Genomic DNA, 72089 nt, shown 5'->3' on the forward strand with positions numbered 1-72089 from the left:
CTTTGGATGGCCATTCATTTCATATGGCTTGGAAAGTGTATTTATTGCTTACATATTTGAAATAATGTATTTATTTTGTAAATGAGTTAGTTTGAGCTTGGCTCAGTAGGTTTAGACTTTAGAATCCAAGTATTATTATATTTAATTTTAAAATATATTTTCTTTCTTAATGAGCCAACTCGAGCTTGACTCAGCTCGTGACAATAGTAAGATGAGATTGAACACCCTCTGTTTGCTTCATTCAGCTCATTTACCAGCCCTAGCTCCGGGCTACCCTAAGAGGGCTGATCATAAAGGACAAGTTACACTAACAACCAACTACCATTAAGCTATGTAATACTTCACAAATGATCGAATGTCTTTTATTTTGTTTTAAAGAGAACAACGAGTCAACTAGCTTTTTTTGGCTGATCACAAACGTTGGTTACATTTTCTAACGTCACTCCCAAATAGGGGTGGGCAACTGGCCGGGCAGCCCGATGGGCCGGGTTTAGACCAAGGTTTTAGGTTCGGACCCGTTAAGTACCGGGCCAAAGCCCGGCCTGTTATATATGTGGGCCGGGCCTGGGCCGGCCTGTGGGCTACCCGGATGGCTTGATGTGCCTGAGTTATTTATTAAATTTTAACTATTGCATAGTAACTTGGTAACTATTATTATTTTTATGAAGATTAGAAAGATAATTAATTGGGTGCATGGAAAGTTGCAAACTTGTTAATTATTACTATTTACAAATAGATTTGGGGCTGGACCCGACCTGCTTTACATTGGCCCTTTGGACCAATGAGTTGGGTCATGGGCTGCTCTTCAAACCTGGGCTCGTTAAGAACCGGGCCAAAACCCAGCCCATTAGTAAACATGATGGGTCATCTCCCGGCCAGGCTACACTTAAAGCCCGACGGACCGAGGTCTAAATGAGTCTGGGCCAGCTCAATGCCCACCCCTACTCCCAAATAGTCATAACTCTTGGAGGTGATTAGAACACTAGAAGTTTTTGGCGACTTAGCTTTCAACCACACTTGAAAATTTGAAGACTCTCGAGTCATTTAACAGAAACAAACTATTAGCAGTGTATGGTCTAAGCAAATACTTTTTTTCACAAACCAACGGGGGACTCCACTTGTCTGGTAGGAGCAGCTAGTGCACGTCACCTTGTATTGGGACGTTGCAAGTTCGAATTCCCATGGTATCATTGTATAACTGGTAGGTGTGTGTGTTATAAAAGTTTTAAAATATAAAATCTTGGTGATTTTGTTTACTACCAAAAAGTGCTTTGAAAAAGTTTAGTCCCATATCTAAGAGAGAAAAGTTTTTCAAATGGTTTAAATAGAGAGTTTGTTATCTATTCTTTACTTTGGTAAGCCTTGAGTCTTTAGGTGGATTCCGTTCACACGCACGCACGCGTGTGTGCACAAGGGTGCTTGAGGGGTGCAATGTGGCGTTTTGATGGCGCACTTTGCACGCTCGCAACGATGCGAGGTGCAAATGTCTGTTTTGTCTTTTTGATTTTGAGATATTTGGTCATTTGAAAGGTTTAATAGCATTTATATTAAATTTATGGTGCTTTGTGGCTGTTGGACGGTTTTGAAGGCCCTTGATTGACAGTCAAAGGTGGGTGACCGTTCAAGGACCTTTTCATCCTATTTTCAAACCGTCAGGATTATGGCCATTAATCTCATTTATCTCAAAACGTTTTAGGCCTTTCTAACAAGTCTATAAATCTCTTCTTTTTCCGTCTTTTGGATTATTAGAATTTCTGACTCTCCAGTTTTCTCCTTTCTTTCTTCCCGGTTTGGCTTGCAGAGTTCATGTGCGGAAGAGGTCATCTGTTCTTGCGAAATAGTGACTCTTATGAGGTTCAAGCCTAGTTGTATCCTGGGAACTCAGTCGTAACAAAACCCTTTTCGCATCTTCGGAATTCCTGGAGTGGGGCGATTGAAGTTCTAAAGATAGTGATCTTAAGAACGTGCCTCTAGGCTTGAGATATCTTTTCTTAAATCCTTTTTATCACAAGGTTGGAATAACAATTTTAGAACTTCAATATGGCCTCTGGTTCAACATCCAATTCCATCAATCTGCTTATCCGTGACCTTGAAAAACTAGATCGATTTGATGGGTCAAACTTCAGGCGGTTGCAATCAAATGTCTTTTTCTTGTTGTCCGAGTTGCATATCAACTATGTCATCAAAAAGGCCTATCCCACTGTCGCTGGTGGAGAAGTTGAGACAAAAGAACAGAAGAAAGAGCGAGAGAAGTGGCATACTGATAACTACCGATACAAAGGGCATATCCTGAACACTTTAGCTGATTCTCTCTTTGACTTATATTCTCCATTGGAGTCGGCTAGAGAGTTGTGGAATGCTCTCGAGATCAAGTACAATGCAGAAGGTGCTGGTAACAAAAGTTTTATCGTAGATCAGTATGTTAATTTTTCTATTATTGATGATAAACCTATACTTGCTCAAATTCATGAGATGCAAATTTTGACCTATAAGGTCAAAGGAGAAGGTATATATCTTGATGATGACTTCCAAGTTGCTGTCATCATTAGGAAACTATCAGTTTCCTAGAAAGAATATAGGAATCACCTAAAACATAAAAATGAGAAAATCATTTTAGATGATCTTCTTAAGGACATCCGAATTGAGGAAGAGACATGTCTTCGTGACAAAAAGAATTCGAGTCCTAAAGAGGGTTATCCTAAAGTGAATTTTGTTAGTAACAAGGGTGGCAAAATTATGAAAACCCAAAAAATCAAAAAGAATTTCATGAAAGGGAAAAAGTCAACTGATAAAAAGAAAATTAGTTGCTATGTTTGTGGCAAGTTTGGCCATTTTGCTAGAGAATGCAGAGAAAGGAAGAGGACTGGTCCTAAGCCAAGTGAGTCAGAGGAGAGGCTTGTTACTGTAATCTCTGAAACCTTCATGGTGGTTGAAAATAAGGATTGATACCTGGATACTGGAAGCACTGTTCATGTGGCTAACGACAGAAACTTGTTCAAGTCGTATGAAGTAGTGGAGGAGGGATGCAATCTCTTTATGGAAAACTCTTCCTCAACTAAAGTGCTGGGAAAATGGAGTGTGGAAATTAAGTTCACCTCCGGGAAAGTCCTAACACTTGAGAATGTCCACTATGCTCCAGAAGTTCGAAAAAATTTCATCTCTGCAGATCTACTGTCACGAAATGGTTTTAAGATTGTTATTGAGTCTGAGATTATAACTGTGACCAAAGGAAAAATCTTTGTAGGAAAAGGGTTTTCCACTGGTGGTATGTTCAAGATGAGCATAAATGAAGCTACTACTTCTATTTATATGGTTGACTCCTATTTTCTTTGGCATTCACGATTAGGACATATAAATTCTTGTTGCATTCATAATATGAATAACTTTGGTCTTCTTCCTTGTCATGTTAGAATATAACATAATCATAAGTGTGAGACATGCATTCAAACAAAGCTAACTAGACTCCCGTTTCCTAGTGTAGAAAAGAATTATAAATTGTTTGAATTAGTGCATTCTGACGTGTGTACGATGGATAATGTTTTGATTCGTGGCAACAATATGTACTTTATTACTTTTATAGATGACTACTCGAAACTCTGTTATGTTTATTTGATGAAACATAAATCTGAAGCATTTTTCAAATTTCTTCTTTATCTAGCTGAAGTACAAAATAGGTTTAAAACAAAGATTATACATTTAAGAACAGATAGAGGAGGTGAATACTTAGGTGGAGAATTTGATAAATTCTGTAGAGATAATGGTATTATCCATCAAACATTAGCACCTAGAACTCCTGAACAAAATGGAGTAGTAGAAAGAAAAAATAGAACACTTATAGAAATGATGAATGCTATGCTTCTTAATACAGGTTTGCATTCCAACTTATGGGGTGTGGCTATACTTTCTGATTGTTATATTCTTAACCGTGTTCCTTATTCCAAATCTAAAAAATCACCTTATGAATTGTGTTTTGGTAAGAAACCTAATCTTAGTTATTTTTGTATTTGGGGTTATTTAGCATATGTTAAAATTCTAGAAAATAAAATAAATAAGGTTGGACCAAAAACATTTAGCTGTGCATTTGTTGGGTATGTTGAACATAGTACAACATATAGATTTCTAGACATTGTTAATGATATTATTGTTGAATCTAGAGATGCATTTTTCATAGAACACAAAAATGCATTTGATTCTCTTCTTGATGGCAGTCGTATTACAGTAGATGAACATCCTGTGAATGACATGATTGAATATTCTAATGACTGTGCTGATAAACCAGAAACTGAAGTTAGACACAGTAAACGCATTAGAAAACCAACTAATTTTGGTTCTGATTTTTATACATTTCTAATTGAGAATGATCTTGTGTCTTTTCAAGAGGCGATGTCTTCTCAAGATGTTGTCTTTTAGAGAGAAGCTATTAATGATGAAATAAAATCAATTATGTCTAATAATGTTTGGAAATTAGTGGATTTACCTGTTGGTTGCAAAACTATTGGCTGCAAATAGATTTTCAAAAAGAAATTAAAAGTTGATGGTATAATCGATAAATTTAAAACTTGTTTGGTTGCAAAAGGTTTTAAACAAAAAGAATGTATTGATTATTTTGATACTTTTGCCCCTGTAACCAGAATATCTACTATTAAAATTCTGATTGCCATGTCTGCCATATATAAGCTTCAAATCCATCAAATGGACGTGAAAACAACCTTTTTGAATAGAGAACTAGATGAAGAGATATATATATGGAGCAACCTGAAGGTTTTGTAGTGCTAGGGCAAGAGCGCAAAGTTTGCAAACTTGAGAAATCCTTATACGGATTAAAGCAAGTCTATAAGCAATGGCATAAAAAATTTGATAGTTCTCTGGTACATAATGGTTTTAAAATTCATGATGCTGACAAATGTGTCTACAGTAAAGTAGATTGTAACTCAATTATCATTATTTGTTTATATGTTGATGATATGCTTATTTTGGGTTCCAATAGTGAATGCGTAAATCAAACAAAAATATTTTTATCTTCAGTGTTTTGTATGAAAGATTTGGGTGTGGCAGATGTTATTTTAGGAATCAAAATTATAAGAGATAATAATGACATTGCATTATGTCAATCACATTATATTGAGAAAATTCTTACAAAGTATAGATATATTAATAGTTCACCAGCATGCATGCCATATGATCCAAATATGAAATTGACTCCTAATGTTGGTGCAAGTGTTTAACAATTAAAATATGTCAGTGTTGTAGATAGTCTTATGTATGCAATGAACTGCACAAGGCCTGATATTGCCTATGCAATGAGTAAAGTGTGTAGATATACTAATAATCTTGGGCATCAATATTGGAATGCAGTGAACATGATTCTTAGATATCTTAAGCATACTTTAGACTACAGAATCCACTATACCGAGTTTCCTACTATTATTAAAGGGTATAATGATGCAAGTTGGAATACCGATTTTGAAGATTCCAAGTTTATGAGTGGTTGGGTTTTTACCCTTGGTGGAGGAGCAGTTGCATGGGAGTCTAAGAAATAGACCTGTATAACTCATTCTACAATGAAATCTGAGTTTATTGCTTTAGCATCTGTGTGTAGAGAAGCTGAATGGCTTAAGAATATGTTAGTGGATATTCCATTAGGTGAGAAGCGCATACCTGTTATTTCAATGTTTTGTGATAGCCAATCAGCTATATGTAAAGCAAGTAATATGAAATACAATGGGAAGTCTAGACATATTAGTCTAAGACACAATTTTATAAGACAAATGATTGATGACAATATTATATCATTGAAATATGTGAAGTCATGTCAAAATTTGGCAGACCCATTTACGAAAGACCTTTCGAGAGATGTCATCAGTAAAACATCGAAGGGAATGAGAATTAAGCCAATTAAGTCATCACCTAAGGATACCCAACCTAGAGCGCTGGAGATCTCACATGCCTAGGTTCAATGAGAAACGAATTGGTGAATGACAAATATTGAGCATATTTATGTAAGCCCATTACTGATGTGTGCTCATGAGTTGTAACTAATGTGGGGGTTGAACTAATAACTCTTAATGAGTAGGCCTTAAGGCTAGGGTGTGTGTTATAATACACCTAGACAAACTCACCCATGTGAGTGTAGAAGTGTGAGCCGCTTCTTATGAGATCTGGCAATTCTATAGAGCACTCATGAATCCAGAGAAGTACAAGGCTCAAAATGTGCCGACATGAAATCCACACAATCAAACTTTTTGGAAACCTATGTATGATTGAAAACTTGTTAACAATATAAGGAGATAAGTTCAAGGTAAGTCCAATTAGCACCTTGGTTAATTTAGATTTTCTTTTAATAAGTGGGGGTTCAAGTCTTGCAGACACTCTCACTGATGCATAAGTTTCTATGCAAGCCAAGTACATTTTAAAACTAGTGGGGGATTGTTAGAAAAGTTTTAAAATATAAAATCTTGGTGATTTTGTTTACTACCAAAAAGTGCTTCGAAAAAGTTTAGTCCCATATCTAAGAGAGAAAAGTTTTTCAAGTGGTTTAAATAGAGAGATTGTTATCTATTCTTTACTTTGGTAAGCCTTGAGTCTTTAGGTGGATTGCGGACGTTGATGCGCATTGTGCAGCAACAGACACGCCGTTCGCACGCATGCACGCACGTGTGTGCGCAAGGGCGCTTGAGGCACAATGTGGCATTTTGATGGCGCACTTCGCACGCTCGCAGCAATGTGAGGTGCAAATATCCGTTTTGTCGTTTCGGTTTTGAGATATCTGGCCGTTTGAAAGGTTTAATAGCATTTATATTGAGTTTATGGCGCTTTGTGGCTGTTGGACGGTTTTGAAGGCCCTTGATTGACAGTCAAAGTTGGGTGACCGTTCAAGGACCTTTTTGACCTATTTTCAAACCGTCAGGATTACGGTCATTAATCTCATTTATCTCAAAACGTTTTAGGCCTTTCTAACAAGTCTATAAATCTCTTCTTTTTCCGTCTTTTGGATTATTAGAATTTCTGACTCTCCAGTTTTCTCCTTTCTTTCTTCCTGGTTTGGCTTGCAGAGTTCATGTGTGGGAGAGGTCATCTGTTCTTGCGAAGCAGTGACTCTCTTGAGGTTCAAGCCTAGTTGTATCCTGGGAACTCAGTCGTAACAAAACCCTTTTTCGCATCTTCGGAATTCTTGGAGTGGGGCGATTGAAGTTCTAAAGATAGCGATCTTAAGAACGTGCCTCTAGGCTTAAGATCTCTTTTCTTAAATCCTTTTTATCACAAGGTTGGAATAACAGTGTGCCTAACCACAACTTGCCTTTTAAAAAAAAAAAATCTTTCACAAAGAAACAATGTTGAAACACAAGGGGAATATGATAGTTGCCTAATTTGGAACATGTTTAATGCTTCACTAGAAAATGGAGAATACGTCATTGATGAATTTATTTTTTATTCCCCTAATTCCTTTCTCCTATACAATCCCTCAATCATTGGGACTTTTCACCTATGTTACAAGGACTTTCTAGTTGGAGACACGACACGCAATCACATACCATGTGAAGCTAACTAGTTGACCCCACAATTGAAGGATCAACTAGTTAGCTTCACCCTCACATTCCTTGTGTTTTGCATAATGCAACATTAATGCCATAAATCATGTACTTAATCATAGACTTGCTGACATGATGAGGCACAATTTAAGATCATAAAGTTTATATAACATAACGATTCTTAGAAATCCAATATTCTTTAACCAAATTCCCCATTCAAATTTCAGCAAGTGAATATTCCATTTTATAGATATTACAACTTCAAAATGTTGAAATTGCCTTGGTCAGCAAAAAATTATGGTAAAAGCTCAATTATAAATGGGGCAAAAGGCTTTTTCCCAATTTTTGGTGGAAAAGAAAAAACACCCAAAATGAATTGTTGACCAATTATTCACTCAGTGCGTATGGCAACTGAGTCTGAACTAGGTGCACTCGGAGGCGTGTGTTAGATGTGCTATCTTTTAAGCTAAAGTAGCCTCACTTAAGATTAAGTCCTTGATGTAATGGGTATTTGTATAACTTCGCTCTAAATATGCAATCAAGCTTTTACATACTCATAAAGGTTTGTCCACGCTCTACACTGGGTGAAACCGAGCAACTCGACAATAAGTACCCTAAATAGCTTCTTGACTAAGTTAGGACTCGGCACAACCTAGGCTCTACAAGTTGACTCTTGACTAAATCAAGGACTAGACACCTCACTAGAAAGAGGAAGGCACTTAAGTGGTAGAGAAAGAGGGTGTGGGAGCTCTAAAGAGCAAAAGAGAGAGGGCTTGAGAGCTCTAGAGAGAGAGAGAGAGAGCTCGTGGGAGACCAAGAAGAGAAGAGAGTTGTGAGTGATGGGAATGATGGGAGAGAGTTGGGGCATATATAAGCCTCAACCCAACAACTAGCAATAAAGCGACTTGGGCTGGTCAAATGACTAACAATAACAGCCCTAATGCTAAGAGATGGAGGTTATGGGTTGGGCCAAGTCAAAGGACAGAAAGGACAATCAGTTGGTCAACATGGTTAGACGGTACAAGAACATTGGAGCACTCAATGAGCCATGCAGGAACATTTGGCAGGTTTAGGTCGAGGCAGGAAGACCAAAATCATATAAAATCGGGTCGGGTCACGATAAAAAATCAACATGGTTGGACAGTACAAAAACATTAGAATATTTAATGAGCCATGCATGAATGTTGGGCAAGTTTAGGTTGAGGCCAAAGGCTTCTCAAACGGTCCATCGAATTGGGTCAAGGTAAAAAAAAATGGTTGGTCCAAGGCTCATTAAGTGGTTGGTTAAAGGCGAGTGATCGTCTTGGTCTTTGGAATAAAACCATTTCAAGTATAAAAAATAATGATCAAAGTCCAAGAATGATTATGACCATGACCAAACCAACCCAAAGTGAATTAAACTGAGCCAAGCTAGGCTGGACTGAACCTAAACCTAAACCTAAATCCAAGTCTAAAGCCTAAAGTTCAAGGTTTAAGATCCAAAGTTCAAAGTTCAATTGATATACCTTCAATGGGCCTTACTCATAAATGCAACTCCCCGCTATTTAAACCCAAGTGGAGTTCTCACACCCTTTAATGTAGTACTAAACTTTTAAAAATAAATCAACACCTACTAACTTAGGTAAAAATAAAGAAATATATAGGAAATCTTAGGTATTAACTCAATAATTTTGAGACAAAACCTCAACAATCTCTCACATGGATCAAAACTATGAAAAGACTCAAGAGGCTATTCACGAAGATACAATGCATAAATGAAGATACATTTTAGGTTTGAACCTCTATATTAGCATTACTTAGTCATAGTTAACTTGGGATCCTAATAACGTTAACTTTGAATTAAAAATCCTAATTAAGTTTTCAGACACAGTAACACATACTTTTACTTTAGGTGATCATAGTGTGTCTATCAGTATATAGAAGCCTCACATTAAGGGTCTTATATTGTATCCAAGTTTTATGAGTACACTAGAGACAAAGCCTAAGTCCCACGAAAGGTGACCCTCTACCTTCAGACTCATATAGGTGAGTCCATCAAAAGTATAAACTTATTTGAAATACCCTAGCCATAAGGCCTATGAATCTAATTAAGAGTTTATTGTGAACTCAACTTCTATACACAAGTTTCAAGCACTTGACAATAAAAATGAGAAATTTATAAGTGTTCAACCTAATCACTCAGTGACTTGTTCTTCCCATTGAACCACTAAACTTGGTTTGACCCATATGATGTGGTTGGGTTCTCATTAGAGGTAATTATTTTTTATAGGCTTTAGCCCCATTTCTCTTATGTCTTAAAGATGATTTCTTGAGAAAGTCCATTTATTAATGAATCTACTAAGTTTTGACAAGATTTAACATACTCAATATAGATTATTTCTGATTTGAGTAAATTATTCACATAATTGTGTTTTAGACTGATATGCCTAGATTTTATACTATAAATATTGCTTTCAAAATTATAATTAGTTGTTTGACTATCGCAACACATAACTATTGGGGTACCGACTTATCTCCTAATGGTATTTCCATTAAGATATTTTTCAGTTATTCAACTTCTATGCTAGCTGAAGCTAGTGCTATTAATTTTGCTTCCATTGTAGAATGAGCCATCAAAGTTTTCTTCTTGGATCCCTACGCTACTACTCTTAATCCAATGGCAAATATTTATCCACTTGTGGATAATGACTCATTTAAATTATAATTTCAGTTTGCATCATTGTATCATTCAAGTACAATGGGTTTTCTTTCGAAAAATATCTTGTAATCTAGAGTTCTTCTTAAGTACTTCAGGGCTCGATAAATAGCATCTCAATACTCTTGTCCTAGGTTATTAGTGTATTGGTTCAACTTACTCATATTAAATGTTATGTCGGGTCTAGTTCCATTCATAGCATACATAAGACTGACAATAACACTCGCATACTCTAATTTTGATATATTTTTTCTAGTGTTAATTGATAACTTAACACTAGGGTCAATTAGAGTGATAATAATCTTCCAATTATAATGATTATATTTACTCAAAATATTTTCAATGTAATAGGATTGAGTTAATACATAACCATTCTCATGTCTAATCAATTTAATACCAAGAATAACATCATTTAAGCCCATATCTTTCATGTCAAATTTAAATGAAATAAAATATTTGATATTATTTATGCATTCTATTTTATTACTCATGATTATCATATCATCTACATACAAACAAATGATTATAACATTGTTATTCTCTACTTTACTATATATGCATTTGTCAAAGTTATGCATATTAAATCCGTATGATATTATCGCATTATCGAATTTTTCATGCCATTGTTTAAGTGATTGTTTCAATTCATATAAAAATCTCAACAATTTACAAATTTTCTTTTCTTAGCTAGGTACAACATAGCATTTAAGTTGTTTCATATAAATCTTCTTTTTCAAGACACTATTTAAAACACGTTTTTAACATCCATTTGGTGAATCTTAAGTTTGAAAATCGATGTCAAAGCCATCATAGTTTTAATAGATAAAAGCCTACTTACGAGAGCGTATGTGTCAAAATACTCAAGTCTAGGTTTTTGTATAAAACTTTTAACTATAAGTCGAGCTTTACATTTTTTAATAGAACCATCAAATCTAAGTTTTTTTTTAAAAATTCATTTACATCTCAAAGGTTTAAAATCAGGGGGTAGGAATACCAAAATCCATGTTTTATTTTCAAAGATAGAACATATTTTACTTTCTATAGCCTCTTTCCAAGAAACAACATTTGGAGATGTCATAACTTTCAAAAAAACAAGTGATTCACTATCTATCATGTAGAGATAAAAATCAAGACCAAAATATTTTGGTTTTCTCAATCTCTTATTTTTTCAAATTTCAGTATTTTCAGGTTCATAAATTAATTTTCTTGAAATTGGCTCATTTTCAACATCTTTTGGAACTTCAAGTGATTTTAAAGTTAAATCTTCTCCAAATTCAACTTGGATAGATTCTAAAATCACTTTAGTCTCAATATCCATAAACACATATTCGAGTTTTTGGACAAAGTTTGAATAATTTTTGTTCAGTAAGCATTACATAAGAAATGCATGTAACCCTAAACTTTTAAATAACTCAAATTTAGTTTTTTACCTTTTCAAAGTTCATAAGATATAGTGTTTGAATTAGAATATAAACACTATTTAAGATATGATACAAACTAAGCAAAGCAACACCGCATAGATTATATTTTATTTTAGAACTTACAACATTATGCTAATGAGTATATGGACCGATATTTTGTTTATGTATCTCATGAATTTTACAAAATTTGATGAAGTCATTTGAAAAGTATTTTCTACTTCTATCAGATCTAAAATGCTTTATTTTGCAATTATGAAAATTTTTAACTTTTTCTTTGAAAATTTTAAATTTTGCAAAAGATACATCTTTGGTTTTCATGAGATAAACATATGCATATTTTGAAAAAGAATTAATAAATGTGATAAAATAATTATTACCACTATGAGTTGGAATACTTTTCAAATCACATTCATCACTACATATTAAACCAAGTTTTGAATTTTTTTCACACTTGGAAAAGGTCTTTTCACAAACTCGGCTTGAATGCTAACATCATATTTCTAACATGCTTAATTTTAATTTAAAAATAAGTCCTAAGTTACCCATATTTCTCAAAGATTTATAATGAACATATTATAATCTAGCATGCTATAAATCATATGAGTCAAGTATATAAACAAAAGCAAAATCAACATTACTGGTCAAATTGAACTTAAACAACCTATTGGTAGCGTAATCTTTGCCTACAAACTTATGGTATATTAAAAGGATAATACTGCTAGGTTTCATTATAACCTTAAAATCATGAGTTGTAAGCAAGTAGATAGATATAAGATTATCTTTTACAGTAGGTACATGATGTATATTTTAGATGATTAAACATTTTTTAGAGGTAAAGCAAAGCTCTACATTCTCTTTACCATGAACCACAGCTTCATCAGAATATCTCATGTAGATCTTATAGTCTTTCCTTACGACTTCATATGTTTTAAATATATTCTGGTCATTGCATGAATAAATTATCGATCCAGAATCCATGTATCACCTTTTATCTAAATTGATCATAAATATCTCACTTACTATAGCCATTAGGTTTACTAGCCTCATTGCTTTACTCTTTTGCATAATGACCCGGTTTACCACAAGTATAGCAATAAATAGAGTGTCTCTTCTTAGTAATAGTCCTGTATTTCTTATTCTTATTCCTAACTTCGGGTTTGAACTTTTGTTTGCACTTAAGAATGTTCACCTTAATACCATCTTCTTTTAGTTCATTTTTTTATCTCGAGATCGAGTTTCTTCCTTGATTCTAAGATGCTGAAGAAGTTGTTTCAACATAAACTCTTCATTCTTATGTATTAACTCATTTATATGATTTTTTTAAGATAGAGACAATCTTCCAATGATTGCAGCCACCTAAAATGATTCATTTAGGTAAATACCTTCAAACTTGATCTAATGAACTTGAGGTAGAGTGACTTATTATTAAAGAACTTGAAATCCATATACTTATTAACTAAAAACTTGTGATTTTCTACATCCTTTATCTTATATTTACTTTCGAGCGCCCACAACTCCTTAGTTGTACCGACTTTCGAGTAAAGATCAAACATGGTGTTTGAAAGTGCATTCAGGATATGGTTGTGACACACAAAGTCATCCTCCTTTAACTTTCTTCTTTTTCGGTTATCAACAATAATATTGTTCTAATGTTCTTCCAGACACGCTTCTGTGAGCACGTATACCACGTTCATGATTGTAAGAAAAAATCAGATATTTTGTTGTCACTTTTTAAAGTTAGTGCCATCGAGACTACTTGGGTAGCTCTTGGTTGTCAACCTTCACAATTGCAGATCTATCACTTGAAAATTGTTGAAAAATTATTCACTTAGTGAGTATAGTAACTGATCTTGAATCAGGTATACTCAGAGACACATGTTAGACTTGCTATCTTTCAAACAATAGTTGTGACACATAAGATTAAATCTTTGGTACAATGGGTATTCGTGCAACTTTGCTCTTACGATATAACCGAGCTTTCACCTACATGTGAAGGTCGATCCACACCCTACACTAAGTGAAACCAAGCAACTCGACACAAACCATCTTGAATAACCTCTTGAGTAGGTTAGAACTGGGCACACCCCAAACTCTACAAGTTGACTCTTGACTAAGTTAGGGCCTAAACCCTTCACTAGAGAGAGGAAAGTACTACGGAGTGGTAGAGAGAGGGTATGGGAGCTCTAAAGAGAGAGGGTGAGGGCAAATGGGAAAAAAAGAGAGCTCACGTGTGTGTGAAAGAGATGAGAAGAATGGGAGAGGGCTGAGGTATACATGCCCCCTACTCAACAACTAGCAATAAAAGGGCTTGGGTTAGCCAAACGATTAGCAATAAAGAACCCAACAACTAAGAGAGGGAGGTTAAGGGTTGGGCTAAGTTGAAGGACAAAAAGGGCAGTCAATGAATCAACAATGACACTGTCAAAACCAAAATCATTCAAACACCAGGGCATGGTCAACGATGAACATGGTTAGGTAATACATGAATGTTAGACCATCCAATGGGCCATGCAAAAACGTTAAGCAGGTTCAGGTTGAGGTCAAAAGCGGCTCAAACAGTTCATAGGACCAGGTCAAGGTAAAAAATGGTTGGTCAAGACTCATAAAGTGGGTTGATCAAAGTTTAAAGAGAGACAATCTTGGTCTTAAGGATAAAATTGTCCCTAGTACCAAAAAGAATAATCAAAGTCTAAGAATGATCATGACCAAGCCAAATCAAACTGGGCTGAAGCAAACCCAAACCCAAACCCAATGTCTAAGGTTAAAAGTTGAATTGACATGCCTCCAATGGGTCCTTAGCCATAAATGCAACTCCTTATTGTTTAAACCCAAGTTTTCATACTCTTCAACGTTGGACTAAACTTTTAGGAATAAATGAACAGTCGCTAACTTAGTTAAAAGTAGGAAAATAGGTAAGAAATCCTAAGTATTATCCCAATAGTTTTGACAAAACCTCAATTTGCATTCAATGAATTTTTTTTTGTCACCTTTAGAGGTAAAAAAAAGACTTTCGTAAACAATAAATTCAAACGCTTTCAGAAATTATTAAATCCTTATCTTTGAACATAATGACGTCATAAGAGCTAAAACGTTTTGAATATATTATTGCTAATCATTTTGGAGAGAGAGAGAGAGAGAGAAAAGACTTATCTGCATTTCCAACTGTAATTATTTCATAATAAAATTAGTAACAAAGGTTCACAAGAAATGAATCAAGACACAAGAAGCTGTCACCTATAAGCTGTAGTTCCTTATCAATGTCAAAATTGGCACTCCTAGCAAATTCCCTCAAAGCCAAATGATTCCGAAGCTTCACCAACTTATTGATGACGCAAATGGAGTTTGCAGCTAAAACTTTCTTCATGGATCTCAAAGCTAAACTTAAGCATATAGTTCAGCAAGGTCTTTAGCGAACACTTTCCGAATGACCTCTCTTTTGAGTTTGAGAGCTGCAGTGACCAGGCCTGAGTCAGGAGTCCATATATCTGGAAGTAACTTGATCTTGGTTGGGATTTCAAGCTTGTCAAGGTGCATGTTTTGGGCAGCCTGATACATAAGCAAATGAAAGAAACCAAACATTGTAAACTGGTTTCACATACTATGAAAAAGGCAGTAATGGAAAATCCGACAACTTTTATAAGCTTAAAATATCACAAACATGTTTTGAGCAATGCCAAGTTCAAGAACAATGATATCTATCACAAATATGTTCGAGCAATTTCAGGAACAAGAATCTTCTTTAAGTTATAACCTGGACCCTCTTTAAGAGAAGAAACTAGAGAGAAATAATACATGATTGACAAAGTAATACAAGAGGATACGAGGTGCAAAGAAAGGAAAAGTGAAATGACTGCCCCCCTAAAATTATAAGTGGAACCCTACAAAGTTATAAACCCTAAGGAGAAAAATGGAACCCATCGCAAAATCTCAATTCTCAAGTCGAATGAAAAAAAGGAGCAGGAAAAAGTAAAGGTAACAAATTGGAGTAATACAAAGTGGAAAGTGCATTTTGAGTTCTGGTTTCAAGTATGTCCACTCCAATAAGGCTTTGTATCACCCAATCAACTTTTCTGTTTTTTTCCTTCACTCTTTACGTTTTTGTTCCTAACTTGTTTATATATATACATATATAACGTACAAAACACAACAAAATTTAAATGTTTTCATATCCTTCCCCAGAAACACAAACATGCATGCAGAAAAATATTTGGGATAAAGCTTTAGCAAAATTCTCAAATTATTCATGTCAAACTTCTAAAATATATGTCAATTTATTCCTCATGCCTAAATTATTTTGAGTCTCCAAAGTAGAAGTGTAAAATTGTGGCAGCTCATAACAAGGTAAAGTTGAAGCAGTTGAATATGCTAATATGATCAAGTGGATGAAAGCTCTATACACAGGAACAAGGACGATGGTTGACATGACATGATACATTAGGTTCAAAATCTGAAGAATGCAATACATGACAAGAAACAATGAATAGTCTTACACAAAAAAATCTAAATATCTGATATATTTACCTTGACCAATGATGCATGCACTTCTTTTATGGTTTCTTCTTTCTGACACAAGTCCACAAACTCTGTATATAGAAGTCCCTGTTTTAGAGCCCAATTTTCCAAGGATTGTGCCACAGGAACCACAAGAGCCACACAGTAGCTATGAAAGGAGTCAGCGTGCAGCATGATATTTTCAACGTAAGGACTTGCAATAAGGGCAGACTCAACCTATGAAGTTAAAAGGTTAAAGTGCAACATAAAAATAAATAAATAATTTTGTGAAGAAAATAAAATAAAGAAATAAATTAGCAAAAGTGAACAAACCTTTCCAAGAGAAACATATTCCCCATGTTGAAATTTTACTATATCCTTTTTACGATCAATGATCTCAAGGCAACCATCGGGGTGAAACTGCCCTATATCTCCAGTGAAAAACCACCGCATTCCACCCTCATCAACCTTCCCTTGTCAAGATTTAACAGATTAATAAAGGCAAACCAAGTCATGCAAAGAACAAAAGCGTGCATGACATATAACACAGATCTACCTTATAAACCTCATCCGTTTTCTCTTTGTTTTTAAAATATCCCAGAGTAACATTTGGGCCCCCGATAACTATTTCTCCTCGTGGTATTGGTGAATCACTTGTTAAATAGTTGCCTTCCGGCCAATCAATCAACTAGGACAAGAAATCAATTACAATGGTTAGATGGCCTATACAAAAAACTTGTGACACATTAAACCTTCCAATTGAACACATTTCTTTACAAGAGTAAGGGAGGCACAATAATAAGCAATCAAAATATCAACAAAGAAGAAATACTAAGACCATAGCAAAATAGTTTCTGTGCACCAGTATTATTGAACTATGCAATTAAAAACACCTAGCCTTGTGTTGAAAGCTAGGCGAGGCCTACGTGTCACTCAGAAGCCCAAATAGACATTAATCTTTGAATGAAAACTTCAAAGATCTAAAAAACTGATAAAATTAAAAATGACCAATTTATAATTTGTTGATAACTATGATAACTTTTATTACTAATTGCCTCTTGGGTGCTCACCAAGTGCCAAACCTCACCCACAAGTTCCAGAATTATATAGATCAAGACAGAAAAATCAAGGATAACAGGTGAGAGTCGTGAGACCTATGTCACATGGATTCTTCTAACAGGGCACTGCACCCGCGTCGCATCCGCACCCGCACCCAAGTGGGTGCGACACTTGGACACTTCCTTTGTGTTAGGTGAAGTCAACCACACTGAGGTCCATTTCTATCCAAAAGAAGATTCAGTTAACCCTAATCAAGTCCATTGTTATCTATATTATATATATAAATACATAAATGCATACAAATACACGTAGTGTTAACTTAAAACTGTTAAAAAAAATTATATATATATATATATATATATATATATATATATATATCCTCCCCGCACCAAGTTTTTTTAAAGTGCCACATCGCCGATGTTCTCCTGCAACCTACTTTGTACAGTTGTGTCTAGAGTTTGTTTTGCTTTGGTTGAGTCTTGATGTAAAGTGTCGAGTCACTTGCAACTTTCTCCGGGCCACCCATGTACTTTGGTTCGGGTTGATCAATACCCTGAAGGGTTAGCCCGTAGATCTGAACTGTAACAAGCCCTCAGGCAAAAATGTGAATGAATGCAAATGCGAAGAGCTTTCATTTGTTCACTCTTGTTGTGATTGCTTTCGAGTGATTGTGATTTCTCTCCATCTCTATCTTCTGCTCTCTTACACTCTCAGATATCAAAGCTTCTACAGTGGCAAGTGAGTGACTAAAAGGCTTGTAGTGGTAAGGAAGGACCGTCATGCCACACTGACTTATTAAAGAAGTAAACCTGTGACAAGTGGTACCAAAGCCCGTTCTCAAGTTGAGGAAGGGACTCAGAAGTTGGTGTTGAGAGACGCGCCGACAAGCTGTGATTTGTGAGCAAGACATCGTGGCGCCCCGATACAACTTGCGGAGTACCAAAAGAAAGGCAGTTGTCGAGGCCGAGGAGATGGGTTCACCTCGGGACCATGAGCAGATGGTCGCGGCCATCAACAGACTGGTGGCTGATGTGACTTCGCACGAGAAAGTGATTTCATGCGCAGTTGAGTCGTTGGGAGGACTAGACGACGAGGTGACGAGCCTGTGAAAACAACTAAACATACTGATGGGACAGGTTACTTCGTTGACTACGATAGTGACCACCTTACAGACTGAAGTTGAGGAGCTTCAGTTGAAGAACCGTACTCTGCAATAGATAGTTACCCTCAATGGCGAAAATGACGATAAGCCATCAAAGATATATGAGCCGAGGCCAGCTAAATTCAATGGTTCTAGAGATAGCAAGGCCATAGAAATGCTATAGCCTAGTGGAGACGGAAGCGTAGCGACATTAAAAAGGGTCATTGCGTGATTGATACCTTTGAAGCATTCAAAACTGAGTTACAAAACTACTTTATGCCAATGAATATACAATGTCAAGCTTATCGGATGGTAGCAGAACTCAAGCACACTGGAGCATTGATAGACTACATCAAGACATTCCAGAAGCTCATGCTAGACGTACCCAATATGTCGGATGAAAACAAATTCAACTGGCTTAATGTGGGACTACAACCTTGGGCACAGTCCGAAGTGGAAATGAGCAATCACCAGACTTTGAAAAATGCGTATGTGATGGCCGAGCGACTAGTAGATACATAGTGCAAGTCCTTCACTCCATCAATTAAGGTTGGGAAGAAGCCGGACCACGAAGGTAAAAAGGAGGATAACGCGATAATAAAGGTGAATCGTCGACCGAGCACCATTTTGACAAGAGGCAAAATTATAAAAAGTACAACAATAACGGTAACAAAGAACCAGTTGCTACTTCTGTGGCGAAAGACATATTGCTAGGCAATGTCCAAAGCGCCTCGTGAATGACGACATACAAGTCAATGCAGTGAAGGCAGAGAGTAGTGATGTCGAAGTCATGCAACTAAAGATGGAGCCATGCAAACGACTAACACAGTTAGAAGTTGCGTAGCCGAAAACATATTTGTTAGCAAAGAGCTCATGTAACTGAAAGTCAATGCGAATGGGAAGTCTACTACGACAATGGTAAACTCTGGGGCCACACATAACTTTATCTCGCGGGAAGAGACGAAGCGGTTGGGCTTGAAGCCTGGCCAAAGCAGAGGACTATCAAGATGGTAAACTCTGAGGCCAAGCCAATTCTTGGTGAAGCAACGGATGTGGCTATCCAAATTGGGAGTTGGGCCGGCAAAGCCAACTTCTCAGTGGTGTCCCTGGATGACTACAAAATGATGTTGGGCATGGAGTTTCTTCGTAGTCAGAATGTGATGCTGCTGCCGAAGTTCAACTCATTGACAATCATGGGGCCAAACTTTTCACACACGGTGCAATGCCTTACTCTTGGAGGCAAGTCTTCAATGCTATGTGCTATGCAATTGAAGATGAGTGTCAAGCGGGGAGATCAGACATTCCTAGTCGTCGTGTGCACCGAAGAAGAGAAGATGGACGCAACAGTGCCGCCGACCCTTGCCTCACTATTGGATGAGTTTCGCAAAGTGATGCCCCCGAAACTGTCGAAGCGTCTGCCGTCGAGATGCGAGGTCAACCACAAGTTAGAGTTGACCCTTGGAGCAATGCCCCTTGCCATGGTCCCTTATCGCATGGAGCCGACTGAAATGAAGGAGTTGCGCAGGCAGTTGGACGAGAAGGGAAGGTCATCTTTTGCCTATCAGTTTGTTCGAGATTGACACGAGCAGACCAAGCTGGCGAAAGTGTTTTTGCACAAAACGGCCAAGAGGATGAATAATTGGGTGGACAAGCACCGTCGTCCTGCTGAGTTCCATGTTGGAGACCAGGTGTTGGTAAAACTCTACCCGGATCGCACAGGCATCTTCCGTGGACAGCACCGCGGACTGATCCGAAAGTACGAGGGACCATTCACCATCACCAAGAAAGTGGACAACCTAGCATACAAGTTGAACTTGCCCCTAAACTTCAAAGTGCACCCGATGTTCCACGTGTGCAACCTGAAATCGTTCCATGCGAACGAGAGGGATCCAGAACATAGCGTGCCACAATGCGCTCCTATCCAACCCCGGCAACACAATGGGCCGAGAAGTGTCTCAGCAAGATCCTTCGCCACAAGATCAATTACTTTGGTGAAGCAAATAAGTATCTGGTGTAGTGGGAGGAGACACCGAAGCCAACGTGGGAGCCAGCATTCCAAATGAAGAACCACTATCCGACCGAAGTCAGGGCCTACCAAGAAGCAGATGGCGTCGAGAGCGGCGCATGATTTGAAGGGGAGAGCATGTTCCCCTGCGACCTACTTTGTACAGTTGTGTCTAGAGTCTGTTTTGCTTTGGTTGAGTCTTATGTAAAGTGGCGAGTCACTTACAACTTTCTCCGGGCCACCCATGTACTTTGGTTTAGGTTGATCAATACCCTGAAGGGTTAGCCTGTAGATCTGAACTGTAACGAGCCCTCGAGCAAAAATGTGAATGAATGCAAATGCGAAGAGCTTTCTTTTATTCACCCTCGTGATTGCTTTCGAGTGATTGTGATTCCTCTCCCTCTTTATTCTTTCGCTCTCTTGCACTCAGTTATTAAAGCTTCCGCAGCGGCAAGCAAGCGACCGGAAGGCTTGCGGCGGCAAGGACCGACGTGCCGCACTGGCCTATTGAAGAAGTAGGTCCGTGATAGCCGCACCCGTACCCGCACCCGCACCTATGTGATATAGGGTGACACAAAGTCTAACATTATGAAATAAAAAAACAAGAAATAAATAAATAAAGCAAGAGAAACAAATTCATTATTCCTCTAAAGGATCTCTCATATGATTGTTGAATAGAACAAGAGCATTTCAGTGCAATCACTGCTAATCAAAACAAGAGAAAACCTCTCTACATTAGGTTGGAGTTTGAATTTTAGATCTGCATTCATGAAATAGTTTTTCTTTTCCATCATAATGATGTAGATAGATCAAAGAACTGAAGACAGTCACTTCAGACAGAGATTGATGACTGGATTCCAACTATATGCAATTAACAATCAGAAATTGAAACTCCCGCACTGAAAAAAGATTGACAAATGAATTTCTACTTAAGACATTGCTCATATTTATCTCTTAATTAACAGCCACAAAAAGAAACTGCATACCTGAAAGGAATGACAAACCAGTTTATACACGAGGCTTTACAAAAGCTCTCTATATTTAAAAGCAATGGAAATGGCATAAATGAAATAAGTGAGGCTGTTTTGTGGTTCTATTACCTTAATAAATGAACAAGGAAGTGGTGCACCAACACGACCAACAGATGAATCATCATACTCGGAAAAAGTCCCACCTGCGCAAGTTTCAGTAAGACCATAACCTTGTCCAATTGGAGCCCTGGACAAAGCTTTTCCATATAAAAAAGGAGACCAAAGAACTACAAACTTAGCAAGAAAGAAGCTCATGAGTATGTAAGAGTGTGTGTACAATAACCGAAAAGAACCAGAAGCATGGGATCCATAGCAAATCGCAACAAACTTTATACTAAAATCACAGCACTTGATGGACACTGAACCCTGAAATAGTATCAGTGTATACACATGCAAAAGGCAAAGATGAGAAATATAAATTAAAAAAAAAGGATTTACCAGATCATAATATCAATATTTCTTACCAAATATGATCCAATAACTGAACTAAAAAAGTCAACAACTCAACATGTAGCTCCTTTATGCGAAACTTGAATCTCTTTTAAAAAATAAGTCAACTTGGACAAATTTTGCTGGGTAGAAGTATCATAAAATAAGTCATGCGATCTGGATGCTTAACTTTCAAACATTGATCACACAGAATGCTTACTCGGACACCTTGTAAGGTTTAAAAGATTAGACAATAACCTAGATTGGTTAAATTAGTCATACTTTCTGCATATATAATCAGCATCACAAATCTAGATTGTTTTAAAAGTTTGTTCCAAATTAATTTAAATGATCATAAAATTGTGTTTCATCCTAAGGAATGAAAACAAAACCCCATTCTAAGGAGACAAAAAAGGGAAGCAAATGAAACAGAAAAGAAAAACAGATCAGCTCGTTATGATGTAAAGAATGGGAATTATGCAACTTCATGAAGAAACAACATGATTGAACAATTAGTCTTAATTATGAATGTGAAAGAATATACTAAAAACAGGAATAAGCAACATAAGAATGAAAAAGGTGAAAATGAGCCATCATTCATGACTGGGTTTGGATCTCGGATCACAGACCCAACTCGAGTTTATTTAGTCTCATGTTCATTAATGATCTAATGTAATTCTTGTTGTGTAATGGGTATTTTCGTACCCTAATATTTGTACCAGCCTACATATAATGATAAGTCAGATACCGCAGACCCTAATTGGGGTTTTCTGCAGCCACCACGTTCTCTCTCTCTCTATTCTTTATTCGTTCTTGTGATTGAATGACAGAATCCATGATTTCTAACATGGTATCAGAGCAGAAGATCCAATCTTGAAGATCGTGTCCTTCTTATGAGCCTCAAGTTGAGTTTCTCTGCCTCTTTCTAAGGTATCTCTCAATCTGATTTCATCTATTCTCCATTTTATTCTCTTGTTCTTACACCCAATCTTAAATCTATTCAAGTTATCATGTTTCCTTTTAAAATCCGAGTTTTGGATTTGTTCACGTCGACTTTTCTTTTCATCTATTTCTTTTCTCTGTTTCTCTATTCTTCCTTTCTCATTGCCGAACACGATCTTCCCCAATAGCAGTTTCGATAATCACGCAAGATCATATTTGATCTTTGCGTGATTTCAAGAGTTGAAATCACGTCAATCTTGTTTTCTCATCGATTTCAAATTAACGTCAGATCATATTCTGATCTGAACGTGAACTCAGGTCTGTTTTTTTCTTAATTGACTGATATTATCTTTGAATCTTTTTCGGATCAGATTCACCCTTTGGAACTTCTGTCTCTTTCCTTGCCATTCCGAAAACGAAAACACGTTACTTTCAATAACGTGCCTCTTATTGGTTAACTTCATTCAGAACAGATTTTACTGCATCGCCTGATTTTCTGTCTCGGGTCTGCAAAAAAAAGAAAGAGGCAAATCGCTACGTGATTTCAGGTGTTACTTCAGCAAATCGCTACGCGATTTACGATGTTCTTCAGCAAATTGCTATGCGATTTGTGGTGTTCTTTAGCAAATCGCTACTCGATTTTGACTCTTTCTTCCTTTTAGTTTTCTCTTGTTTCTTGTTTTCGTCTACAATCGACTATGGATTCATTTTCCTCTTCTCAATCTGGTCTTTTTTCAACTTTCTTAGTCAACTTGTATCTGAGAAACTCAATAATTCTAATTTCCTAACCTGCAAGAGACAAATCATCTCATTCATAAGAAGTGAGGATCTGTCTGGACATCTTGATGACTCTGTTCTTGTTCCTCCAGAGTTCATATCACAAGAAGGAAAGAATGGGGAGGGTGACACTTCTATTACCTTTGTTAGAAATCCAAAGTACATATCCTGGATGAAGCGAGATAAGGCTTTGGTAGTTGCCTACATCACTTCTACTCTGTCTCAGGAGGTGCTTGTGGCAATCCCAGATGACTGCTCAGCCATGCAGTTATGGCACCGACTTGTTCAGACGTATTCTCAAGTTTCTCAGGCCAGAGTTCTATTTTTAAATAAAAAGTTTCAAATGTTGAAAAAGGATTCCATGACTATCATGGAGTATTTCAACAAAATGAAGACTATCACAGATCAATTGGCCATCGTGGGTTGTGCGGTCAGTGACAAAGATATGGTGCAACAAACATTGAGCGGGCTAGGACCCGATTATCATATGATGGTTACTTCGTTATTGTGTTTACCAGACTTACCTGCTTTTAAAGATCTTTGTGCTAAACTCTTACAGTATGAGATGACTTTGAAGGGATTCTCTGAAGATACTCACACTCACATTAGAGCACAAGGCGTTCTTGCCACAGGAGTTACTTATGGTCGAGGATGTGGCAGGTATGAATCTTGAGAAAGAGGCGGTCAAGAGAGGAATGGACAAGGAGCTCGTGGAATATTGCCTACACCCAATATTCCTCCTAATTTGCAGAGGCAATGGACATTACCCACCTGTTTTCTATGTAACAAAAAGGGGCACATCAAAGCTAATTGTTGGTTTAATTCTCAAAATAGAGGAAAGCAATCAGAGACAAGAAAGGGAACAAATAAATTGAAGAATAGTGGAGAAAAAGAGTTGTTATTATCTGCCTTAGCTGACTTGAATCTAAAATAGAATGATCAAGGCACTTGGTATATTGATTCCGAAGTAGCTACTCATGTTACTGGTGATGCTGGTAAGTGTAATGAAAAAGGTGGAAGCACCAATAATCCAAAGAACTCTTTAAAAGAGTCAAACAAAGAGCCAAGAACACAAGCACATAATGTGCACAAATAACCCATTAAGGGGTAAAATGCCTAAAAGGCAAAAATATATTGAAGAGAGAGAGAGTGGGCTGAAAACCCTTACAACACAAGAGGGAGAGCCCTCTTTTATAGAGGAGAAAAAGTAGGAGAGGGGGACCACTTGGGGCTCCCTTCTAGGGCCCCCTAGTGGTCCTATTACAAGGTTTAAATAAAAAAGAAAGATAAAAAGAAAAAAGTAAAAGTAAAAATGTATAGAATAATTACAAAAATACCCCTATCGGGTATTTGAATGTACAATGAGAAATAAAGAAAATATATGTATATATATATATATTTATATATACATTCTTTAACACGCCTCCTCAACTTTACAGGGAGAAGACCGAAAGTTTGTCAAGAAACATAAAACGAGGAGTTAGAAGCGCCTTGGTGAAGAAGTCAACCAACTGATATTCTAAAGTAACATATGGTAGTGTGATGGTTCCTCTGAGAAATTTGTCTCGAACATACTGGCAATCCATTTCAATATGCTTGGTACGCTCGTAGAATGTATGATTGCTTGCGATGTAAATCGTGCTCTTGTTATCACAACACATCTTGGTGGAAGAAGAAATGAGGATGCCCATGTCACAGAGGAGACTTCTAAGCCACATAATTTCCATAGTTGTCATCACCATGGCCCGATATTCAGCTTCAGTGGATGATACAAAAACTTTTTGTTGCTTCTTACATCTCCACGAAATGAGGGATTCACCTAAAAAAATGCAAAAACCAGTAGTTGAGATTCGATCGTTGGGATTTCCCCCCAGTCTGCATCAGTATAAGCAATTAATTCAAGAGATGAAGAAGACGATAAGAAAAGCCCTTTGGAGATGGTGTTCTTGATGTATCGCATAATTCGCATCACGGCCGCCATATGAACTATAGTAAGAGCATGCTGAAATTGACTTGCAGCATAAACCGCATGAGCAATATCCGGACGAGTGATGGATAAGTAAGGGATCCAATCAATTGCCGATAGGGGGTAGGATCCTTAAGAACGCCATCCTCAAGTCTCAACTTTGCATTTATAACTTCAAGAGTTTCAACTTTCTTTTCATATGAAACTCCTGATTTGGTACAGATGTCTGCGGCTAATTTCATTTGAGATAGAATGTATCCTCGAGGAGAATACGCCACTTCAATACCTAAAAAATATCTCAAAAAAACCAAGTCAGACATATCAAAAGTTTTCTTTAACATAGACTTAACATCATTTACTCCATTTTTGTCACTTTCAGTGATGATCATATCATCAACATACAAAAGTAGAATAACAATGGAGTCACCTGTTTTCTTAACAAAAAGAGCAGTGTCAGTATAACAAGAAATAAAACCCAAATTGATTAATACATTATTAAACTTGTCATATCAAGCTTTGAGAGTTTGTTTAAGGCCATATAATGCCTTTTTTAATTTCAAAATTTTATCATTTAAATTTATGCCAGGAGGTGGTTCCATATAAACTTCTTCACCCAAATCTCCATTTAAAAAGGCATTCTTGACATCAAGTTGAAAAATGGGTCATTTTTTAATAGAGGCTATTGCAATAAGGGCTCGAACACTAGTTATTCGAGCAACAGGGGCAAAAGTCTCATCATAATCCACCCCATATTTTTGAGCATATCCTTTGGCTACTAATCGAGCCTTAAATCTTTCTAAAGAACTATCACTTTTAGTTTTTACTTTGAAAATCCATCTACATCCAATGGGTTTCTTGCCATTAGGGGGATCAATGATTTCCCAAGTTTGTGCTTTATTAAGTGCATTAAGTTCAAGTTTCATTGCTTCATTCCAATGGGCATATTGTTTGGCATCATTATAATGTGATGGTTCATGGAAAGAATGAAGAGCTAACAAACAAGCTCAAAAATTTGGAGAAAAGGAATCATAAGATACAAATCTATTAGGTATTTTAGAAATACGATTTGATCTCCTTTGAGCGGATTCTTCTAACGATTCGTTTTGAGAGAATTTTTCAAGGGCACAAGGAGGATTATTTTCATTTCTTCTAGTATAAACTTGTGTGTGACTTGTTATATTTTCATTTAGGTTTTCATGTAGATTATGTTGCTCATTATTTTGAGGTTTAATATGATCTTCAATGACAGTTTCAGAAGGTTCAATAGATTCAACATGATTGTCTATGCATTTTTCTTGAGGTAAAAAGTAAAACAAAAAAGAGTAATCAACATTTTTATTTAGGTTATGCGAAAAGCCATTTTCTTCTTCTAGAAAAGTGACCTCTTTTGATATATAAAGTTTGCTATTTAATAGGTCAAAACAGCAGTAACCTTTTTGTTTTTCGCCATATCCTAAGAAGATACATTCAATTGCCCTTGAAGAAAGTTTATCGTTTTTGTGAGTTAGAACAAAACACTTACATCCAAAAACTCTTAGTCTTTGATAGTCGGGAGACATATTATAGAGTTTTTCAAGCAGAGAAAGATTTTTCAAAGAAGATGAGGGTGTTTTATTAATTAAATATGTTGAAGTCAAAACAGCTTCGGCCCAAAAGGATTTTGGAATATTTTTGGAAACTAATAGAGTTCTTGTTGTCTCTATTATGTGTCTATCATTTCTTTCAGCAAGACTATTTTGTTGCAAAGTGTTTGGACAAGAACGTTGATGAAAAATTTTATTTCCTTTCAAATAGCTTTGAAAATCACTGGACCTAAGTCACACGGATTCGGCAAAGCAGGTGCCGCACCCGTGTCGACGCGATGCGACGCGGGTGCGGCACCCAGTGCGGTCAACACGACCCTGAATGCATTAACCGCACCCAGGGTCATTTTCATCCAATTTTCAGACATAAAAAAATTTGAGAGAAATGCAATAAAAAGCTTTTGAGAGTCAAAAGGAAATACCACTTATCGATATTGTTTGCTACAACTAACAAGAAGTGCAATAAAAAGCTTGTGTTTTGTATTAGCATTCGTGAAGAGGGTTGAAAAGAATTAAGACTAGAAACATGGAGAATGTGCATTCTTGCCAATTCAATCTCATCACAATCATGTAACAGTTTCAGGCAAACAAGCTACACCATAAGATTCCTGCTTACTCATGCTATATCTGCATCCATACCATTATGAGATTCTTAATGGGATAAGCCCATGAAATAACCATATTCTGCGTCATATTAATGTATCCACACAACAGAGAAAATATCATAAGATTGATCCTCAATCTACTTATGCACAAACACTTCCATTGTGTAGGCATTAGATTCTTCTATCACTCAAGTTGTGAAATGTTGATTTTGCATCTTCATTCCATAAATGTCATAAGTCATATCATAGATACCAAACATTCCTCAATATGTCACAGGGACTCCAACTAGGTGCCGCACCCGCGTCGCACCCGCACCCGCACCCGATGCGGTTAACCTGACCCTGGGTGCAATCAACGCACCCAAGGTCATTTATGTCCAACTTTTGGACTTTACATATATATATATATATATATATAATTTTTTATATTTTTGCCGCACCCCCGTACCCCCGCACCCAAGTTTTTTGAAAGTGCCGCACCCCCGCACCCGCACCCTCATCCATGTGACATAGTATTTGACATGTATTCACCTCCCGAGTCAGACCTAAGAATAGACAGGTTTCCTAAAATTTGATTTTTAACCATTGCATGAAATTCTTTGAAAAAAGAGAAAACCTCAGATTTACAATTTAGGAAGTAAATCCATGTAAATCGAGTAAAATCATCAACAAAGATAACGTAATATGAGAAACCTCCTTTAGATACAACAGGGGAAGGACCCCATACATCGAAATGAACAAGTTTGAACGGCCGTGTGAGAACATAATTTCTTTGAGAAAATAGAATAGCTTTAGATTTCCCAAAAAATGCAATCTTTACAAGTCATGTGTTTGTCTTTACAAGTATTGTCCAAAAAAGAAAAAAGAGACATCTTTAAAAAGTTCGGATGACCAAGTCTCTTATGTCAAACTTCAATACTTTTGACATTTACAAAATTACAAAATGACTTGGATGGAAGAATAAAAAAATTCATAAAATAAAGATCGCCCCTCCTATGGCCTTGCCTAATCAGCTTCCCTAACTAGAGATCCTGCATGGTGCAATCTTTAGGTGAGAAAGAGACTTGGCAACCATGATCGATAATTTGAGAGACCAAAAAAATATTTAAGTTAACTTTTGGAACAACTTTTACTTTAGGCCGTGTGAGAACATAATTTCTTTGAGAAAATAGAATAGCTTTAGATTTCCCAAAAAATGCAATCTTTACAAGTCATGTGTTTGTCTTTACAAGTATTGTCCAAAAAAGAAAAAAGAGACATCTTTAAAAAGTTCGGATGACCAAGTCTCGTATGCCAAACTTCAATACTTTTGACATTTACAAAATTACAAAATGACTTAGATGGAAGAATAAAAAAAATCATAAAATAAAGATCGCCCCTCCTATGGCCTTGCCCAATCAGCTTCCCTAACTGGAGATCCTGCATGGTGCAATCTTTAGGTGAGAAGGAGACTTGGCAACCATGATCGATAATTTGAGAGACCAAAAAAAGATTTAAGTTAACTTTTGGAACAACTCTTACTTTAGGGACAAATTTTTTTTTAGAAGATTTCAAGTCAAGTGTTCCAATACTTTCAATTTTTAAAGATGTCCCATCAGCCGTTGAAACATACGAAGATATAGGGTCGGGAAAAACATTCAAAAGAGAATTTTTATGAGATGTCATATGAAAAGAAGCACCAGAGTCTAGTATCCACATACCTGGAGGTGATGATGAATAGGCTATGGCGGCTCCAGAAGTTGATGTTGAAGAAGTCTTGAGAAGATGTTGGAGGACTTCGAAAATTTGGCAAAGAGTTTCTTTGATATCTCCTCCATTGATATTTTTTTCTTCCTTCTTTGGAGTGTTTTCTCCAACCGCGGCCACCTTTCCTTTAAGCTTTGGACAAACCGACTTAATATGCCCTGGTTCATTACAATAGTGACAAATCACTCCCTTTCTATACCCATTATTTTTGAAAAAATGGGGCGGTCTATATGCTTTTACATTTGTTCCCGGCCTAGTAACGGGCAAAATTTCATCATTCTTAAGACTTATGCCAAGACGAGTTTCCGCTTGGCATACTTCGGCAAGAACATCTTCAATAGGTAAGGCTTTACTTCTATGAAGGAGAGATGCCTTAACTTGTTCAAATTCGAGCCTAAGCCCATGAAGAAATTGAAAGAAATGCTCTTTTTCAATTTGTTCTCTTCTAAGCTCAATATCTTCCGGAGCCACCCACTTGGGCTCAAGAAGAGCGAGTTCATCCCAAAGTGGGGTTAAAGCACTAAAATAATCACGGACACTCATGTCCGCTTGTCTAGTAGATCTAATCTTTTCTTGACAAAAAATTTATCTAGCTAAATCTTTTTGGGTATACATACCCATAAGGAAGAACCATGCTTCGTTGGCTCTCCTAAATTTTACAATGTTGGCACAATTTTTAATATCAACATTGTTCATGAACCATGCCAAAATTTTGGCATGGTTACTTTCCCAATCTTCTACCTTGGATCGGTGCTCATCAATGGCTTTGATGCGGTCATCTCCATCTAGAGCTCTCTCAACACCTCCTTCAATTTTGGTGAGCTTTAAGGTGGGTTCAAGAGTGGGGTCCATCACAAAGCCCCACAACTTCTTACCTCTTAGATGATTTTCCATAGCCAATGCCCACATGAGATAGTTTGCGCCATTGAGTTTGAAGGAGAGCTCAACTCTTGATTCATGCTCCATTGATGATGGGAAAGATAGAAAGTGAAGAGCTAAAAAGATCTTTCAAGAATAGTGAAAATCTAATGGCTTTGATACCATGTAATGAAAAAGGCGGAAGCACCAATAATCCAAAGAACTCTTTAAAAGAGTCAAACAAAGAGCCAAGAACACAAGCACGTAACGTGTACAAATAACCCACTAAGGGGTAAAATACCTAAAATGCAAAAATATATTGAAGAGAGAGATAGAGTGGGCTGAAAACCCTTACAACACAAGAGGGAGAGCCCTTTTTTATAGAGGAGAAAAAGTAGGAGAGAGACCCCAACGACTAGATGGTGGGGCCCCTAGTGGTCCTATTACAAGGTTTAAATAAAAAGAAAAGAAAATAAAAAGAAAGATAAAAAGAAAAACCTAAAAGTAAAAATGTACAAAATAATTACAAAAATACCCCTATCGGGTATTTGAATATACAATGAGAAATAAAGAAAATATATGTATATGTATATGTATATGTATATATATACCTATATATACGTATGTATATATACAAGTATATGTATATATATATATATATATATATATATATTTATATATACATTCTTTAACAGTAAGCTCCTAAATCTTGTTCCTTATGTTGGTAGAAATAGTATAGTTACTGGAGACGGATCTCATCACCATATTTCTCACATTGGAAACTCTGTCATCCCTATGTCCAACTCTTCACTCGCTCTTTCAAATGTCATTCATACTCCTAATATCAAGAAAAATATTGTTTGTCTCTAAGCTTGTAGATGATATTAATGCTTCAGTTGAGTTTACTCTCTTTTTTGTTCATGTCAAGGATCTTCACACGAAGGAAACGTTCACTAAAGGAAAACGTCAAGGGAAGATGTACGTGTTCCAAGAGAATCCTTTCACTCGTGTTCAACCTGTTGCTCCCACCTTGAAGCTCACATCTCCTTCAGTTCCTCCTGAGAGTGTTTTTAATCTTTCTGAATGTATTGAGCCGAATCTTTAGCATGGTCGTCTGGGTCATTGTAGTAGTTGTTTTATTGAAAAGCTTGGTTCAAGGATTCTTATTCCTAAGTCAAGTCTAAGTTTAAGTGTCAATGATAAAAAATGTTCTAGTTGTCTTCAGTGTAAGAGTCATGTTCTCCCTTTTCATTCTATTAATAAAAGAGCTTCAAGACCGTTTGAAATTATTTGTTCTGATGTTAAGGGTTTGGCTTCAGTTCCTTCCATGTCTGGCATTCGATATTATCTCATCTTTGTTGATAGCGACTCTCGATATACATGGATCTTCTTTATGAAATGTAAATATGAAACCTTCAAGTTATTTCAGAATTTTCATTCTTTTGTACAAAATCAATTCTCTGATAATATCCTTTGTTTCCAATGTGATGGAGGGGGTGAATTCTCTTCAAATGACTTTATTAATTTTCTTCGGACTAATGGAATAAGTAGGTGGGTGTCTTGCCCTCATACACCTCAACAAAATGGGATTGTTGAACGGAAGCATCGCCATATTGTTGAGAGTGCAATGAGCATGATAGTAACCTTCCAGTTACTTTTTGGGCAAAGGCTTTTCATTCAGCGGTCCATATCATAAATTGATAGACCATGAATATCATGAAAAACAAATCACCCTATTTTTCTTTGCATGGTGTTCATCTAAGTTATCATGATTTGCGTGTATTCGGGTGTGTATGTTATGTTCATGTTGATAGTTCAATGAGGCACAAGTTTCAAGAATAAGGCCTTGAAGTACAGATTTGTGGGGTACGCTGATGATTATAAAGGATACAGATGTTATGATCCCGTGAGTAAGCGTATCAAAATATCCAGGAATGTTGTATTTGATGAATTAAATTTTGACCACAATGCTAACACTTCTCCTGAAATTGAAGTTTATCACCCCTGGTTGAATTCTGATTTTTTTCTAGCGTTGATGTTGTTTGTCCTTCAGAATGTCATCAAAGAGATGAGGGAAACATGTTTGATGTTGCTCAAAAGACTCAGGACAGTGAGATTTCATAACCACTCTTGGCTCCTGAAATGTATAAAGGCATTATTTACTCTCGATGTGAGAAAGAGACCCTCCCCAACTCTGATCAGGAGATAAATTCTTTTGTTGATTCCTTTGCTCCTAGAAGATCTACTCGCTCTCGACATCCTATTGATAGGTGGGTTAGTTATGAGAATTTCTCGATGGATTTCCAACTCTTCTTAACCTCTTTAGGTAAGGAAGATCAACCCAACATTTTATCAAGCAGCCAATTCTAAGAGATGAATTGAAGCTATGAATGAAGAAATGGAGGCCCTTCATGAATGTGGCACTTGGGATATTCTTCCCAGACCCCATGATTGGAATGTAGTTGGGTCAAAGTGGGTGTATAAAATAAAGTATAAGCCGGATGGTAAGGGCTTCACACAGGAGTAAGTACAAGACTACGATGAAACCATGTACAACTTGAGGGAGGATGAAAAGGAGTCATCATTCATGACTGGGTTTGGATCTTGAATCATAGACCCAACTCGAGTTTATTTAGTCTCATGTTCATTAATGGCCTATTGTAATTCTTGTTGTGTAATGAGTATTTTCGTACCGTAATATTTGTACCAGCCTATATATAATGATAAGTCAGATATCGCAGACCCTAATTAGGGTTTTCTGCAGCCACCGTGTTCTCTCTCTCTATTCTGTATTCGTTCTTGTGATTGAATGACAGAATCCATGATTTCTAACAAAAGGGAAGCAAAAGACGTACAAATCCAAATCCCAACTTACTGATGTAAAAAGACTTTCACATTCAATAGTCAAAAGAGGATCAGTATCAGATATCTATAACATAAATATTTTCCACCAAGGTTCCATGTTAAAAAGGACACTTAAGAAATACCAGAAATTCCATAAGAGTTGATTCTAGAGAACTTCCACGCAAAAAATGGATTAAATGAAGCAATCCAAACTTTTTGACAAGGAAGAAAAAGAAAAGTGCTTCCTTCTGATTAGATGATGTAAAAAAGTAAAATCAGTTTCCTCAACATGAAAAATTAAATAAAGAAGCAATGATCTTTAGTATATGACTGTCACTTGTTTTATTTTCAAACACAGTCACTGATATCGGCGATATTTTCAAAATATCGTGATATTCTTGTGATAATATCGTGATATTATCAATTACTGTTACTATTTTTATTTATTTTCTACATCTTAAATGTATTTTTATTCTTTATTTTGCATTTTTTACTTATTTATTTTATTATATATGTATTTTATTATCTAAAGATAATATTTTCTTACTTATTTTTGTTATTTTTTTAAGCTTGGAGATTTTTCCGAGATTTATCACCAATCCTATAATATCACGAGAAATAGCATCACCGAGATATAGCCGATACCGATATTTGTGACTGTTTTCAAATATGTGATTATAAACCTCAGGCAACGAAAATTGAAACTGAACAATTCATTATGTTTTAAGATGAACTGATGAAGTGAGTCTTCTTTGGTTACATTTAATAGGATATTCCGATAACAGAAACCTGGCCATATATTTTTTCATTTACCAGTTTTTTCAACTATCTTAAAGATCAGAATATATGGAAAGTAACCAATGCATTACAGCTAGAAGAAAAATAAAATGTTCAGAGCATAATGAATTATTACCCAAGGCATATGTTGATAAATCTCTGAGTATCTCCAGAAAGTGGAGGCCCTCCAGAAAGTAAAAAACGAATGCGACCTCCTAGAACTGCCCGAACCTTTCTAAAAACAAGAAAATTCCATAAAATCTTCTCAAGGCCCCATGCACCAAACCAGCTGCCATTAATTGCAGACAACCTACGGTTGTATGAAATATCAAATAATCTCTTTGATAGTCCACCCTTAGCATCAACCTTAAATCCAGACAAGTTTTACATGATGGATCAGATCTGTAAAATTATATGAAACAAGGAAAATGAATCTGGATAAGAAAAACAATACCATCCTCCGCACACCATCCCGAACACGATCAAGTATTGCAGGTACAGCAGTCATAAGTGTTGGACCCAACATTGATGCATCACCTTTTGTTCCCTTCTTGATCTTGTTTGAAGTATCAGTAAGCGTCAAAGGTGATCCATATCCTATTGCACCTCCAACCGCATAAATGACAGCCTACAATAAGAAGAGAGATCACAATGGAAAATGAAGGTTAAGAAAATTCCATATATTTTTTTGTTTGCACGTAATTATAATTTATAACATTCAAACTTCAAAGGCTACAAATTTTTTCCTATATGAAACAAATTGTCAAAAAGATCAGGTCTTCAAGCTCCTACCTCAGCAGCCATCTCAAGAATATGGGCAAGAGGAAGGTATGCCAAGTAGGAATCTTTGCTTTGAAGGCTAGGAACAATTGTCATTACAGCTGAAACTGTTGATACAATGTTTCCATGAGTTACCATTACCCCCTGCGGAAGAAATATCAAAAAAAATATGAATAAACCAAAATCTACCATCTGAGTGTAAGCTGAAATTTTCAGCATCTCCTAAGAGACTTGAAGAGTAATGCCTTCAAACCTTAATAGCAAAAAAATTCAAAATAAAAAATGTTACTGCATTGCAGATGGTTCTATACTGCTATATAAGTGGTCAATTTTTGTAGATTAACAGGAACTGAAGGACTTACACAGATTAGTATGGATGTAACTACAGAAATAGTACACTCTGCAAAAAGATATGGAGCAGAAAAGTGACAGCATTAGATCTCTGGCTAAAGTACTCATAAGGAAATAAAAAACATACATGTTTGTTAACATCCCTTAAATCTAGGTATAAGCTTATGTTAGAAAATGTGTGCCTATTTAGGTTTGTAAGTGAATCTGATGGTTAATGATGCAGCAGCTCAGATAAGCACTCTCCAAAGCCCTGACTACTGTAAACATTCTTCACACAACCATGTAAACTGGATGCCTAGCAGCTCCAATCATGGTGTAGAGGATGGCAAGTAAAATCCATAAAATCATGGATGCTGAGGGACACATACTTAGTTCTATACGTGGAGATAAATTCTGACAATGTCTTGGATAAGTGAGCCTAGCATAACTAACTGAAGGAACGGATATCATAAATTAGAGTATGCCCACATATGAAGTAACCTTGGGAATCATAAATTTAAATATTTCCATGAGTGATGTAGACAGTACAGCTGACAAATCAATGCTAACAAAATAAACATATTTGACATCAGCAGGTTAACTATTACAAGAAAGGAGAAACTCCATTGACATCCCCATTAACGAAAGATTTGAGTAGAGTAAAAAGGAGAGCTCGATGAAGCACTATGGCACCTCATGCTGACAAGGTCAAGGTGTGATAAAAACATACACTGAAGCAAAGTTTCTTAGCTTTTATGTGATTCTTCGGATGAGTGCAATGTAGTAAACAATGAGTATATAATAGCAAATGTTTTGTCGTGATCTTCTTTGGATTAATCATTTCACCATCTACAATTGATTCTTTTGTTAATATAGCCTTAGCTAAGTCACACGGACTCAGGCTAGGGAGGCGATGCACCCGCGTCGACATGCTCCGACACGAGTGCGGCTTCGAACACGGGCCAGACTCGGTCAATGAATCGAGGCCGAGTCCGTCCTCATTTTGAACTCGATCAACGTTGACCGAGTCCAAAAATGTCCATTTCAAAATATATTTTGGATTTGGGTCGGGTCCGGTCCGGATCTGGACCCGACCAAGATCCAAACTTCATCCCGAACCCTAAAAGGGGTTTACGACAGAGGGACGGGCTTACCTTGTCGATTTTGCCTCCCCCCATTCCTTGCAGCTTCCTCCTACACTCACGCCGGCGATCCAGACTCCGACGACGGTAGCCGCAGGCGACGCCAACCACTGTCTCCCCCTTTCCTCCGTTAACAGGTATGCCCCCCATTCCCACTCTCTCCTCTTCGTCCGGCAGGGGGCTCCCCTTCCTCCTTATTTTCCCGCAGGTGGCGGAGCCCCCTGCCGGAAAAAAAGAACAAGGCAGGGTGCTTCGTTCTTATTTTCCGGCAGCCCCTCCTCTCTCTCTCTCTCTCTCTCTCTCTCTCTCTCTCTCTCTCTCTCTCTCTCTCTCTCTCTCTCTGCACCCTTGCCACCGCCTCTCGTATCTCTCTCGGTACCCGACCACCTCTCCCGCTCTCCTTGTGTTTGCCGAGCAGCGGCCTCCGGCGACGCTCGCACGCCGGCGACCTTCCCTTCGGCAACCCTCCAGGTACGCGCCACCTCCTCCTCTCCTTCGTTCGTTTTTCTCTCCCTCGCCTCTCTGTTGCGCAGGGAGGGGAGCTGAGCCGCCTCCCTGCTGCCCTAAATCGCAGGGGAGGAGCAGAGCCCCCTCCCTGCGACTCCTTTTAGCTAGGGAGGGGCCGAGACCCTCCCAGTGCCGTATTTTGAAAGTGAGGGGCCGAGCCCCCTCACGGTGGCCTCTGTTTGCAGGGGAGGGGTCGAGCCTCCTCCCTGCTCCCTTTGATGGCGGGGGAGGGGTCGAGCCCCCTCCCTGTTCTCTGCACCCTCCAGCGACAGGGAAGGGGCAGACCCCCCTCCCTGTACCCCCTGTATGCAAGGGAGGGGCTGAGCCCCTTCCCTGGGTACCCTTTGGTAGGGATGGGGCCAAGCCCCTCCCTGTGCACTCGTTTTGCAGGGGACGGGCCGAGCCCCCTCCCTGCACCCTCAGTTTGGCGGGGAAGGGGCCAAGCCCCCTCCCTGCGCCTTCTTCTTCTAGTAGGCAAGGGCGTCGCCCCTACCTCCACTAACTTCGGCAGACAGGGGTGAAGCCCCCTGCCTCCCCCTTTGTGATCGACGGGCAGAGGCCTCGCCCCTGCCTCCTTGCTCCTTCGGCAGGCAGGGGTGAAGCCCCCTGCCTCCCTTGTTTTTATTAGGGAGGGGCGTTACCCTTGTCTCTCTTCCACCTTGTCAGGCAGGGGCATAACCCCTGCCTACTCTCGCTTTCAGAAGGCAGGGGCGCAACTCCTGCCTCTGTCCGATTTTTCGGAAGGCAGGGGCGCAACCCCTGCCTCTGTATGAACTATCGTTAGGCAAAGGTGCAGCCCCCATGCCTCCCCGTTTTTCGCATTCAGCAGGTTCGCAGGGGCACGATGCCCCTGCCTCTACTTCTTTCACGTTAGTACAGCAGCAACGCCCTTGTCCTCTCTACCTTTCTGATTGAGATAGCATGTTAACGTCTCACTTTTGCAGCTCATACGACGGATCCTGCTCGCGACCTGAGTCATCAATCGCTTACACCCGCAGACGCCAACAATCTCGCAACTTCCTAAGGTAGGGAAAGATTGCACGGAGGACTTGGACAATTGAATTGAGTTCAATTACTAAAAAGGACAATGAAATAAATATATATGCATATATATATATTTATACGAGTACGCATTTAACTCAAGGACGCGGTTTCGTGATCCTTGTCCTTTACTTTCTGTCATGTCTTTTCTTTGTCGTCGCGCTTTGCGCCCAGGCTCTTGCTTTTGCAAATGTTTCGTTAGTGCCTTGTCATTGCAGATGACGCTCAGGTTTTCGCTCATTGCATGTGTTATAAAGGCATCCTCGTGGAGGATGCAAGGGACATTTATCGCTCTCTCTCTTGCGATTAGAGTTGAGTTGAGGGCTTAACGATGCATCCTCGTCTAAAAAGAGGGATCCCTAGCAAGAATCTTGGTGTTTCGAGTGATCAGTCCTGCAAAGTAGACTTGAGAATTTAGGAAGCTGCACAAAAGCATCAAAGACTGCCCAAATCAAAGTATTTGGAAGGATGTGATTGGCTGGTTCTGTTCGTCTATCCGACATATCTTGGGTAACCCCGAATTAGGGCTTGAGCGAACTTCTTAGCGGAAGTTCTGTTGAGAAACCTGTATCCCGTTTATCGATGCCAGTATCGAGACATGTAAATACCACGATAACGGATGAGATTCTAGAAAATCGCATGTCAAATGTTGGCATAAGTTGTTGGTTGTTTCAAAAGATAAATAATGTCAAAAGTAAAGTTTGAGAAACATTACATCTTTGTGAAACACTTTTATTGAGGCTCCTATTGAGAAACTATATCCCTTTCAACCTAGAGTACTTGTAGTCATGCACTGCACGCTAGTACTGTGATGATCGGATGAGACGGTCATGTGACCTCGAACAGTGCTAAATGCACAATGTTGTAAACACATAAAAATGGGATCGCCTTCACAAGTAAGATGCTCGAGTGGTTGAAAGGTCAGAGCATATAGAATGGGTCGTTAGTTAAGCAATGCCTAATGCACCCATTCGCCATTTGGTTTCTGTCAAGAGAGAGGATGGATCGGTACAAAAACTCCAATGGATAGGTTGTTAACAACCATCCCACGGGCAAAGATCTGCCCTCCCCAGTCATTGGAGTTAGGGGAAGGGACTATCAGACATTATCCTAGGTGGTAGATCCCATGGACTTCTGCAGAAGTTGGATGCATCTGTTGCCAAGTAACTGCCTTTGAGGAATCCTCTCTCGACTGAAAGTCGTCCCCTTAGGAGCGGACTGAACTAGCTATTCGGGTTATTAAAAATATATAGAATAACAGACGCCCGGACTAGTCTCAGTTGTTTCTACGATTTGTCTGCACGTACCCGCAGGTCAGTAATATCGAAACATAAGTTTGTTCACATTGGTTGATGAGTCATAAGACTTTCGTGTGTTTTGGGTACGTATTTTTTGTCAAGTAAAAGCTTATCGATGAAATTACGTATGACTTTGGTGTCTTCAATATTCTTATGATTATGATGCTTATGCAGGTAAATGACACGTCACGCCTACATAGTTATACTGCAGAAGATTGCATTATGATTGTTTGTGTGAATATATCATACTTTTATAACATGATTGATAAGTATCATGAATATTTGATTAAAATGTCTTGAAGATATATGCGTGAGTTACACGCTAGAAAGGTCGAATGCGATGTGCTTTGAGATAAGAATTGTGAATACATATGATGATACAATGATCTGAATATTTGCACATATAACTTGAATCCTATGTGAATTTATTGAACTACGTAGGAGTTACGTATGTTGAAGTTTAGTTGATTCATAATATATTATGTGTGTGTTCTCATGTATATAGAACTCATGTTTTGTTTATGCATGCTTTGAGGTCCTATTTGAGGAATGCAATGTTCCTTGTGGCAATGATGCGATGCGTGGTGTAATATGCTTCTGTATGATGTGATTGAAATGCCACGTGATAAGAAATGTTGAAAGCATGTGATAAATGTTCATGGTTCATGGAACCTTATTGAAGGAATTTATGATCTTTGAATTGATTTACCATGTGAAGTGATACGATGCATATTGCTGGTATACATGTTTGTGCCCATATTGGTGGCTACTGACCCCAAGAGCGGTCAATTGTTCGGAACAGTCGATTGTATTGATGCATGTATCACTGAGTATGGTATCTGTTGAGGACCTAATCTCCAAAGGATTATCTGCAAGGGTGTGTATGATCAAGATCAGGTGACCCGGCTAGAATGGTAGATCTCTGTAAGGATGTACACTGTCCAAGAGCGGGTAGCCGCAAAGACGGCAAACTCCTGTGAAGAAGTGTATGGTCCAAGACCAGGTATACCATCTAGAGCGGTAATTCTTTGTGAGGTTGTACATTTCCCAGACCAGGTGATCCGGCGTTGATCTTGTTAATTATAATAGTGGTTATCGACCCTGAGGGGTCATTTGTGTTGATGCGTGTATCACAATAATTTTTATTGAATATGGCATTTGTTGAGGACCGGGTTCTCAAAGGATTCTCTGTGAGGGTATGTATGATCAAGATCTGGTAATCGGCTAGAGCGATAAAATCTCTGTGAGGAAGTACACTGTCCAAGAGCGGGTAGCCGCAAAGACGATGAACTCCTATGAGGAAGTGTATGGTCTAAGACCAGGTATACCATTTAGGGCGGTAATTTCTTGTGAGGTCGTACATTTCCCAGACCAGGTGATCCAACGTAGAACTTGTGAATTTTGATTACCATGAAAAGTTATGGTGAACTGTCAGGATCTTCTGAGATTGATTAAAATAGTCAGTTACGAATCTATAGATTTGGTTTTTTGTTATAGCATGATTATATGCTCAACTCAGATGTGAGAATCAGATCGTTATTGATTTTAGATCATGATATAAGATCATGTTTTGGACCTTTTATGGAAGGGTGAGCTTTTTCTAAGAAAGTATGACGCCTTAAGCGAGTCATAACAGGTGACAGTTGGCCGCGTAAGGCCTTGAGAGATGAAAATAAATTAAGGTTGTTCAGGACAAAGAGTTTGTTAGAAGTAGTGAGAGCGACAAACGATGACCTGATAATGATTAAATACAGAGACCCCGTTCAAGGAACGAAAACAAGCTAGAGCAATGTTGCATTGTGTCTCTTCATCTGTGTCGAATCAAGTAGAAGATAGCATTCTTATAGTCTTCTGCTAAACTCTTTTTATGGCTCTGTATAAACTCTTACGAAGACAAAAGTTTAATCACACATACGTTTTGTTCAATCGAGTTTTGAACTGCGTATCTGCTTTGAACTGATTACTTGCTTTGAACTGCTTACCTGCTTTGAACTGTTGATCTGCTTTAAACTGCTTAGCATGCTGAATTAAATGCTCTTAATTCAGTTTCTTGTAGTCTCTCTTGTGCACCTACTAGTTTTTCGTGAAACTAACTCATTCTATGGGTACAGGTGATGATTAGGTACACCATGGGTGATGGCGCGATTGCAAGATGGCTTCAAGATTTCCTTTTTCCTGCTCTTAGCTCGTATCCTGGACGTTTTTGGGTTTTGTCACGGATTTTCCTCTGGATATCCGAATTTTGTACTATTTGGGAACTTCTTTAAGTGAAAGTGGTTTTTCCAAGTATTTTGCAAGTATCATGTGTAGTGAGTTTTGGTTCTTTTAGCTAACGTGCCCAAAGTTGTCAGCTTTCCTTTCTAAATTCAACAAAAGAATTATCTTCCGCTGATTACATAAAAAAACTCTGAAAGGAAAGAGATTTTCTTCTAGTCACTTGCTTGTTTTCTGAAAGGTTCGCAAGTTTGAAATTTTGAGGCGTTACAAATTGTGATAAGATCTAATAAATCCAGTAAAGTTCAGGAGAAAAGGAGCCCACAAGTGCTATTCTTGAAAGACCATTACAAGATAAATCAGTCCCAGGCTCCCAGCATTTTCTCTTCAGACAGAGTTGGTATCTGTTGATTCTTCAATCAATGACACAAACCTGGCATAATAGGTTCTTGAAAATCCATCCACACAACCATCTCCATATCACCTTCCACTTCTTAGTGTTCTCCAAAACCATCATGCTATTATAGAATTCATCAACAAATTCTCTGAAGCAATGTTGACATCCAAGTCTGGTCAATGCCCAATCTGAAAAGCTTCTGAAAGATGGAGAAAAGTCACAAGAATATGACAAGTCCTAACCTAAGCAGAAAAACACATTACACACCTATTAGTCATCATGAACATCTATGCTTCATGTATATCTGTTTCAATAGCCGATCCAGGGAAACCAGCCAAGTATTAGTAATCAATACTGAATGTCAACCTTAAATCAAACCTGCAGGAAATGGGCAAAAAGATTGTTATAGCAAAGCTCTATAACATGACTTCATGAGAAAGCACCCGTTAAAGAGCTCCTGTAAAGCAGCCTATCTTCATCAATACTAGGTTTTCACTGCTCCATAAACCTCAATAAGCCTTTTCATTTCACTAACTCAAGCTCCGCTGATCAATTATGACACTAACCGATTTCTGCATCTGACAACAATGAAAAGCACAAGAAACATGGAAGGAGGTATCTTCCCATCAGTCATGGATCCATCCAAATGAATCATTTACACCATTTCCAATCTTCAGTCAAACCCTTTCCTGAAAGTCCTTCATGGTTGTAAACCATCCTCTCCAACCGTCATCAGACAGATGTAACCATAATGACCAAAAACATCATTGAAATTAACACAGCATGGAATGATGAAGCACACAATGATCTGCTAGTATTGAAAAAAGAACATCGAAGAATCTGGAAGCTAAACCTTGCTTGGTTGGAAGATAAATCAAACAAATAACATTTTACCAAAAGGCAGAATGGTGATTTCAGACTGCTTCTTGAAACAAATCTACTTGTGATTAGGAAACACTTAGAACTTGAGGGTGGAAACTAAGCAAAAGCTTAGGGTTATCTTTGCAAATTTGTATTGGCTCACTTTCATTTTTCTTTCCACTTATTTGTTTGCAATATCAGCGTACCACAGTTCTTTTCCCAATGTAAATTGCATCAAGTTAGATATAGAAAACATTGAAACCTATGTCTGGAGTGCGGGTGTGGTTGTGGGTGCAACATGGCAACTTCAAAAAACTCGGGTGGGGGGTGCAGACATATAAATATAAAGAAATAAATAAATAAAAGTATATATGCATGTATGAATGTTTGTACAATTTTGGACCTATGTTACATAGGTGCCGGTGCAACACAGGTGCTTTGGGGGTGCAGAAGCCTATGTCTGGAGTGCGGGTGTGGTTTCTGGAGTGCGGGTGTGGTTGTGGGTGCAACATGGCAACTTCAAAAAACTCGGGTGGGGGGTGCAGACATATAAATATAAAGAAATAAATAAATAAAAGTATATATGCATGTATGAATGTTTGTACAATTTTGGACCTATGTTACATAGGTGCCGGTGCAACACAGGTGCTTTGGGGGTGCAGAAGCAGTGTTACATAGAATGAAACCTATGCTCCATAATTGATACAGATGTGTCTTTCTCTTTTACTATATCCTTTTTATTAAAAGAATTATCTTTGCCCACATTTTAATATTCTGACTGCTGAATCATTACTCAGTTATAGGTTGTGCTGAGGATACTCCACAACTTGGTGTTACGACATTAATTTTAGCAGTGACCAAGTCCACCACAAAGTTAACTCGAAGCCAACCCAATTTATAGTACATATAAAAACTTATACACAAAATGCATCCATCCAAAATGCCACCAGTCAACCCTGAAAATGTCATGAAGCATAAGCATAAGAGCAACCAAAATCAATCCGGTCACTCAAAGCATGCACCTAATAACCATGTAAGATAATGCAATCAAACAAAACTAAATCTTTCCAATGTGAAAGAAGAAAAAAACCAACACTTCACTCTTAAGAATGGATCAATATCCATAATTATCAAGTTTTTACATCATCTAACGTAAACTGCAGGAAGGAAACATGCAAACATCACAATTTTTTCTATTATAGAGCTACCTTAGCAGTTTATACATAACATTCTTGAAGGTAACACTACATAATGACACTTAAAACTGCAGTTTGACTTGAGATTAGAGTGGAGATTGTCCTTAGCCAGCTTAATAATTGGTGGAGACAACTTGCATTCAGATATCAATTAAGGGGCTAGATCTTCCTCTTTGCTAAACTAAGATGTCAACTCAGAATGCAGGTCGGCATACATTTGAGATTTATTTGTATATATGAATAAAACACATGATTTTATATCATGGATCAACACGCCCAGGTCAAGCTGTTTAACTCTTTTATACCTTCAGCACTTTCTCAAACATCACTAAGGGAGAACAAGGTTAAACAGGTCTGCTGAAATCAAGGCATGAAATTTATCAAACTGAGAAACCAGAGGCCTCATGATTGACATATGACACCATTTTTGGCATTCTATTAATGAACACTAATGCATGAGCTCACTCAGTTATGAATGATAACAATAAGAAGTGATCACTTTTTCCTTGATGGTGCCATTTCTAGAACACAAATTGTTTGGATAGTGTAGCTTCTTCTTTTTCCACAGTAGGCAAGCTGCATTGTCAAACAATATAAATAGATCTAAAAATACCAAAATGAAATTTAAAACAAAAACACTATCTACAGTTCAGCAAGCATCTCTGCATGCTCTTATCACTCTATGGCACATGCAATAAAGTCAAAGGGAGTAACAAATACTCATCACTATATATAGGAATGAAATATAAATAAGACCGACAATGTCAAGCATTCAGACCAACCTTTGGCAAGCCAGTGCTACCACTTGTGTACATTATAACTGCAATGTCAGCTGAAACAGGCAGATGAGCATCAACTGGATTTTTATGACCCAGTCTCTCAACATCTGTGAACAATGTTAATGTCCAGCCAGTGGTTCTCTCTGTCAATGAGACTTCATCAGGAAAGCCTTCATCATGCATATATATAATATGTTTCACTGTGTCAAGTTGCCCATTTATGCCTACTATCTTTCTGAGCTCCTTACGACCACAAATTATAGTGGAAACCTCTGTCTGCATTAAATTTAAAAACAAAAAGCAGAAAAGATAAATACAGATGAGAACCAACAATTAACAAAACATATCCAAGAGAAAAACAAAAAATCAACTTCATGAATAATAAACCTTAATCTGTGAAAGACAGTAGAGGGATAGTCATATACCATAGAAATGAACTCATAGTTTGATCAGCAAATGAGAAAAGTAACCTGGAGCCTTTGAGAAAATGAAAAAGACAACACATTTAATTAAGAGCCTCTATAAATTTAACAACGTGTGGATAAAACCTTCTACGAAAGCATAGTGTTCACTTTTCAATGTAAAAACCAATTTAAGCTAGAGTAACTGAAAACCCAAACCCAATATTTGTTTTACAGTTAGATACCATGTTTAAACAAAATGGTCACACATTATTCATGATCAAAGCTGATTATGAGACATGATATATATTTCACATAAAAATAGTTAACCAAAATGAACCAGATAAGCATCGTCTGGTACAAAGATTAATTTTTTTGCTGGGTGTTCAAAAAGATTTAGAAAAGTGATAAACAGAACCTCATTCAGTGAGTGTGCAAGAGCATGTTCCCCAAGTGAAGCATAAATGGTCACAACAGTAATATTTTGCCTGAAACATCCCTGTTAAAGAATCAAAAGAATGCCATCAAAAAAATTTCAAGGAAGAAAGAGCAAGCAATTCTAAAATCAACAGTTGCACAAAGAAAGCAAACTACTAGAAACAGAAAAAAGCAAGCAAATTTATCATTCTTTTGCCCAGCTTGATAGTTCAACTGAAATGCAAGATCAGTAGAACTCGTTAATAATTTCAATTATAATATTAAGAAGAAGAATGTAAGAAGCATGATTTAGCACCGATTTTTTAAATGAAATACATGAATAGGTATACTACCTGCAGAGCAATAAGCCACTCTGCACGTGTATCAGCAAAAATCGCAGCACGCTCTTCTCTTCTATGGCCAAGCTCAACTAACCCAGATGCGAAATTGCATACACGTTCAAATGCTTCACCATAGCTAAGCCACACATAACCTCCCAAATGAAGCTTCTCGAAGGATCTTCCATCTTCACTAACTTCAATATCCCTAGAAATGAAGGTCCGTGTCCCAAGGAAGTTCTTGCTTGCATATAAATTGCACGAATGCTCAAATAAAGAAGCAAGTGTCAAAATTTCATCCCATGCTGTTTCCACAGGAGAATCAAAACGATAGTTTCTCACTGCAAAACCAACTTCTCCCCCGACATCAACAGGCACACCCCGCTGTTTTTGCTTATTCCTATTCTTGAGTGCAAGAGAGAACAGGAAAGGCACAAGAATACCAACAAGATAGCCATTCATCTTTCAAATCTTTTCACCTTGGCACTATAAGAATCTCTGCTTCACCCTAATTTTCCGTACAGAGGCCCACAATTACTTTGACCCTGCCAATCTGTTAAAAATCTTTTACCCAAAAATGAAAAGACAAACACTCCTTCAATGAATATGATTAATCAAGGTGAAGGCAGAGAACATCATAATCACAATACTAACCAGGATATGAATAAACCATAAGGAGAGATGCTTTAATGTTACACTAGCCACACCAAATCTGTTTCTCATGGTGCATGCACATACAAATTGGGAAACAACATTCACTTTATGATAATACATTTGACAACTTAAATCTACAAATTGATAAGCGATTCATAATCAAATGAATGCAAGTATAATTTATAACCAATAAATCAATCCCTCAATTTTTTTGGAAAGGAAAACAATCTCTAACATTTAGAATCAGATGCAAGCAAGGAATTAGATTTAACTGAACCAGGATAGGAATAAAACATTATGCCTGTACTATCTGATTTGGCTGCATTTAGCCTCTAACTAAAATAATGCAAGACCCCGTACTATCTGTAACTATTTTCAAGGATCAATAGTGCTAGATCATGTTCAGTCAACTAATTTCAATTACTTTAACCCTCATTTTAACATGTTCATGTGATGCAGTTACATTCTTTATGCATATTGTTGTCCTAAAATTACAGCGCATGACTTTCATGATTACCAAGAAAGGCCTCATGAACCGCATTAGGAAAGCCAGTCACAAACAAGTTATGTGCCATATGATCCATCCCGGGTTTTTCTACAGAATTTGAGGAGCTCTAAGCTGCAGAGTTCCATCCTTCATTGAACCAAAGAAGGACTAGCAACAGACAAGCAAATGTGGGACCAAAAGGCTTTGCAAATGAACGGTTGCACAGAGACTTAACCTATAAACAATCTTTTTGAATCAAGGGAATACTGAAAACTCAGACACAAACTTCATCTTTTGGAAAGGCTTCAGCTTCTCACGACAATCAGAGTTTGCAACTACTGAATTTCCACATCCTATCCAAACACTTCATATTGTTCATTTTTTTCTCTCTTTTTGTTGATAAAGAGCGGTATCATATTCATTGACCCCAAATCCAACAAGAAGAGTTTTATTCGGTAGTAGCTCCTCGAGAAATCGTAGTGTCTTATCATGCCCTCTCTATGGAAGTTTCTCGAGCAAAGACCATCGGTGATGCTGTCACAGTTCATTTCCGCAAGACCAACAAATCTGAAGCTTAACTTTGGATTAGCTAGACTTCGAATTCCTGAATCGGAATTAGATGTTTGAATTTTTTTTAAGAAAATTCCATACTAAAAAATCCACGCTTTTAAATCCAAGTTCAGCATCTTGGAGTTTGCAAAAAAAAAAAAAACACTTCTACCCAATAACCAAGTTCAGGCATCTAGTTGCCCAGGAATTCCAACTTCAATCGAATTCGAAAACTAAGTACCCAAAACAATTCCCAATGCAGCGTTTGTATGACACCCACTTGTCCCAAAAAGCAGAAAAAGTTGGGAAATTGCATCCTGGATTACAATGCAATTTCTAGAACTATCCTACTGTTGGGGATAAGCAATTCCAACCAAACATCCCCTAAACGAAGAGAAAGCAGCAAGAGAAGATGAGCACGTAGGTATATGAACGCATCTCGAAGCAAATAACTAAATTTAAGCGAAACAACGACATGGGGAACGAAGAAGAGGCAAATAAGCAAGAGAGAGGTGGAGTCAAATCAGCATGCAAAGGGAGGGAACGATGTTGGGGCAATCTCTACCTCACCTTCGAATCAAAATGAATCGAGAACTTCCTCAATACGTTCATGGGCAGTTCCTGATAACGCAATCCATGCGCTCAGAGAGAGAGAGAGAGAGAGAGAAAGCTTAAGAAGCAGAGGCAGAGAAGACGAGGGCTGGAGGGAGTACAGAAATTAAATGAGAGAGAGAACGCCAAAATTGTCTGAGAGTATATTTATGAGGTCTAGGATTGATCTATCCGGTGAAAATGGTGGAGTTAGAACCAGCGTAAAAATATCGGCGGCATTTGAAAATACCGTGGAAACATGTGATGTTATCGTGATATTTTTACTGCAATGATAATGTTTATGTTTTTAACGGATACTTTTTCGTGAAAATGGATCTTTTATTTTTTACGTATTTTTTAATATTTCCGCAAATATTTTTTTCTATTTTTTGTTTCTTTTTTTGTCAGTATCTTGCTGATAAAAATGTGAGAAATATGAAAACTTTTAATTTCTCCCGAAAAATCGGAAGCGACTATTTTTGTGTTTTAAATATTTGCCACTATGGTTAGAACTAGGGATGCAAATGGCTGGGATTCGGGATGGAGGTTTTGCAATTTTTTATTGTTTAAAATCGGATTAGGATCTGAATCTCTATGTATTTGGCTGCCCAGGATCCGAACCCTTTGCACCCCTAGCTAGAACTACTCGTTCAGGACCAAACTACATGCATTTGCCCAATCTCTGACCTTAATCTAGTAGGATCTCACCATGTACGATTTGAATCACACAGTTTTGAATATATAAGACCCGTATCTGAAAATGTGGGTCGAATTTGGTTGGAACCCAGCTCCAAACTCCGATCAGTTAACATCCTTTTTCTTGGTATTTTTATTTGTGCAATATTGCAGTATGCTAATCAAATCTATTTTTCCATACGAGTGATGCATCAAATTATCTACTTTGTTTAACTGATGCATGTGGCTTTGACTTGCCACATGTGACTCACTTGGAATCCTTTAACTCTAAGCAATCCCAACATTAATGAGATTTTGTTTGTATTTTGGTAACCTTCATGGGCAATTAAGGAAACCCACATTTTGTGGGTTAGTTACCATCTCATAAGGGAGGTGCCCAACGTGGAACTCATCTTATGAGATGTAAAAAGCAAAAAAAAAAAGAGGCAAAAATAATATATATATATATATATAGAGAGAGAGAGAGAGAGGCTTTGTGGTTCTTATATGCAAACGGATAACTTGTTGGGGATTACAACAATGAAGAAAAAAGGAGGCAAGTCACAAGTATCACTTGAAGGGTTTCGGTTTGTGAGGGTTGAAGGTATTGACTCGGCGATTGAGATAATCGATATTGGTTGCATATTAGTGTATTTATTTTTATTTTCAAGAGCCTTGTAATCTGACATTAATAAAAATTTCTCGTATGCTCTTCTCGTACATGTAGGCAGTTTTGCTAAACTATGTAAATTTGATGTCTTTGTGTGCTTAATTGCTTTCTTATCTTTTATTATATTGTATATTTGCATGCTTTTTGTGCCTACAAACGAGTATCAAAGCCAAACCTAGTCTTTGGGTTTCTTCACGATAACAACAAAATGATCAAGCGTGAAGTACGAGATTGAAAAGTTTAATAAAAAGATAAACTTTGGGTTATAACAAGATAAAGTGAAAGATATCTTGACCCAATAAGGGTTTGTTAAAGCCTTATATGGGAAATGATGATTAAGGCGACATAAGTGAAAGAACAGTTAGTGCTATTTGGCTTAATCTTGTAGATGATGTCTTATATAATGTCATGAATATAAATTCTTTCTCGAAGTTATAACTAAAAATAGAGATCTAATATATGACTGAATCATTGACTAACAAGTTTTATTTAAAAAAGCAAATACATGCTCTTTAGATGGTAGAAAACTCAAATTTGCAATCACTTGAATGTCTTTAATAGAATCTTGACTCAATTGTTGAGTCTTGAAGTAAAGATTGAAAAAGAAGATCGGGTTTTGCTATTTTTGGTATTTCTTGCTCCTTTCTACAATCATCTGGTGACCACTCTTTTATTCAAGAATGAGACTCTTGAGTTGGATGAGGTTATTATAGCTCATTTATCGAATGAGATAATAAAAAAACTTGACACTAATCAATATCAAGGAAAAAAGCTTTTGACAATAAGTGATTCAGGTTATGAAAGAGGTAGATTAAAATCACAGGGTCCTAGAAATAGAAACCCATTGAAGTCGAGATGAAAGAACACTCTTTCTATTACTACAAGAAAGATGAACACTTAAGGATTGCAGGAAGCACAAAGAGGACATCAAGAAGAAATATAAGAAGGGAAAGAGCTAACATAAATGAAAGTGATGGTGTAAATCTTCTTTTAGTTTATGCAAGTATGAATCAATTTTCTTATCACTTGATTTTAGATTTTGAATGTTTATATCACGTGTCTGCATAGAGATTGGTTTGATATTTATCAAGATTATAATGGTGGTTTTGTTCTTATGGGCAATGATATTGCACGTAAAATCACATGAACAAGAATAATGAAAATCAAGATATTTGATAGGGTGATAAAAACCTTAATTGATGTAAAATATGTGCTCGAACTTAAGAAAAAATTATTCGCTTTGAGTGCTTTAGATGTAAGTGGCTGCAGGTTTGCAACAACATGTGTAGTTCTTAAGGTGACCAAAAGAGCTTTAATTATCATAAAGGGTCAATTGATAGAAAACCTATATCTGTTGTTAGGGAATATAGTTTTAGGTGGAGTAATTGTGACCATCAATGAAGAGGTCAACACAAATCAAATCACTCTTTAACATATACTTTTAGGGCATATTAATAAAAGAGGTACGGCGAAACTTCATAAAAGAAACTCATTGAATGGTGTTAAGTCATGAAAAAAAAAATTTATAAATATTATGTATTGAAAAAGTAATATAGGATGACTTTCAAAACCACAAAACACATGAGTCATGTGCATATGGATGTATGGAGGCTGCACAATGGTGAGGTTGAATATTTCATTACCTTTGTAGATGACTAATCAAGGAAAGTCGGTCTACTTCATAAAGAGCAAAGCAAAAACATTTTTGAAATTCAATCAATGGAAGGTAAAGGTAGAGGTACATATTGGAAAGAAAATAAAATACTTGAGATTATATAATGGATAAAAGTACAAGTCTAATGAGTTTATAAAGTTTTGTAGAAATGAGAGAATCACTCATCAGTTTACCACACTAGATATGTCTCAGCAAAATGATTTGGTAGAGAAGATGAACATGACTCTTATAAAAATGGTTTGTAGTATAAGGTTGAATGCAAGTGTAACGACCCCAACTCATACTCCTTAAAAAGTGTGGATTTTTTTTAAACCATTGCGAAAACATTCTCAGAGACCCGGGGCTTTTACAGTTTCACTCACTATTGGATAACTCAAACCAAGTACAAGGGATCTTATACTTAGAATCCAAACTATAGCAAACCAAATTTTATTTATTTAAATAAGAAATGGTAATCTTGAGATAATTGCATAAAAAGAATCATAGTGCATAAATAAGTAAATTCAAAGAAAAATAGAGTCACGTTGTTCATCTGTGACATTGTCTAGCAAACGTGTAACACTCGTAGCTCTCTTAGAAGTGAGTCGCTTCACTGATCTCTTGAGACTGTGAAAAACAACAAAAGTAGGGTGTCAGAAATCCGAGGAATTCTGCGTACAGGTACCTCTAATGAAATAAATGAGCATAAAGAATACATATAAGAATTCATGCAATAACTTAGAGAAATGCAATTATGACAAATACATAATTCAATTAAGCATTCATGCAATAAAGATAATTATTAAGCATGAGAGAATATTTAATAAATAACAAATATCATAATTTAAGCAATACAATCATTTAACATGCATTAGGGAACACCATTCTGCATTCACCAACATTTAACAGTTAAGAGAACAGGTAAACATGCATAATCTAATGCATAGCAGGAATATGCATGGCTTCAGTGCAATGCATGAGCAAATTATTACCTCTTATTAGAAATTTTTTTCATATGCATGTCCCTATTAAATGCACATAATTTAAGTTTCCCTTTTTAATTACTGTTGCCCGCGGATACACCAAACGGGTAAAATCTCCGAGGTCAAGTTAGGTTCTCAAGGTAGCTTAGCACACAATTTGTATTTTATTATTGGGTTTCAAACTTAGCCCTCGACCGATATCAGAAAACAACACCATCCATCGAAACAATAGAAAATAACATCTAATGTCGGGACACCAGGAAAAATAGCATCTGCAAGTGTCACTTCTTGGTATACCAAAACAACAGCTGTGTCTACACACCACCCTCAGGAAAAGTGGCGCACTCTCTCTAAAACCGTGGCCAGAAAAAAGAATCTCAATATCGGGTTCAGGGGTAACAATAGCACACACAGAGTTTTTGTATCCTCGTGGTCCCCCAAAACCGCAACTCCATGAGTCATGTACTCCCGACAAGATATCTCAGAAGGTACATTATACTGTTCTTTTTTTTTAAGTTATTATCAATATTTATTTCATTAATTTGCAATTCAGCATGCCAAATTAATATCACAAATTCACATTTATAAATGCGAGGCTTATCACAGAACTTCAACCCCCCATGAAAAACATAGAACAGTGCAATATAGAAAACAATATCAATGTGATTTTTGTGATGCATGAAAAATAAGCAAAGGAGCAATCCAAACTCAGGTCTCACCAGGCCCACGATGATCCATTTATCATCGATGCATCATATGCATATTCATATATGTCAATTTAACATGTGCAAGATATACTATCTTCATATGCATATGTTCAGTGTTCATGTGCAAGTACCTTTATATAACCATTCCACAAACATGCTTTCATTCATGGATCATCTCAATTTGGACAAGTGAACAATCAATGCATTTATGTACACGTGAAACACACATTAATTGATGTATGCACATGCACTTAAAACAAACTTCGTATAGCATAATACTTAAGTATGTCACATCAATTCAAAGCATGTGAAAGTTTTCATTCACAACATGAATTCAAATCAACCCACATGTATATAACGAAATTCTGGAATTTTAACATGCATATTAAATATTTAATTCCAAACATAAATAACATAAGTGTTATATATATATATAAGGAGAAGGATTCATGTGGAAGATCCAGAATAATTTTCTTTTTTGGTTCACATCGCCGACCCCAATTGTTTTGGGATCAAGGTGTAGTTGTTGTTATTGTTGTATATATATATATATATATATATATATATATATATATTAAGTTGGCTTATCAAGCCTAGCCGACATCGTCGACTGGGGTTCAGCTTGACCCGACTGATCCCAAACAAGCCACCTGCCTGTCCAAAACAAAGTCTTTTTTTTATTTATAAAAACTTTATTTTCAAAAATATAATTCATTCATCACATTTTTTTTGAAGTAGGCCTATAGACTTGCCGACCCTGTCGGCTAGGGGTTCAAACCCCACCCAACTGAACCCAATCAGCTGGGGTAGTAGGCCACCCACCTGCCACACAAGCCCTATTTTTAAAACTTTTATTTTCAGTTTTTTTTTTAAACAAAACCCAGACGCTACTCTACACAGGCTGCACTTGTGCAGGTCTGCCATTTCATGACATTTTAGTGACATCTTGAGAATACCAATAATGTTTGCTACTATGAATGCTAGATAAATGCTTGCAAGCATATCATGTGTAAACACTACATGTCGGTAAATGTTTACTAAGATAGCAAACATAAACAAGGAAAAGATTGGGTGCAAATATTAGAAATTGAACATATTCTAAATGCTTCTGAAAACAAGTCAGATCTGCAATCAACACTTGACACATTTATGTCATAGACTAATATACACTAGTTCCCAGTATTGAGTTCCCATAAATGAAAAATAAAATCAACTGACAGAGTTCTGTTTTTTCAACTATCTACTAGTTATGGATGATTATCAATACGTGCTCTCACTTGAATGCTAAAGCACACACCCCCGTAACTACTTTATCCCCACCGATGAGGATACCAGTCCAAGCCATTACCACTCAACCTCTTCACTTATTACAAGAAAGTCCTCTACCAAGAGAAGAAATAATATAATGTAATACATCATTACAACAAGTTCCAGGTTCTACGCTTTGCTTCCTCAATAATACTTTCAAAAGGCATGCTAGATGCTCCCATCATTATATCACATAATCAGAATTCGTTCCAACGCATGCTAGCAAAGTAGCAAGTTATAACCTCCTTTTGCTACATTTACAACAATTGTTGTTTGTAACCTTCTTTTTGCTATATTTACAACAGTTCCTAAACTGCAACTTCTTTCTCTATTTGATATGTGAATCACCTTCCATTTCAAGGCAATGTGCTTGTTAGCCCCCCCTGCTCTAACCCAGATAAGAAATCCTGAATTTACAATAGTTGACTAACTGCAAGAACTACCAAAAACCTACAAAGTAAGAGTGATTAGAAATGTTTACCTAAATGTGCTTTTACTGGATTGATGTGTTGATATTCACAGGTTTTGTCATACTCCATTCTGTGTCCCCATATATATTACTCAATTTTAGAAGTTTTAAAAAAAATGGCTGTATCCCCACATAGGCAACCATATTTATGTGATGTAGATCAGAGTGCACAAGCTCTAACAATGGAAAAATGGAATTGTTCAAAATGAACAGAAAAATTTAATATTCATGTACAAATGCATATGATAGTATGTGCATGTGTATGTACAATTTTGTGACACCATTGATGGGTATGCATAGGCATACAGAGGGTTGTGAGAGTATCCCACAACAGCAGCGTGCAAAGAAATGACACTAATAGTACCATAAAAAAAAAGAGAAGGCACTAATTTTAGACTGCTAACAAATCATATGGCATAATTAGCTAACACATACATTCCCAGCTCCTGAGAAATTCTTGAAATAGTGACAAGGTACCACTACAACCTAAATAAAGGGCATCCATGGAGATTAATATCTATCAAGAGAAACCTCTAAATAAACACATTTACCCTCAATAAAAATTTTGTTTTAGCATATACATAATTTTTATTGCATGAACGCATGAAAATAATTAAGGGTACAACCATGGAGGAAGATCCATGCATCCTCCATATATTTTTACGAAAACATAGATTTAAACCTTTTTTTATAGATTTCCATCAAATTATTGCATAAAAATCCATTCTATATCAATTTCTCACTTGATTCAAGAGAGAAAACCCATACCTTGAATAAAAAAAGTGAAGAAAAATATGGGTGAATGTTGAAAAACGTGGGTGGAGGGCTGGAGTAGCTCTCCTCCTCCTCTCCTTCCTCTCTTTTCTTTTCTTTTCTCTTTCTTCCTTTCTCTTTCTCTTTCCTTCTTTTTTTTTTGATGCTAGAAAAGGGGAGTTATGCCCTCTCCCATCTTCAGCCTTCCCTAAATGGGCTGGAGAAGGAGAGTTTCCTCCTTAGGACTCTCTCCCTATCTTTCTAAAAATTTCTCAACTCTCTTGTTTTGACTTTTTTCAAAGTTTCCTAATTTTTCAAAAGTCCTTTCTTAAAACTTTTCAAGCCTTTTTAGGCATGAGTAAGGACTCTATTAAGAAGTCCTAACCAGCCATGAAAATAAATTTGGGAATTAATTAATTATTTATTATTAAATAATTTATAATTATCTAGGAGTTTCCAAAAAATAGCCAAATTGACTTAGGAGACTTCTTAACCTTATTAAACCCCAAATTAAAGCTTTATATTTAGTTTTAAAGTTGGGAAAATGTGAGGCTTGGATTTAGATCATCTGGATCCACAAATCCAAACCCATACCCAAAATAAAAATGGATCAAGATCTGAATTAAATCCAAGCTAAAGTAGGTCGTAAATAAGATTCAAATCCATAATAATTTGGATCATATGCATCAGATCCAACCCGATCCAAATCCGGATCCAAAATGATAAACTGCTCAATTTTCAGAAAAAGTTGATTTTCGGGGCAACTAGAACTTGAATTCAACAAAGTAACATACCGTTGCATTTGGCATTTCGAGACAAATCCAACAACATATTACACTACTATCAAATTCCAAACTTTACCCAAAAATAACCTGAATTTCACTTGAATTTTGCTTAAATTTAACGGTAAAAAATAAAGTTCATTCTCGCGCTTCGATTGGCTCATTACGACCTTGTTGATGGGACCTGTCTCAAGCCCAGACCTAAAGTGATCAGTCTAAAAATTGTGCCTCAAGCAATTTTTCTCAGAGACATCCAAATTTTCAAAAATCTCATAAAATGACTAAGTACAAAAATATGTGATATTATATCCCTTCCCCCTTAAAAGAATTTTGTCCTCGAAATTAGAACGTACCAAAAAGGTATAGGTATACATTTATAATATAAAAAAGTTATTAGAATTCTATATCATGATCAATTCTACCCTCTTAGGATTGATCCCGTACATTTACAATAAGTACAAATATAAAAACACATCAGAGTTTCTTAATTCATATCACAAATTTTAAGAAATTAAACCATGAATACATATAGAAATTCACATACTTTCATAAAAGTATTAAATAGCCTTATCAGTGAAGGAGACTACTTTAGAGCACGAGACACGATTTACTGACACTTCAGAACAGAGCTCTCTTACCAAAATTTAAAACTTTAATGCTAAAAGGATGATAAAAGTGTAAGATATTATGGTGGCTTTGATACCAAACCTGTAATGACCCCAACTCATACCCCTTAAAAAGTATACTTTTTTTTAAACCATTGTGGAAACATTTCCAGAGACCTAGGCCTTTACAATTCCACTCACCATTGAATAACTCAACCAACCACAAGGGATCTTACACTTATCATCCAAACCATAGCAAACCAAATTTTATTTATTTAAATAAGAAATAGTAATCGTGAGATAATTGCATAAAAAGAATCAAAGTGCATGAACAAGTAAATCTAAAGAAAAACAGAGCCACACTGTCCATCTGTGACGCTGTCTAGCAAACGTTTAGCACTCGTAGCTCTCTAAGAAGCGAGTCACTTCACTGATCCCTTGAGAATGAGAAAAACAACAAAAGTAGGGTGTAAGAAATTTGAAGAATTCTGCGTACAAGTACCTCTAATGAAATAAATGAGCATAAAGAATACATGTAAGAATTCATGTCAGTCTATAATCTCTACTGGCCATTCCTCCGTAGTCAAGTCAGGTTGCACCTTGATCACCTCATAGTGAATCACATGTGAGGGGTCAAGTACATATTTCCTCAACATCGAGACATGAAATACATCGTGGATCTGCGAAAACTGAGGAGGGAGTGCTACTCGATATGTGGTCTCCCCAACGTGTCCGAGAACCTTGAAAGGTCTAATATATCGAGGACTCAGTTTTTCCTTCTTTCCAAACCTGAAGACACTCTTCGTAGGCGAAATTTGAACAAACACATGATCGCCTACCTCAAACTTGAGCTCCCTGCGTCGCTGATCAACATAGCTTTTCTGCCTGCTTTGTGCTGTAATCAATCGCTGCCAGATTAAACGTACCCGGTCCTCATAATGCTGGATGATTTTGAGAGACTCCACTACTCTCACTCCAACCTTATCCCAGCACATCGGAGATCTATATGGTCGGTCGTACAAGGCTTCATACGGGGCCATGCCAATACTGGCATGAAAACTGTTATTGTACGAAAACTCTGCCAGCTTCACATGTTTGTCCCAATCGCATGCCCAATCTAAAGCACATGCTCTCAGCATATCCTTGAGCGTATGGATCGTACGTTCTGACTATCCATCCGTTTGTGGGTGGAACGCAGTGCTAAACAACATTGTGCCTAAAGCTTTCTGAAGCTGGCACCAGAATCGAGATGTGAAACGTGGATCTCGATCTCACACTATCAAACGTGACACCCCATGAAGTCTAACTATCTCATTGACGTAAAGGTTGGCCAAACTCTCCAAACTCTCGTTGATGCTGATTGGAAGAAAATAGGCACTCTTTGTCAAACGATCCACTATTACCCATATGGCATCTCGTTGTCGTTGGGTCTTAGGTAACCCTACTATGAAATCCATCAAAATGTCATCCCACTTCCACTCTGGAATCTCAAGTGGCTGTAGAATCTTATATATATATATATATATATATATATATATATATATATATATTTAAATTGGCTTATCAAGCCTAGCCGACATCGTCGATTGGGGTTCAGCTTGACCCGGCTGATCCCAAACAAGCCACCTGCCTGTCCAAAACAAAGTCTTTTTTTTTTATTTATAAAAACTTTATTTTCAAAAATATAATTCATTCATCACATTTTTTTTGAAGTAGGCCTATAGACTTGCCGACCCTGTTGGCTAGGGGTTCAAACCCCACCCAGCTAAACCCAATCAGTTGGGGGTAGTAGGCCACCCACCTGCCACACAAGCCCTATTTTTAAAACCTTTATTTTCAGTTTTTTTTTTAAACAAAACCCAGACGCTACTCTACACAGGCTGCACCTGTGCAGGTCTGCCATTTCATGACATTTTAGTGACATCTTGAGAATACCAATAATGTTTGCTACTATGAATGTTAGATAAATGCTTGCAAGCATATCATGTGGAAACACTACATGTCGGTAAATGTTTACTAAGATAGCAAACATAAACAAGAAAAAGTTTGGGTGCAAATATTAGAAATTGAACATATTCTAAATGCTCCAGAAAACAAGTCAGATCTGCAATCAATACTTGACACATTTATGTCATAGACTAATATACACTAATTCCCAGTATTGAGTTCCCATAAATGAAAAATAAAATCAACTGACAGAGTTCTGATTTTTCAACTATCTACTAGTTATGGATGATTATCAATACGTGCTCTCACTTGAATGCTAAAGCACACACCCCCGTAACTACTTTATCCCCACCGATGAGGATACCAGTCCAAGCCATTACCACTCAACCTCTTCACTTATTACAAGAAAGTCCTCTACCAAGAGAAGAAATAATATAATGTAATACATCATTACAACAAGTTCCAGGTTCTACGCTTTGCTTCCTCAATAATACTTTCAAAAGGCATGCTAGATGCTCCCATCATTATATCACATAATCAAAATTCGTTCCAACGCATGCTAGCAAAGTACCAAGTTATAACCTCCTTTTGCTACATTTACAACAGTTGTTGTTTGTAACCTCCTTTTGCTATATTTACAGCAGTTCCTAAACTGCAACTTCTTTCTCTGTTTGATATGTGAATCACCTTCCATTTCAAGGCAATATTCTTGTTAGCCCCCCCTGCTCTAACCCAGACAAGAAATCCTGAATTCACAACAGCTGACTAACTGCAAGAACTACCAAAAACCTACAAAGTAAGACTGATTAGAAATGTTTACCTAAATGCGCTTTTACTGGATTGATGTGTTGATATTCATAGGTTATGTCATACTCCATTCTGTGTCCCCATATATATTACTCAATTTTAGAAGCTTTAAAAAAATGGTTGTATCCCCACATAGGCAACCATATTTGTGTGATGTAGATCAGAGTGCACAAGCTCTAAAAATGGAAATATGAAACTGTTCAAAATGAACAGAAAAATTTAATATTCATGTACAAATGCATATGATAGTATGTTCATGTGTATGTACAGTTTTGTGACACCATTGATGGGTATGCTTTGTGAGAGTATCCCACAACAACAACATGTAGAGAAATGACACTAATAATACCATAAAAAAAGAAGAGAAGGCACTGATTTTAGATTGCTAACAAATCATATGGCATAGTTAGCTAACACATACATTCCCAGCTCCTGAGAAATTCATGAAATAGTGACAAGGTACCACTACAACCTAAATAAAGAGCATCCATAGAGATCAATATCTATCAACAAAAACCTCTAAATAAAAGCATTTACCCTCAATAAAAATTCCGTTTTAGCATATACAGAATTTTTATTGCATGAATGAATGAAAATAATTAAGGGTACAACCATGGAGGAAGATCCATGCATCATCTTTCATATATTTTTACGAAAACATAGATTTAAACCTTTTTTTATAGATTTCCATCAAATTATTGCATAAAAATCCATTCTATATCAATTTCTCACTTGATTCAAGAGAGAAAACCCATACCTTGAATAAAAAAAGTGAAGAAAAATATGGGTGAATGTTGAAAAACGTGGGTGGAGGGTTGGAGCAGCTCTCCTCCTCCTCTCCTTCCTCTCTTTTCTTTCCTTCTCTCTTTCGCCCTTTCTCTTTCTCTTTCCTCCTTTTTTTTATGCTATTTATAAAGAAAAGGGAAGTTATGCCCTCTCCCTTCTTCAGCCCTCTCTAAATGGGCTGAGGAAGGAGAGTTTCTTCCTTAGGACTCTCTCCCTATCTTTCTAAAAATTTCCCAACCCTCTTGTTTTGACTTTTTTTCAAAGTTTCCTAATTTTTCAAAAGTCCTTTCATAAAACTTTTCAAGCCTGTTTAGGCATGAGTAAGGACTCTATTAAGAGTTTCTAACCAGCCATAAAAATAAAATTTGGAATTAATTAAAATTAATTAATTATCTAATTAATTATTTATTATTAAATAATTAATAATTATCTAAGAGTTTTCAAAATTAGCCAAATTGACTTAGGAGACTTCTTAACCTTATTAAACCCCAAATTAAAGCTTTATATTTAGTTTAAAGCTGGAAAAACGTGAGGCTTGGATTTGGATTCGAATCCACATATCTAAACCCATACCCAAAACAAAAATAGATCAAGACCTAAATTAAATCTAGACTAAAGTAGGTCTTAAATAAAATCCGAATCCATAATAATTTGGATCATATGCACCAGATCCAGTCCGATCTAAAACCGAATCCAAAATGACAAACAACTCAATTTTCAGAAAAATATGATTTTCGAGTCAACTAGAACTTGAATTCAGCAAAGTAACATACCGTTGCATTTAGCATTTCAAGACAAATCCAACGACATATTACACTACTATCAAATTCCAAACTTTACCCAAAAATAACTTGAATTTCACTTGAATTTAAAGGTAAAAAATAAAGTTTTTTCTCGTGCTTCTATTGGCTCATTACGACCTTGTCGATGGGACCTGTGTCAAGTTCAGACCCAAAGACATTAGTCTAAAAATTGAGCCTCAAATGATTTTTCTTCCAGACTTAACCAAATTTTCAAAAATCTCATATACATAACATTGTACAATGCCCCTTTTTGGAAATATATGTGTAACATTAACTCCTACACATAGAAACTGATTTTGGAGAGAAATACATGATCAAACGTAACTTATGAATGGACAAGCTTCAGAAAATTTTCACGCTGCATGTTTAGGAATTCAAAGTGTTCACAAAATAGTTCACCTGTTTCCTTGCTTAAAAATTCTGAAACACAAATATCACCTATTCATAAATCTACAAAATCATGCATGGTCAGATATAAGTGAAATGCCCAAAAAAAAATGCAGACTTTATGGAAGCATACGTGCAGACAAAAATCTTTACTTACTACAAAAACTCCTTAAAAACTTTTTTTTTAACAACATAATAATTACATAATTTTTCTTTTCGTAATAGTCAAAGAGATCCCTGTTCAACCTTTGGCACACACAATACCTATCAGTATCAATGAGCTCTTTCCATTATTAAAATCTGAAATATGATAGTGTAGTAGGAATCCAAAATATCAAACATGCGTAGTATAGAATCATACTACTCGAAAGGTGATATTCCAAGGGTCTGAGTACCAATTTTCCAACTTTGTGTATGTGAAATCACACTTTTGTGTGTAGTATACATGCATGATTGAAATACTGCATTTTCGCACAAATAAAACCCAATTAAATGGGTTGTGCAACTTTGTAATACATGTTTGAAATAAGTATACTGCGAAAACATAGCAACTCCCACCTTCTTTAGAAGTCACCCCCCCCCCCCCCCCCGTTACTGAATTCTCCCACAGTCGTGCACACCCTTCTCCAAACCAAGAGGGAGAGGAAAATAAAACAAGAGGAAGAGAAAGAGGGAAAAGGGGAATAACGAGAGGAAGAGGACGTGGGTTTAAAAGAGTGTGTGGGAGAGGGAAGATGGTGGAAGAAACAGAAGGGAGATGGAGATCGTGGGAAACGTGGGTCGGTTACCCCCTCTTCCACCTTCATTTGCGTGAATACGGTTTTCATGCAAACCCTTTTTTCCATCTTTAAGAGTAAACTCTTTTTAGGGTTTATGCCTCTTTTTTTTTTATGAGTATGGACCATTCCCACATGTGACCCATGACCCATTTATGCTAACTTAAGTTGTCATGGTCAAAGGGTCCAAATCTCTTTAATTTGGACCTTGTCTTCTTGAGTGTCGGTGCAATATGGATCTACTCGATTCGTCCTGGATCCAATATCAAATTTGACCATGATATTGAGGATCCAATACCAAAGATTTAATCCATTTGACCAAAATTTCTTATTAGATATCAAATTTAATGTTTGTGATCCGATATCTAAGATTCGAATGAAATATCGAAGATCTGAACAAGATATTAGAGATTCAACATTAAAAGTCTAAAAAGGATCTCTGAGATCGAAATATAAATAAACAAATAAATTAATAAAAATATCCTTATACCAGCTTAATGACATAAATTTCAAGTTTATTTATCTGATAAATTCATAGGTATTATATCCTTTCCCCTTAAAAAGAATTTTATCCTTGAAATTATCATACAAGGATTACTCAAAAAGATGGATAATTTTCTCTCATACTCACCTCGGGTTCCCATGTGCCTTCGTCGATACCATGATGTTGCCATCTAACCTTGACAAGTGGGATGGTCTTGGATCTCAACACTCGTTCACTTCACTTTAAAATTTCCACCAGCTTTTCTTCAACAGTCAGGTCTTCCCGTATATCCATATCCTCGTACTGAATTACATAAAACGGATTGTGAATATACTTTCTCAACATAGACACGTGAAATACATTATGAATTTGCGCATACTGGGAAGGTAGAGCTACTCGATAGGCTATTTTACCAATGCGCTCTAAAATCTCGAATGGACCCACATATCTGGGACTCAATTTTTCTTTCTTGCCAAATCGAAAAACACTTTTGGTTGGTGACACCTTCACAAAGACCTGATCTCCCACTTCAAAAATGAGTTTCCTGCATCTTTAGTATGCATAACTCTTATGTCGGCTCTGAGCTGTTTGCAGTCTATCTCTTATCATCTGGACCTATTGGGTATAGTGTTGTAGCACGATTGGTGATTTCATCAATTATTCACCAACTTCGTCCCAATACATGGGTGATTTGCATGGTCATCCATATAAAGCCTCGAAAGGATCCATGCTAATGCTTGCATGATAATTGTTATTGTAAGCAAATTTGGCCAAAACCACATGCTTGTCCCATTCGCCCTTCCAATCTAGCATACAAGCTCATAACATATCTTCTACAGTTTGTATGATTCTCTAGGATTATCCGTCGGTTTGGGGATAAAAAGTGGTACTCAACTTTAGCTTTATACCTAAGGCCTGTTGTAACTGCCCCCAAAATTGAGAAGTAAATCATGGATCCTGATTGGATATGATCGAGACTGATACTTCATGCAAATGAACAATCTCCCTGATGTATAAGTCTGCTAAGATTTCTAGAGATTGATTGATCTGTATGGGTAAAAAGTGAGCTAATTTAGTAAGTTTGTCCACTATTACCCATATGATGTCATGTTGTCTTTGGGTTTTGGGCAAACCTATGACAAAATTCATGCTGATTTTCTCCCATTTCTACTGCGGAATCTCCATCTGCTGCAACATTCCTTCAGGTTTTTTATGCTCAATCTTGACTTGCTGACAAGTTAAACACTTCAAGACATAACTGGTAAGTCCAAGCCAATACTAAAGTTATATTGAGCTATGATAACAATGGACTTACCCAGAATAAGCAATTTAAAGTTTAATTTACTCATCTTACCTTACAACCTCACGCTTCATTCCATTCTACCAATACCCCCCATTATAAGTCTTTAAACATCTTCATACTTCATGGGTGTATGGTATACTTGAACTTATGTGCCTCGCCCAACAGTTCTTCCGTTAACTTAGGGTCGCTAGGGACCCAAAGTCACTTTTGCATCCAAATACAACCATCTTCCTTTAGTGTGAATAAGTACTCTTCTTGTTGAACAAACGACTTAAGTTTCTCATATTGAGGATCCTCCTTCTGACCCTTAATAATTCTTGTGAGAATCTCAGGGCGAGCAAATAAACTGGATAGCTTGATGATTCCCAGTTCGTCTCTGAACGACTTACAGTCAGTAAACTCTTCCACTAATTGTCATCCCTTTGCCACTAAACTGGACAGAGTGCAACCCACCTTACAGCTAAGAGAATCTGCTATGACGTTTGCTTTTCTTGGATGATATGAACTAGTAAAGTCATAGTCCTTTATGAACTTCAATCAATGCCATTGTCGCATATTTAACTCTTTCTATGAGAATAAATATTTAAGATTTTTATGATTTATAAATACATTGAATTCTTCTCCGTACAAGTAATGTTGCCATATCTTCAGAGCGAATGCTACAGCTGCTAACTTCAAATCATGAGTCAGATAATTTCACTCGTGAATCTTTAGTTGGCAAGATGCATATGCTATCACTTTGCCATTTTGCATTAAAACACATCTCAACCCTGTACCTGATGCATATGAATACACCACAAAACTACCCTGATCAGATGGTAAGGTCAAGACGGGAGCAGTTGTAAGCCTCTTCTTCAAGGTTTGAAAGCTTTTCTCACACTTATCAGTCCATTCAAATTTGGCTCATTTTTTAAGGAGTTTGGTCATAGGCACGATGATCCATGAAAAATCCTGAATGAACCTTCGGTAATGCCCTGTCAAGCCCAAAAAACTCCTGATGTCACTGACAATTTTTGTTGTTCCTAGTTCAATACAGTTTTCACCTTAGTTGGGTCAACCAATACTCCATCTTTCAAGATCACATGGCCTAAGAACATGACCTTCTCAAGTTAGAACTCATACTTAGAGAATTTAACGAACAACTGATGCTCCTTAAGAGTCTTCAATATAATTCTCAAGTGGCTTTGATGTTGCTCCATACTTTCAGAATGTATCAATATATCTTCAATGGAGACAATCATAAAAGTATCTAAGTAGGGTCTGAATATTTGATTCATCAGATCCATAAATGCGGAAGGAGCATTCGTGAGTCCAAAGGACATTACTAGAAACTCATAATGTTCGTACCTTGTTTGGAAGGTTGTCTTTGGAATATTCTCATCCTTAATTTTGAGTTAGTGATACCCAGATCTAAAATTAATTTTTTAAAATACCTTAGCCTTTTGTAACTGATCAAACAAGTCTTTGATGCGAGATAGTGGATATTTGTTTTTAACAGTTGCCTGATTCAACATCTGGTAGTGTATGCATAATTTCATAGACCCATCCTTCTTCACAAAGAGGACGGGTGCTCTCCATGGCGATACACTTGGTCGGATGAAGCCTCACTCCATTAACTCGCATAGCTATTTCTTTAGCTCCTCTAGTTCCACTGGAACCATACGATAAGGTGCCTTGAAGATTGGCTCCGTCCCGGGCACCAATTCGATATAAAAGTCCACTTCACGTTGTGGAGGCAATTCTTCCAGAAACACCTCTAGAAACTCACAAACTACCTCGAGTTCATCTAAAGGTGTGACCTTTGATTCAATTAAGGATACATTAACTAGAAAAGCCCTACATCCTTGTCACATATATTTCTGAGCCTTCAATGCCGATATTACCCGATCCTTCACAGTGGGTCTGGAGAGTCTGAATTCTATTTTTTACAATCTCGGTTAGGATAACACCACTTTTCCTTGATGGTATAGAACATTGGCATGATGTTCATATAACCAGTCCATCCCTAATATGACATCATACTCCGTCATATTGAGTAGGATCAGGTCAGCAGGTAAATTCTGCTCATCCAATGTGATTTTTATGTTCGGTATGTAGTTCACACATATTGAGTTATATCCATCAGAATTATACACATCTAATACATGTTTCAATAGTTTAATGTTCACACTCAATTATTTAGCAAAGTCTACATATATAAAAGAATGTGTGGCACCATAATAAAAACGAACAAGTATAGCATGACCATCAACAAACACCGTACCTTGCACCAGGTTAACCTTCTCCAAATTCCCAGCAGTGGTGGCATACACGCATCCTGACACCCTCTTCTAGATGTTTTGTTGATGCTGCGCGGTGGTTGTTGTTGTGGCTGCCCTCCTTCGGCATTCCACCTTTGCATGTCTGCTATCTTTTTGTAACATTGATGGGCATAATGACACATCTTGCCACAGTAAAGACATACACCAATATCTCTAGGGCAGGGTTGCTTGTTATGGAACCGATTGTATTTCTGGCATACTCGATTTTGATTCTGGTTCCATTGAGGATAATCTCCCCCGTTCTGTTTCTACTTCTGCTTCTTGGGAGTTGGTTAATGCTTCTTGCCACTCTGGTATGACTGCTTGTTGGCTCCACCTGCAGGTCTGGCTTGATCCTTCTTGGATCTTTCCTATTCTTCATTTAATAGCCTGGTGGAAGGTAGATGGTAGAGTGGTCATCACCCAGTATCATAGTTTGTCCTTGAGTTTATGAACATACTTGGTCACTCTTGCTTTGCCATTGGTGAACAAATTAGGGCAGTACCTTTCAAAGTTTTAGAACTTGGTGATATAGTCTACCAGGCTCATGCTTCCTTCGGTCAACTCTAAAAACTCTTATTGTTTCCGGTCACGAGCATGTTGGGGGAAGTAACTCTCCAAGAACGCCTCCCGGAAGACTCCCCATGGAATTGGATCAATCTCAGCGAAATTGACTGTCTGAGCTGTATCCCACCATTTTGTTGGATCTCCCTTCAGACGATAGGTGCCGAAGTCCGTTTGTTGATCCTCAGGTACTGACAGAACACAAAAGGCTCGATCTGTTTCTTCAATCCAACTTTCAACCATTTTTGGGTCAACTTTTCTAGAAAAAGTTGGCAAGTCCAGCTTGAGGAATTTCTCATACGCGATCGTGCTGGCATTATAACTTACGCTGGCGACTAAGGCTAGCTCCGTCTAGTTGTGCATTTGGGTATTCATCGTTTGAGCTAGACTATTGAAAGCTTTTATAATGAAACCTCTCTGCTCCTACCAGTCATTGGCCACACTCGTACTGGTATTTGCGTAACGATAAATCTAGTAATCATTTCAACAAGGCACATATTTTTACCATCTATGAACTGTAGTATTCCTACAACTATTATAAATATATATGTATACTTTAAAAGAATATACAAGTGACATAAACGATAAAAATGAAATATACTCACAGAGCGTTTGTTGGGTTGCTATATAACCATGATTCATGAATTATTGTTTCGAGGCTCTAATACCATAACTGTAATGCCTTAAAATTTAAATCAAATTTTTGAGATTTTTTTTAAACAGCGAAAATATTCAATTTAACCAAGCTAAGCATTTCAGACACGTTACAGGAATCATCAAAATAATTATCATTCATTCTATTTCTAACAAAGGTTAAACATGAGTTAAGAGTTCTGAATATCTAAATAACATAATTAACAATGACCAAACTAGATAAAAAATATCCTCAAAACACAATAAATCATGTATCATGATCCACACACCATCCCGCAATCGCTTATGATCTTTTTCTCTTCTCCTGAAAAATGGTAAAATAATTTGAAATAGACTGCAACCAGTTTGCGTAGGTGAATACTATGATTTTACATATATACTATGTAACAAGTATGCAATGTAATCGAATAGTTATGAACAATAAAGCATGAGACTAAGCATGTCCTATTTACACAAGTAACAAGAAACTAATCAATTGTATATCACATTTCTATCTCATGATCTAGTATGAAATGAATCATTACATGTTCAAGTAAATAATCACATTTTTAAAACACTAATCACATGCTCAAGTAATTAATAACACGGTTAAATAACTAATTACATGTTTAAATAACTAATCACATGCTCAAGTAAATAATAGTATGTTCAAGTAACCAATCACATGTGCAAATACATAATTTCATAATCTTTTGTCTGAGTGATACACACAAAATGTTTAATTTAAGTTTTTATTGAATTATCCCACGAGTACTCGCAGGCCAAGACAACCGTAATAGAAGAGAACATTCAGGAGTTTATTTTGCTTGGTATTTTATTAATCCAATGTTTAACTAAAACTGAAATCCGAAGAGAGTGGTTAAATAACTGAGAGAACCTCCCAAAGGCCCAAACAATAAGATGCATCCTTAACTTCTGTAGAAGAACGTGGAGCTACTGCCTAGGATAAATTTGGTAGTCCGAGTCTCCTAACTTCGAGGACTAGAGACCCATGAGCCATTGCCGCTCGAAGCAAAAAACACATATCCTCGGAGTTGTGTACCACCTACCATCTTCAAGGTAAGCTCGAGTTTGGGTGGATCACTATCTTTTAAATTTATTTTCTGACTTATCAGGGTTTTCCCCTAATCTGAACTTAATAGCCTAAAGGCACTAGAATTCACAAAAATTATGAATTATACCACCATAGTAGTAGATTCTCAGCCTTTCATACCTTAAATATATATGTTACTAATTTTATTTATATACTTGAGCAGTCCCACTCAGAGTACTCCGATACCTTTAAACCATTGAGCACAAGTGCCCTGATACCTTTAAACTAGTCAGAGAAAAAAATAAATTTAAGTTTCACACATGTGTAGTTGATGTTGCGCACGGGCTTAACAGCCCAAGTACCCATATCAAGTACCCTACCATATTGCCTATTAGGCAAGGTTTCCCAAACAACCCACTCGCGGGAGGGGATAACATTAACTAACTAAATAAATTAACCCATTCGGCGTGCCCCTATATTTTTAAATCAGTTGGGATCTAACTTTAATTATGTGTGCATGCACTTTAGCATTCTTAGTTTGGGTGTACCTATAACACCCTACTGTGTATTGCAAAATAAGACAGCTATAAGATTGATGATGCATGTAACCTTTTAATGAATGATTGTATTAACTCTGAAATATTCAGCTGCTACAACACCACCCTTACCATGCACATAAACTGTAGTACTTATGCATGTATAAGTACAAAAATAATAATATAACTTTTGTACAACTTAGAGGCATGTATTATACTACACGAAGAAGGGGTTGGAAACTTATGCTCATGGCTATAATTTCAGCAGGGTATTTACGATTTTTAGACTAGAGATTTGGTGAGTTACATGGTATTGGTAACTATTCTAAACCTTAGAGATATTGCAGCTCCTAACCTAACATTCATATGTGTTTGATGCGTGCAATATTACATGTACGGGGCTATATTTTATGCAACATTTTCAGGGGGAAGTATACATTTCGTATGCTTTAAATCATGAATCCATCATGCTCAATAACCTGAATGTATAGGAATCATCCACATATTAACAACTATGCAATTACATATAACGCATTCAGACCATCAGTAAAAGCTAATTAGTTGCATATATGTTTAAAAGGTTTTAATTGATTGTTCAAAAGAAAGCCATTAAGAGTATGCAAAGCCGAGGACAACTTTTGTAATTCATGTACATATCGAGAACATGAAGATTATACATATCATCATATAATGCTCCTTTTTGGCAATATATGTGTAACATTAACTCCCACACACATCTCCTGATTTTGGACATAAATACAAGATCAAACGTAACTTATGAATGAACAAGCTTCAGAAAATTTACAAATTGCATGTTCAGGAATTCAAAGTGTTCATAAATAGTTCACGTATTTCCTTGCTTACACAAATATCACCTATTCATAAATGTACAAATTCATGCATGATCAGATATAAGTGAAATGCCCCCCAAAAATAAAAATGCGACTTTATGGAAGACAAAAATCTTTACTTACTACACTACCTCCTTAAAAACTTTTTTTTAACAGTATAATAATTACATAATTTTTTTTTGTAATAGTCAAATAAAATCCATGTTCAAGCTCTGGCATGCACCATACCTATCAGTATCAATGAGCCCTTTTCTTTGTTGAAATCCGAAATATGACAGTGTAGAAGGATCCTGAAATATCAAACATGTGTAGTATAGAATCTTACTACTCGAAAGGTGACATTCCAAGGGTCTGAGTATTGATTTTCCAACTTTGTGTATGTGAAATCACACTTTTGTGTGTAGCATACATGCAGGATTGAAATACTGCATTTTTGCACAAATAAAACCCACTTAAATGGACTGTGCAACACTGTAGTTCATGCTTGAAACAAGTATACTGTGAAAACATAGCAACTCCTACATTCTTTTGAAGTCCCCCTCGTTACCGAGTTCTCTTGCAGTCATGCGCACCCTTCTCCAAACCGAGAGAGAGAGAGAGATGAAAAGAAAACAAGAGGAAGAGAAAGAGGAAAAAGGAGAATAATGAGAGGAAGAGGATGGGGGTTTAAAAGAGTGAGAGAGAGGGGGAAGATGGTGGAAGAATCAGAAGGGAGATGGAGATCGTGGGAGAGGTGGGTTGGTTACCCCCTCTTCCACCTACAGTTACGTGAATATTGTATTCACGCAACCCATTTTTTTTTCCATCTTTAAGAGTAAACTCTTTTTAGGGTTTACGCCTCTTTTTTTTTATGAGCCTGGACCACTCCCACATGTGGCCCGTGACCCGAACCCACAACCCATCTATGCTAACTTAAGCTATCCTGGTCCAAGGGTCTGAATCCCTTTAATTTGGACATTGTCCTCTTGAGTGTCGGTGAAATATGGATCTACTCGATTTGTTCAGGATCCAATATCAAATTTGACCATGATATTGAGAATCCAATATCAGAGATCCCATCAATTTGACCATTTTTTTTTTTAGATATCCAATTTAATGTTCGTGATCCGATATCTAAGATTCGAATAGAATATCGAAGATCTGAACAAGATATTAGAGATCTAACATTAAAAATCCAAACAAGATCTCTAAAATTCAAATACGAATAAAAAATAAATTAATAAAAATATCCTTGTACCATCTTAAGGATATAAATTTTAAGTTTATTTATCTGATAAATTCACGGGTATTACAATCAAATACATATAGTTACATTAGCACTCTTCAGCTAACTTGTTTTTTATATTTATTTTTCTCATAAAACCCTAACACGTTTGAGAAGACACTCTACCCATGGAAGCTCTTCAATTGCTAGGCCACGGCCGGAACACAGCCACGAAGCTGCAGGCCACTAAAGCCAAAGTGAGGCATTCTCTCTCTCTCTCTCTCTCTCTCTCTCTCTCTCTCTTCCTTCCATACATAATGAATATTAAGACCATTTCATTCCTTTCTCCAATCAAAACCCACCAAAAACAATAAAATTTCAAATCAAGACCACTTCCTTCCCTTCCTCCAAAAAAACTCTATCTTAGAGAAAAATAAGAGAAGAAAAGCCCTAATATTTCTTATATGGGTTATGGGTTATGGGTTATAGAGAGAGAGACGATTGGCTGCTATTAGGGGTGTCAACTGGTCAGGTTTGGTTCAGACCTAGGTAGAACCAGACTTAGATTAGATTTTTGGGTATGGTATCAGGTCTGGACCCGGGTTTAATTGGGTCAACTGTAAGAAAAACCATATCCGGACAGGATAACAACCACATGAACCAAACCCAGACTATACCTGGTCAAACCATATTTTATTTATCATTTTTACATTAAAAAATTGGAGGTCTTAATTGAAACTCAGGTGGGTTCTGGGTCTAGCATAAAACTTCACATACTATACCCGAGTCCATGTATTAATCAGACCTTCGGGAAAGGACCCGGGTCTTAATCAGGCCTTATTATTTATCACTGTACCCGGACCCTATAGAGTTTGGTTTGGGTCGGGTCTGGGTAAACCAGGCCCATTGACACCTAACCTTTATAGCTGTGTAGTGACCGTTTATGAAAGGGCAGGGTCTTTGTGGGCTGGGGCAATGTTTTCGGTATCAGTATCCGGCGTTAATCATTTGGCTACCGGTTCAGCTTTATGGGCCGATACCGATATTCAATTGAATCATTCTGTATGGGCCCAAAAATAAAAAAAATGTCAATCATAATGTAACATATGTTAAAACTATTAAAATAATATTAAAAAAGAACTTTTTAGTATTTTTATATTTATTAAA

General features: G+C 36.9%; 1 protein-coding gene across 2 annotated transcripts; it reads right to left on the minus strand.

Annotated features, from left to right (window-relative positions):
- Window positions 1-14796: 14796 nt before the first annotated feature.
- On the minus strand, window positions 14797-48004 carry LOC149817093 (long chain acyl-CoA synthetase 9, chloroplastic-like). Of its 2 annotated transcripts, XM_089987290.1 has the most exons (12): window positions 47861-47972; window positions 45616-46164; window positions 45264-45344; window positions 44448-44720; window positions 34692-34823; window positions 34354-34527; window positions 34036-34265; window positions 21442-21559; window positions 16693-16824; window positions 16470-16604; window positions 16167-16373; window positions 14797-15191 (listed from the first exon to the last, which is right to left on the minus strand). In XM_089987290.1, the coding sequence occupies exons 2-12, from the start codon at window positions 46060-46062 to the stop codon at window positions 15027-15029; spliced, it is 2094 nt and encodes a 697-aa protein (XP_089843416.1). In that variant the 5' UTR covers window positions 46063-46164; window positions 47861-47972; the 3' UTR covers window positions 14797-15026. The 2 variants fall into 2 exon arrangements, with proteins under 2 accessions (XP_089843416.1, XP_089843417.1); XM_089987291.1 differs by lacking the exon at window positions 45616-46164 and having other exon boundaries at window positions 47861-48004.
- Between the last annotated feature and the right edge of the window lie 24085 nt (window positions 48005-72089).

Source organism: Nuphar pumila, chromosome 14, assembly GCF_984573655.1.
Source record: "Nuphar pumila chromosome 14, dmNupPumi1.hap1.1, whole genome shotgun sequence".
In the NCBI taxonomy this organism is placed as follows: Eukaryota; Viridiplantae; Streptophyta; class Magnoliopsida; order Nymphaeales; family Nymphaeaceae; genus Nuphar; species Nuphar pumila.

Bases quoted from the DNA above. Each gene is read 5' to 3' on its own strand.
- LOC149817093 (XM_089987290.1), bottom strand. From the start codon at position 46,062: ATGAATGGCTATCTTGTTGGTATTCTTGTGCCTTTCCTGTTCTCTCTT. The intron at 34,824-44,447 runs GTTGGTCTGAAT...TTTCTTCCGCAG, and splicing joins GTAGCACTGGCTTGCCAAAG to GGGGTAATGGTAACTCATGG. The intron at 16,374-16,469 runs GTTTGTTCACTT...TTAACTTCATAG, and splicing joins AATATGTTTCTCTTGGAAAG to GTTGAGTCTGCCCTTATTGC.